The sequence below is a fragment of the Porites lutea genome, chromosome 6 (genome assembly GCF_958299795.1).
Source record: "Porites lutea chromosome 6, jaPorLute2.1, whole genome shotgun sequence".
Classification (NCBI taxonomy): domain Eukaryota; kingdom Metazoa; phylum Cnidaria; class Anthozoa; order Scleractinia; family Poritidae; genus Porites; species Porites lutea.
The window spans coordinates 6,391,906-6,463,055 of NC_133206.1; the positions used below are offsets into that span (position 1 = coordinate 6,391,906).

At 38.2% G+C, this 71,150-nt stretch overlaps 2 protein-coding genes, 2 non-coding genes and 1 pseudogene across 4 annotated transcripts in view; 3 read left to right on the forward strand and 2 right to left on the reverse strand.

The window, feature by feature from the left end:
• Positions 1-19,214: 19,214 nt before the first annotated feature.
• LOC140940608 (methanethiol oxidase-like) lies at positions 19,215-22,043 on the reverse strand (annotated as a pseudogene).
• A 50-nt stretch (positions 22,044-22,093) lies between these two features.
• Positions 22,094-24,867, forward strand: LOC140940858 (uncharacterized). The gene is made up of 3 exons (XM_073389828.1): positions 22,094-22,237; positions 23,025-23,199; positions 24,563-24,867. Exons 1-3 carry the CDS (start codon positions 22,169-22,171, stop codon positions 24,856-24,858), a joined length of 540 nt encoding a protein of 179 aa, XP_073245929.1. The 5' UTR covers positions 22,094-22,168; the 3' UTR covers positions 24,859-24,867.
• A 614-nt stretch (positions 24,868-25,481) lies between these two features.
• Positions 25,482-25,554, forward strand: Trnar-ucg (transfer RNA arginine (anticodon UCG)). Its single transcript has one exon. It is a non-coding gene; the product is annotated as a tRNA-Arg (tRNA).
• Positions 25,555-39,776: 14,222 nt separating this feature from the next.
• Trnar-ucg (transfer RNA arginine (anticodon UCG)) lies at positions 39,777-39,849 on the forward strand. Its single transcript has one exon. It is a non-coding gene; the product is annotated as a tRNA-Arg (tRNA).
• An 18,953-nt stretch (positions 39,850-58,802) lies between these two features.
• The window catches only part of LOC140940609 (uncharacterized), a 14,111-nt gene continuing 1,763 nt past the window's right edge, over positions 58,803-71,150 (reverse strand). Inside the window, exons 2-3 of the mRNA XM_073389604.1 lie at positions 70,588-70,595; positions 58,803-59,402 (exon numbers count right to left, since the gene is read on the reverse strand). Coding sequence (XP_073245705.1) covers positions 58,842-59,402; positions 70,588-70,595 — 569 coding nt within the window. The 3' untranslated portion in view covers positions 58,803-58,841. The remainder of the gene's footprint in view (positions 59,403-70,587; positions 70,596-71,150) is intronic.

The following is a 71,150-nucleotide window of genomic DNA, read 5'->3' on the forward strand; positions in this document are numbered from 1 at the left end:
TGTAAATACTACCGTACTAACGTGTTAAGAATTAATTGCACTGCCAATTAACCTTATTCTCTTGTTTTACTGATTTCTCGTTGCCTTCAGTTTAATTAACACCTGCCTTGCCCCTCTGTCGACTTTTATCTTATGTCAGCTTGAACCTTCCCGGGAAGCATTGTAATTCTCTCCCGGTGCAAGCTAAGCACTTTACGTCAAAATTGCCAACAGTTGGGTTGTTGGCATTGCGTTTGTGCGGCATAAAACAACTGCATAATCTATACCTTTAAATGGTACATTAATGTCGCGGTTAATCAAATATAAAAGCACATATTCTAAGTCAGAGTAACAAAAAACTGTCCAACGTTTGAAGTTTATGTTATAAGTGTAGTCTATCAGAGCGAAAAATCTAAGTACATGGACATCAACAAAATAGGTCTATTTGACCTTAACAATCGCAACTCGCGTTTATCTTGTTGACTACACGTAACCTTTATTACTTTTTTGTCCCTCCAGTTCAACATTCGCCGAACCAACATAACGAGGGGACCATGCATGTTCACAGGTAACTTCGGGCGACAATAACACACAGAGGAAAGAATTATCACATAACTGATCCGTTATGTAAAAAGAATAATTTCTTTCTGCAGCAAAAATAACCAGTAAGAACAGTTAAATAAATTTGGACTCTTATCACCGTTTCTTTAAATTGACTAACAAATTTTTGCAGAAAAAAAAGCAAACGATAGCGTAACCAAAAGTTAAAGTTGAACTAAGGACAAACCTGCTGTTTTCGAGGAAATAAAAGAGAATCTTGACTTTCATTCCAGACCAGGGATCGGCTAGCTGAGTTTGGTATTCACGTACTGCTGCCCAGGCAATGCAAGATACGAAGGTTTCTGGCTTTAAACACAGTTAAATCAAGTGGAAATTGGTGTCTCCATTTATACAGTCGCTCGATTAACATTCAAACCAGTACGAGAAATGTTTTTGGCAAATCTTTTCTTGAAACTATATGTGAGAAAAGCACGCGCTCTATGTTCAACAATGGGCAATCAATGCATAGATTGGTCACATTCAAAGAAAACAGATTGCCGACTCACTCAATTACGTAACGTAGCTCTTGGTTAAAAACAGAATACTAGTGGATAAGCATGGGACTTAACCGTGATGCATTGAGAAAAACAGCACTCAGTTCACCAAGCAACAATTAGACTGAATTAGACGCATTCAGAAAAAACAATGCCGACTTGATTAAAACTTGACAAATCGATGACAAAACTGGCTAGAGAATGAGTAGACAATAGGCTTTTCGCCCCAAGAGAAATTGAAACAATGCTAATGCAAAATTTTGGAGCGAAAAAAAGTATTATGGTATTTTTGAAAAAGGCCTATCGCCGTGTGAATTACCACAAGTTAGCCCTGAATAAATTTAAAAGTACCAGGAAAGAAACACACAAACTTTCAAAAACTTCTCGGTAGACAATTAAAGCGAAGAAAGTTGAGGAAAACTTAAGTTAAAGAATTGCTAACACAAGAACCATATCCATTTTGACTCCTAACATTTGATTGCTCAGTGATGTTGATCACCACCATCAGTTTGACTAAACTAATGAATATGCGAAGACTACAATAGCTTGTTTTGCACTCGCTCGTCACGACTAAAGTTAACAGTGCGAAAAAGCGAGAATACAAACTTTAAAAACTTTTAGGGAGACAAAAATCATCATTCATTTGAAAAGCGCAGCAAGTTGAGGAAAACTTTTGATTAAAATTGCCAGTTCAAAAAAATCACTTCTATCACACTGACACATAAAAAGTTCGCGTTCAACGAAAATTCCGCGAAGAACACAATATTGAGGAGGATGTCATTGATCATAGCATTCTCAAACTCATTAATAATTCATAAAGAAAATTCAAAGAAAATTAATGTTTAATGAGTGTTTGGATATCAGATGAAAAACTGGTCATTTTTGCATCCTTAATTTCTCCTTCAAAAATGATTTTGTTTGAGAAGAAATATCAAACATTCGACAAAGTGTTTCATCACCAGATGAAACACCTCGAAGTTCGTCAAAAATACTCCGCTGCGCGTCGTATTTTCAACTCTCTTCTCGGTGTTTCATGTAATATATCAAACATGAGATGCAGTGTTTCATCACCAGATGAAACACCGAGAAGAGAGTTGAAAATACGACGCGCAGCGGAGTATTTTTGACGAACTTCGAGGTGTTTCATCTGGTGATGAAACACTGTGTCGAATGTTTGATATTTCTTCTCAAACAAAATCATTTTTGAAGGAGAAATTAAGGATGCAAATACTAAGCAGTGTTTCATCCGATTTCCAAACACTCATTAAACATTAATTTCCTTTGTATTTTCTTAATGAATTATTAATGAGTTTGAGAACTGGTGATGAAACACTACGTCTCATGTTTGATATATTACTTCAAAGAGTAAAAATTGCTGACTCACTCAATTACGTAACGTGGCTCTTGGTTGAAAACTGTGGATACACATGGGACTTGACAATGCATCAGAATGCATTGAGAAAAACAGCACTCAGTCCACCAATCAACAATTAGACTAACGCTTGAATTAGACGCATTCAGAAAAAAATGTCGACTTGATTAAAACTTGACAAATCGATGAGAAAACTGGCTAGTGAATGAGTAGACAATAGACCTTTCGCCCCAAGAGAAATTGAAAACAATGCTATGCAAAATTTGGAGGGACAACAAAGAGTATTATGGAATTTTTGAAAAAGGCCTATAGGTGTGTGAATTACCACAAGCTAGCCCCTGAATAAATTTAAAAGTACCAGGAAAGAAACACACAAACTTTCAAAACTTCTCAGTAGACAATAAAAGCGAAGAAGAAGTTAAGGAAAACTAGTGTTAAAGAATTGCTAGCACAGGAACCATTTTGACTCCTAACATTTGATCGCCTAGTGATGTTGATCACCACCATCAGTTTGACAAAACCAATCAATATGCGACGACTATAATAGCTTGTTTTACACCCACTCGTCACGACTAAAGTTAAAAGTGCGAAAAAGCGAGAATACAAACTTTAAAAACTTTTAGGTAGAAAACAATCATCATTCATTCCAAAAGCGCAGCAAGTTGAGGAAAACTTTTGATCAAAATTGCCAGTTCAAAAAAATCACTTCTATCACACTGATACATAAAAAGCTCGCGTTCAACGAAAATGCCGCGAAAAACACAATATTGAGGAGGTCATTGATCAGAGCCAGGATCAGAGCATGGGCCGGGGTTATTTTTTACTGGGTTCACAAGAATAGTGGAGTGGATTTATGTGATCACATGCATCAAGACCACATGACGTCACGGCGGCCATATTGGTCATCCAAACAAATCCTGTGGGAGATGGACTCTTTTCTTACGTAAAAAATTTTAAGAGCGCAAAAAGTCCACTTCCGGTTGACGTTCTTGCCTCAAAATGGTCGCTGCTTTCAAGTCATCTATCAACCGTATTACCGTGGCCCATATAGGACAATTTTCATCTTAATGTTTGTCACAAAATGTGAGTTGTTAAGTCTTTTCAAATAAAAAACGGATTTTTTTCTGCAAAAATCCGAGTTGTTAATTTTTCAATTACACAACTCGGATTTTGATCGAAAAAATCCAAGTTGTGCAATCTCTAAAGTACACAACTCGGATTTCTAATGCAAAATCCGAATTGTTAATTTTTCCATGATTAAACAACTCGGATTTTTACCGCAGTAATCCGAGTTGTTTGATCTCTGAAATACACAACTGAGATTTATAACGCAGAAATCCGAGTTGTTGATTTGTCAATTAAACAACTCGGATTTTTCCCGCAAAAATCCGAGTTGTTTAGTCTCTAAAATACACGAACTCGGACTTATAAGTCGCAAAAATCCTAGTTACTAATTTTTCAATTGAACAACACGGATTTTTACCACAATCCGAGTTGTCTAATTTTCGAAATATACAACTCAGATTTCTAGCCCAAAAATCCGAGTTGTCAATGTTTCAAATGAACAACTCGGATTTTTGCGTTATAAATCCGCATTGGGTATTTTGGAGATTAAACAACCCGATAAAAATACGACTCGTGTATTTTGAAATTAGGCAACTCGGATTTCTAACGCAAAAATCCGAGTTGTAGTATTGAATGATTTCACAATACCAATTTCGTAACAAACAAATGAGATAAAAATTTCAATCGGGAAAAAAAAAAACTGTTGATGTCCTGTATGGGCCATAATCAAAAATCCTTGTTCCAAAAAAGTGGGAAATACTGTGCAACGCACCATCCATGGAGAACCCTTGGAAGCTGTTGATCACCACAAATACCTTGGAGTTGAGATATCCAGTGATCTATAAATTGCTGGAATTATAGGCAAAGCCAACAGATCTCTTTAATGGCTTTATAAGAAAAAAATTAAGTAAATGTCCAGAAAACGTAAAACAGCAAGCCTATCTTGCTATAGTTAGATCACAGCTTGAATATATGGATGTTGCGCATGGGGTCCGCACATTCAAAAACACTACTGAAAGGACATTATTTGATGAGAGTGCGCAGAGACGAGCGGCACGTTTTGTTAAAAATGAATATGGCACAACTCCTTGAACTATTACGAAAATTTTGAATGATTTGAAATGGCCAACACCCGAGAAGTTTCTTAAGGTTTATCATTTGCATGTAGTTCTGAGCGCAATCCGCTAAAAAAGGAACAAAATTAATATGTAAATCATTATACTTCACAGGTGTTTTCAATACGTTAGATTCTCATTATTTTTTTTACGAGAACCAAAATAGAATAATGAGTCATCTATATTCACCCATGCGCAAATAACCCCGAAATGATTTTTGAAATTTCTTAACGGCATCGTAGTTTCGAGCTAGTCTCTCCTGAACGATCATGGATCGCTTGTGTTTAACGATACCTGATGAAAGTTACTGCTGCTAAAACTGTTCCTTCTATTGCAACGTGGTGTAACACTAGAACTGTACGAAAAACACAGTGAAGAAATTCAACTCGCGAATCAATATGAAAAGTGTAAGTGTTACAGCTATTGCTATATCTCTTGCCTTTCTCTTGTCTGGACGAATTGCCAAAGAGCTGCCAATTGCACACTATTTAGACTGTGAACTTGTTTCTCAACTGAAACCTTTCAGAGTGTTTTATTTTAATCGGCAGTGGTATGTCTTTCCTTTTTGTTTTCCCTCAGGTTTGAGAAGTAAAATTCAGTGCATGGTTGAGTGATGAGGAACGTAACGAAGAGAGTTATAAGCTCATGGAGGAAAAACAGCGAGAGATTTGTAGAGGTAACTATCCAAGTAAAAAGTCACCTTAACCAGGACAATCATAAACTGACATAAGGATAAATAATGGTTTTAATATTTGGTGATAGAAAACGTGCGTCAGTTTTTTTGTAGGAGACCTGAGGTTACTATAACTTATTTATGTTAGACCCGGTAACGATCGAGTTGAAGTATGATTGATTTTCTCTGGACAATATTTGCTCCTGAGCGATTTTCACTTTAGGCCATATACTAATTAGTTTTACGAGCCTTATCCCGATGAGCAAATAGACTGCTTTATAAAGTTGTTATCACTTATATATTTACTTCAATGTTTTTTTAAAGTTAAACACGTAAGAGCAAAATGGGACATGGTTATTAGAGAATAAATTAAGAGCAAAAATTATATTGTGACAAGTTCTCTTCTTAGTCTACAACCATTTGCTAAAATGAAAATCGTTTCCTTTTCGTTTACTGACGAGAGTCGTCCAAATTTGTTTTTACCTTTGTGTTGTTTCGTTCAGTATCATCCCTTCAAATCGATTCTTTCCTTTTCAAAGAGCATGTCTCGGCCAAATGAAGCATTTAGAGGGCACTCAGGCCCGCGGACAGAACTTTTAAGATACTTAGGTTTTCTTCCAGGGGTTATTCCCTTATATACACTGTAAGCCACATAGGCATGTGCCAACCCAAAGGACATGGTTTTTGCGCTTTTTCGGTCTAGAAACGGGTATGCACTTTGCTCATTTTGGTTTGGAATTGGGTGTGGTTTTCGATGGAAAAAAACGCCTTGTAAGCACGTATTTGTCGTCTCAATTCCAAATTAAAGAATAAGAAAGAAAAAGAAATATTTGCGAATTCTTTGACATAATTTCTGCCTAGAGGCCAGGACTGAAAAAAGGTGCGGAAAATGACTTTTATTTGTCTGCAATAAGGCCAGGAGTTAAAGAACAGGGCGGCTCACCCCCACCAAGAATCACCAGGAATACCCCACAAGAGATTTTCTTCAAGTAGTAAATAATAGCTAATAATGCAAACAACGGTCAAGGTTTACATACTAGGGCCTGTAACAACACCTCCGGCTCCCCTTAGCTTAACACCATCTTTCTCTTTCCTTTGACTGCCAGATTAACGAGTTCTTTGTTATGCTTTAACTATTTTTTTGTCTTGTTCACTCATGTAGGCGAACAATCTAACAGAAGTACAGTCCGATTAATTTTTAAGTGCAGTCCCTGCAACTAAACTGGACGATTTTTAAAACGGTAAGTACTTGTAACAACCCCAATCCCGATCTTTTGTTGGTGACTTTATGAACTGACTACTCAGGATCTTGCCGTTAAAGTTCAAACTACAGACTTGGCAAAATGGCTCATTTGTTAACTCCTTTTTTCTTCACTTTTTACGCAGTCATCCAGGCGAACTCAAAATCAGTCAAAATCGCTGAAAATACCTTCTTGGAGGCAAAAAGACACATACATTAGGTAAGGTAGTACACTGTTTATTTAACATTAATCTTTATACATAGTTGGCGATATATTGCTAATGTAAAGATGAATTCGAAGCAAACTTATTTAGAAACAAGCAGATTGTGTGGTTAGCCTGTGGTATAAACCACGAAGATTCCTCGTCCCAGGGTCTACTGGTGTCCCGGCCAATATGACGGCGTGTGGCTGTTAGTTTGGAGCAGTGCGAACCTAATTTAAGCTTAATAGTACCTACAAAAATTTCAAGAAAGGACTCTGCAATATAAAAACCAAAATACCAAAGAAGTCAATAGAATCAAAAGGTCAGGACAGACATAAAGGTATTACATTTACAGGGGCACTCAACGACGATTTCCTCCTAATTGCATTGAAATTATGAAGTAATCAGCTGAGTAATTCTCGTTATGGAGTAGATGGCTAGGATGTAAAAGTAGGCGGTGATTTCAGGCTTTCACTTTCGCACCTTCCTGTAGTTCCCCAAAAAGTAGGCGCCTCAAAACTCGAAGTAGCCAGTTTTTTAGCCGGCTGCCGGCACTTAATGAGAATCCTGCAGACTACAGTACTGTTAAATCTCTAGAAATGCATTCTAAGCGGGGCTATAAAATTTGTATCTTCTCGGTCATCCAAGGAGAACTTGAGCCTTTTCGGAATCACAAGGGCTTCAGTTTTTTTTTTCCTGAAAGTATGAGGCCGTAAGTTAATTAAGTTCATTTCTTTATCACCTAGAGATATGCCAAGAGATCAGAGGCACAATTTAAAAGATTTGACCAACAAGAAACAAGAAAGGTAAATACAATATTAAAATAATTTTATTCTATTTATATAGATTAAGCAGTCTAGCAACACAGTGTAGAAGATACCAGAATTCATGGTCAAAACAAACTACACTGTAAAATTCCAACTGCATGATAGATGGCATAAGACATAATGCTGCCCCTCTCAAACATGCAAAGGAATAATCCAGTTTTAAACCTGTGAGAGCAACAATTAGCAATGTTTGATGCGCTATGATATATTCTAACCTTTACATAAAAACTTTGATTAAACAATATACTTAGGTCAACTGGGATTCCAACCCAGCAAAGAAATGGGATACAGATTCTCCCTGAACTATTCCATCCAAAGTCTGATATTTATATGAGGAAGTATACACCAGCTCAACTGTTATTCATACTCAGCAAAGAAATGGGAGGCAGTAGCTTTCTGAACAATACAAACTTTAATATATTAGTTTTATGAGCATTATCCCAATAAGCAAATAGACTAAAATGAGACATGGGTGTTAGAGGATAAAAAGTAGAAATTGTATTGTGACAAATTATCTTCTTAGCCTGCATCCACTTACTAAAACGAAAATTATTCCCTTTTTCACTTACTGACAAGAGTCATAAAATTTTTATATACATTCCTTTGAACTGTTTTAGTTATCGACCCTTCCACCCACTTGTTTCCTTTTCAAAGAGTCTCAACCAAATAAAGCATTTAGTGGGCACCCAGGCCCATGGGCAGAATTTTTAAGATACATGGATTTTCTCCGGGGAAGTGCTCCCCCTTATATAAGCCAGCTAGGTATGTGCCACCCCAAAGGGTATGGGTTTTGCACCTTTTTGTTCTAAAAACGGCCAGGACTTGGAGAACCGGGGGGCACACCCCTAGGTAATCACTGATTTCAAAAACCTATCACAATAAAATTTTGACAGCCAGATAAAGAGTATTTCATCAAATCATGTCTGACTTCATCATTTTGTTATGCTTTGACTAATTTTTTTTGTCTTTTTCACTCATGTAGGTAACAGTCTAATAAACTAAACCAGGATATTCTTAAAATGGTAAGAGCTCGGAGTTTGTAACAACCCCAATCTCGATCTTTATTTAGTGACTTAATAAATTATGGCTCCTAAGGATCTTCCTTGAAGTATTACAATACATGAAAATTCTGTTATCTATAAAAAGCAAGTTACATCTATAAGGTCAAGTAAGATTCCAACTCAGCGAAAATGGGAGACAGATGCTCCCTAAACTATGACATAATACATAATATTTATATAAAGTTAATAAACTCTGCCCATTGGCAGTGGTTTTCCATAAAGATTCTATCCCAGATAACACTCTGAGAACACACAGAAAGTAATTAATGCTACTCCCTGGACTGATACCTTAGTCTATGATAGATGGGACTTACTGTTTTTAACTAACTATTTTAAAAACACTAGATAACCTGGGATTTCCAACCCATCAAGCAAGGGAGACAGGAGCTCCCTGCACTGATACTTCAGTCAATAATAGATGAAACTTACTATTAAAACTACATAAACTGGGATTCCAACCCAGCAAGCAAGGGACACAGGAGTTCCCTGGACTGATACTTCAGTCAATAATAGATAAAACTTACTATTGAAACTAGACAAACTGAGATTCCAACCCAGCAAGCAAGGGACACAGGAGCTCCCTGGACTGATACTTTAGTCAATAATAAATGAAACTTACTATTAAAACTAGACAAACTGGGATTCCAACCCAGCAAGCAAGGGAGACAGGATCTCCCTGGACTGATACTTCAGTCAATAATAGATGAAACTTACCATTAAAACTAGATAAACTGGGATTCCAACCCAGCAACCAAGGGAGACAGGAGCTCCCGGACTGATACTTCAGTCAATAATAGATAAAACTTACTATTGAAACTAGACAAACTGGGATTCAAACCCAGCAAGCAAGGGAGACAGGAGCTCCCTGGACTGATACTTTAGTCAATAATAAATGAAACTTACTGTTAAAACTAGACAAACTGGGATTCCAACCCAGCAAGCAAGGGAGACAGGATCTCCCTGGACTGATACTTCAGTCAATAATAGATGAAAGTTACTATTAAAACTAGATAAACTGGGATTCCAACCCAGCAAGCAAGGGAGACAGGAGCTCCCGGACTGATACTTCAGTCAATAATAGATAAAACTTACTGTTAAAAGTAGATAAACTGGGATTCCAACCCAGCAAGCAAGGGAGACAGGAGCTCCCTGGACTGAAACTTCAGTCCATGATAGTTATTTAACATACTATTAACATTAGATAAACTGGGATTCCAACCCAGCAAGCAAGGGAGACAGGAGCTCCCTGGACTGATACTTCAGTCTATCATAGTTATCTAATCTGATACTACAGTGTATCGTAGATGAAACTTACTATTAAAAGTAGATAAACTGGGTTTTTAACCCTGCAAGCAAGGGAGACAGGGGCTCCCTGGAATGATACTTTAGTCAATGAGAGATGAAACTTACTTTTAAAAGAAATCATTCACTGGGATTCCAACGCAGCAAGCAAAATAAGTAATACCTGGATCGATACTACAGTCTATTATGCATGTAGTAGAACCTTTAATACCCTAATTCTAGAACTAAATGAAGTGCATTACATCTTAGATTTAATTATTATTTATAGTATTATAATGTTCAAGCAGCAGCAATTCTTTCAATAAATTTAATAGCAGCCGTAAGTAGAAAAAGGGGATTCCAAATACAAAGTTGGCCTATTGTTGCCAATACAGTGGCCTCAAGCCAGGTGGAGGGTTTTGTGCGTTCCACAGGGTGCTTGTCTACTTATGCCGTGAGAGTGGTACTGAGCCATCAGTTACACCGAGGTCTGGGTGGTCGCCTCTGACTGGCAGGTGATGTATTGGGCACCTGATAAGAAAACGGCCGTTGCACTCAAGTGCTTATCAACTCATTCTGCAGTGGTGCAGAGCTTTACGAGTGATACTGCACGGGCCGAAGCGGTGTACCGCTCATCGGGTCATGCCATATCTCAGCTTCTGTCACGAAACAAGTCTGTTGTAAGCGCTCATGCCCAGGTGTCCCGGTTTGGACGCAAGCGGAGGTCCCCCAATTTATATGGCCGTTGCACTCACGTGCGTCTCGGATACTGCACAGGCCATACACCCTTTTCTTTAGGTCATACCATATCTCAGCTTCTGTAACAAAACAGGTTTTTTCAAGCCTTTAAATTTTTTGTTGTTGTTGTTTAAATAAGAAAAATCTCAGTTATTTTAGGTATATTTTCAGATTTTCTTGGAAAGAGTTGTTGCTCTAAGAAGATTATCACTGATTTTAAAAGTAATATGCACTTAGGGCAACTGGGATTCCAGCCCAGCAAGCAAGGGAGACAGGAGCTCCCAGACTGATACTTCAGTCAATAGTAGATAAAACTTACTATTGAAACTAGACAAACTGGGATTCCAACCCAGCAAGCAAGGGATACAGCAGCTCCCTTGACTGATACTTCAGTCAATAACAGATAAAACTTACTATTAAAACTAGATAAACTGGGATTCCAACCCAGCAAGCAAGAGATACAGCAGCTCCCTGGACTGATACTTCAGTCACTAACAGATGAAACTTACTATTAAAACTAGATAAACTGGGTTTCCACTCCAGCAAGCATGGGAGACAAGAGCTCCCTGGACTGATACTTCAGTCAATAATAGATGAAACATACTATTAAAACTAGATAAACTGGGATTCCAACCCAGCAAGCAAAGGAGAAAAGAGCTCCCTGGACTGATACTTCAGTCAATAATAGATGAAACTTACCATTAAAACTAGATAAACTGGGATTCCGACCCAGCAAGCAAGGGAGACAAGAGCTCCCTGGACTGATACTTCAGTCAATAATAGATGAAACTTACTATTAAAACTAGATAAACTGGGATTTCAACCCAGCAAGCAAGGGAGACAGGAGCTTCCTGGACTGATACTTCAGTCTATCATAGTTATTACTTACTATTAAAATTAGAGAAACTGGGACTCCAACTCAGCAAGCAATGGAGTCAGGGGCTCCCTCGACTGATACTTTAGTCTATCGTAGTTATTACTTACTGTTAAGATTAGATAAACTGGGATTCCAACCCAGCAAGCAAAGGAGACAGGAGCTCCCTAGTCTGAGAAGAAAAACCCCCAATTACATTTGCCCGAAATCTGCTGTTAACTAGGACCAATGAGATTTACCTTTAGAAAGTTTCCACTTGAGAAGATATGTGAACTCCGTAATGTCTTTGCCTGATATCTGCTCTTAACTAGGGCCAATGGGATTTGCAGTCACAATCATTTCAATTGAGGAGAGACCTTTTTTCACGTTAATTTAATTTATTTTTAATTGCGTATAATTTCATTTGGATCTTTTAAATAAACTATTAATAGAATTATTACTATTTATTATAATTGTTATTGTTATTATTATTATTACTGATATACCTTTAGATTATTAGATACCATAAAAAGATAGTAACTTTAATGATTCAAATTGTATATTTCACTTAGTAAACATAGATTTGAACCTTGAAATTATTTAAGTGCTTGACTCTCCGCTGTTATATCTTTGCAGGTTATAACAAGGCTTTTGCTGGACGCTTTATATATATCTAAGTGGAGACGTCGGAAATGAATTTATTGTATTTATAGTGTAACTTCACGATTTTGCGCAGTTGTTGTTACAGGGAAAATGCTGTTTGAGGGTTCAGTGAGAGTCGACTTGTCTTTATTGATATGATTTTTTATCTCTCGGCCCACTAAGAATATCTGCCGATGGTCAGATATTTTTAGTGGGCGTTAAACTTCATTTCTTATCTATATCCCTTATCGGTGCAAATCAAAATGGGTTGTATTAGGTCAATAATATTTAAGTCTGTTGGTAACACCTCTAAGCGCCTGTTTCTTTTTCTTTAGCTTTTTTATTTTCTAGATTGAATTTGTTCATCACGTGGGGAGGCGTTTTCTACTCTTCAGGTACAATAGATATGTTTCTTTGCATTAATGCCCGGTTTTCTCCTTAGGACTACATATCGAGCACCACGAGGAGCTCGAGAAGGTCGGATTGATATACTCTAGAATAAGAGCACAACATCGTAAGAGTAGTAGCCGGCGTCTTTTGGTAGTGAGAGAATAGAGAACAAAGAAGTGAACGACTGAAATGAACTCATTTATCCCTATTGCAAACGGGAATCAGTAATATAAGTTTCTTATATGTGCTTATTGCAAAAAGTACTGTTAAACCCGAAAATGGCGTTAAGTGTGGCAGAAGTACCTGAAGTTTTTATCATTGAGATGCTTTATTTATATTTTGCTAACAGACATTTACTTTGGTCGTTTTATTTACAGAGTTCAGGTTCTTTTTCAAATTACACTTTTATAGTGTACCAAGATTGGAAAATCGTCACCCGGTGAAACCTGTACTACCTGATGAAACAACACCAACAATGGAAGGTACGTTATCTCTTGAGAAGAATTGAATAACCCCAGTTTTTGCAACTGGGTTCGAGCAGGGGCGGTCCAAAAAATAGCGGGCTATTAGACTGTAAATCACTTAAATAACTAACCAACGCGAAAAACAAGAGCACAAAATAACCAGTACTCAAATTTCTCCATTTCTACAGTCTCCTGATAAACATTGCACTTTCTTCTGTTTTAGGACGTGTTTCTCAAGTTGGACATCAGAAGAAGTGCCTGCGTCTTACAATACAGCTAAAGTGAAGATGTAGCGATCAAGATGAAATACTTTAGAAACTTAATCTAATAATTTTCCAGTAATGTAAAAGCTTAATAAAACTTTGTAGAATTCTGCTACGGTAGCAGTCAACATTTTCGAAGGAGGACTTTCCTTCTTACAGAAACGACTGCTACTGGGCAACAATGGCTTTTCTTTTGTTCTGAAATTATTAAGGATAGGTCTATTCAAAATATCTTTCATGTTGATCGAGAAATATGATGGGCTCTCGCCAACCTTTGGGGCAGTGTTGGTAACTTGCGAGTACTATTGTCGGCTTCTTCGGCTTTCATTAATCTTCGTGTTCCTAAACGCTTAAAGAACACTCTCGCCATTTTTGGGGGGTACTTTCGGTAACTTTCGACTTGACTACTTCGGCTTGCGTTAATCTTCATATACTAAACGTACCATAACTTCGAACACGCGCTATGGGAAACGCTTAAATACCTTTACAAAATTGCGTTCAGTGAAATGAACACTGTCCCCTTCTTTTGGGGATACTTTCAGCAACTTTTGACCATTATCGTTGACTTCTTCGCCCTGCGTTACATCTTCATGTTTACTTACCATTTCTACGAACCGGCGCTATCGTAAATGGCTATATGGCTTTGTCAAAATGAATACCCACGCCATCTTTCGGGGGTCCTTTCGGTAACTTTCTACCACTATCATTGACTACAGTCGATTTGCGTCAATCTTCATAGAGACTTGCACCATTACTTGGAACGCACGCTATTGCCAACTTGTGAACACTATAATGTTAAATGACACCCTCGCAATCCTTCGGGGTACTTTCGGTAACTTTCGACCACTGTCATTGACTACTTCGACTTGCGTTAATCTTCATTATAAACTTATTACTGGTTACTTCGAAAGCGCGCTATAGAAAAGACTTAAATGTCTTTGCGAGCTTCGCCCAAAACCGACCTCCTGTAAATCTAAAATGGGCGTCTAGCTGTCACCATGATGTTGTAAACCAAATTTATACCGCGTTGTTTAATGGTGTATCTTCTTTTTAACACTATGTATTTACATGAATGTTTTTGCGCTCTTGTTAACCTTCCGTCGCCGTTATCAATTATTTTATGCTTTGTTATGTATAGAGTGCTTTAGTAACCTTTATGTCCATGACTAATACGCTTTCGATCGCGCGATTCCGTACACTTGCCGAACGTGCATCAACTTCGTTAACTTCAAGTAGTGTTACCGATCTTGTAACTTTTCATTCTCGATCCTCAACTGTGGTCTTGGTTGCCTTGAGAGTAGAGCGTAGAGATTTGCTTTCCGTTTAACGTGAATGAGATTTGGTTAATGTATATAACGTTATACATAATAAGCCCAATGTATAAGGTAAAGGAGTTGATAATGTATAAGCCACATCAAGAATGTGGAATAGTGGATTGTCAACTATTGATTCTATAAATTTATACCAAGCTGCAACTGTTGAGTTAATAATGTTAAATCACTGTAATGAACACTTTCGCCATCTTTAGGGGGTACTTTCGGTAACTTTCGACCATTATCGTTGACTTCCTCGACTTGCGTTAATTTTCATATACTAAACCTACCATAACTTTGAACACGCGCTATGGCAAACGCTTAAATGCCTTTACAAAATTGCGTTCAGTGAAATCAACACTGTCCCCATCTTTCGGGGATACTTTCGGCAACGTTTGACCACTATCGTTGACTTCGTCGGCCTGCGTTAAATCTTCATGTTTACTTACCATTTCTACGAACCGGCGCTATCGTAAATGGCTATATGCCTTTGTCAAAATTAATACTCTCGCCATCTTTCGGGGGTACTTTCGGTAACTTCCGACCACTATCATTGACTACTTCTACTTGCGTCAATCTTCATAGAGACTTATACCGTTACTTGGAACGCACGCTATCGCCAACTTGTGAACACTATAATGTTAATTGACACCCTCGCAATCCTTCGGGGTACTTTCGGTAACTTTCGACCACTATCATTGACTACTTCGGCTTGCGTCAATCTTCAAAGACACTTACCATTACTTTTAACGCACGCTATCGCCAACTTGTGAACACTATAATGTTAATTGACACCCTCGCAATCCTTCGGAGTACTTTCGGTAACTTTCGACCACTATCATTGACTACTTCGGCTTGCGTCAATCTTCAAAGACACTTACCATTACTTTTAACGCACGCTATCGCCAACTTGTGAACATTGTAATGTTAATTGACACCCTCGCAATCCTTCGGGGTACTTTCGGTAACTTTCGACCACTATCATTGACTACTTCGAGTTGCTTCAATCTTCATAGAGACTTATACCATTACTTGGAACGCGCGCTATCTCCAACTTGTGAACACTATAATGTTAATGAACACCCTCGCAATCCTTCGGGGGTACTTTCGGTAACTTTCGACCACTATCGTTGACTACTTCGACTTGCGTCAATCTTCATAGAGACTTATACCATTTCTTGGAACGCGCGCTATCGCCAACTTTTGAACGCTATAATGTTAATGAACACACTTGCAATCCTTCGGGGTACTTTCGGTAACTTTCGACCACTATCATTGAGTATTTCGGCTTGCGTTAATCTTCATTATAAACTTACTACTGATTACTTCGAACGCGCACTATAGCAAACACTTAAATGTCTTTGCGAGCTTCGCCCAAAACCGACCTCCTGTAAATCTAAAAAAGGCCCTCTAGCTGTCACCGTGATGTTGTAAACTAAATTTATACCGACTTGTTTAATGGTGTATCTTCTTTTTAACACTATGTATTTTCATGAATGTTTTTGCGCTCTTGTTAACGTTCCGTCGCCGTTATCAATATATGATGGGTTCTCGCCAACCTTTGGAGCAGTGTTGGTAACTTGCGAGTACTATTTTCGGCTTCTTCGGCTTTCGTTATCTTCGTGTTCCTAAACGCTTAAATGACTGTAATGAATACTCTCGCCATTTTGGGGGGTTCCTTTCGGTAACTTTCGACCATTATCGTTGACTACTTTGGCCTGCGTTAATCTTCATATACTAAACCTACCATAACTTCGAACACGCGCTATGGGAAACACTTAAATGCCTTTACAAAATTGCGTTCAGTGAAATAAACACTGTTCCCATCTTTCGGGGATACTTTCGGCAACGTTTGACCACTATCGTTGACTTCTTCGGCCTGCGTTAAATCTTCATGTTTACTTACCATTTCTACGAACCGGCGCTATCTTAAATGGCTATATGCCTTTGTGAAAATGAATACTCTGGCCATCTTTTTTCGGGGGTACTTTCGGTAACTTTTGACCACTATCATTGACTACTTCGACTTGCGTCAATCTCCATTGAGACTTACCATTAATTGGAACGCGCTATCGCCAACTTGTGAACACTATAATGTTAATGAACACCCTCGCAATCCTTTGGGAGTACTTTCGGTAACTTTCGACCACTATCGTTGACTACTTCGACTTGCGTCAATCTTCATAGAGACTTATACCATTACTTGGAACGCGCGCGCTATCGCCAACTTGTGAACACTATAATGTTAATGAACACCCTCGCCATCCTTCGGGGTACTTCCGACCACTATCACTGACTCCTTCGACTTGCGTCAATCTCCAAAGAGACTTACCATTACTTAGATCACGCGCTATCGCCAACTTGTGAACACTATAATGTTAATGAACACCCTCGCCATCCTTCGGGGTACTTCCGACCACTATCATTGACTACTTCGACTTGCGTTAATCTTCATTATAAACTTACTACTGATTACTTCGAACGCGCGCTATAGCAAACCCTTAAATGTCTTTTGCGGGCATTGGCATTGACTTATAAAGAAACTGTAGTGATAAACCGGTGGGAAAATTAAATAAAAATTGTTTTAATCTGAAATTAAGGTTGTAAAATAATGTTACCACAGTAATGAGAATTAAAAGCTTGTGTCTCGAGCGCTATCCATTTTGTGCCCGCAGGTGTCTAAGAAAAAAAAAATTGAGAGAGCTGAAAAATGGATGGTTCACTCGATTGAAACTTATTGTTCTGGTTTGCTTTCGAACCACAATGGCTTTATGCGGTTTTAATTCAATAGCTCCTCTAGATCTCGTTACTATCGAATTTCGCGTCCGCTCACTGGCGTCTTCTTCGGCCTTCATGTTCGCTCCGAAACCGGATCCAGTTCGCCTCGAAAGCAATGCAAGCGCATGGAATTCTTATGACATGCAGTTACTATATTTTAATATTAACTCCCAACAGTTTAACTCCAGATTAGGCAGCTGGCAATCAGCATCTTGCCTTTTCTCGATATTAAAGTATCATTGCTTCTCTCAGTCTTCTTATTTCCTTATTTCCTTGGAAATTATTCCACGTTCTTAATGGGGGAGGTAAGGGGGAGGTTTTTGGTAAACGCTGTCTGAAGTGTTTATCTGAATTTCTTCAAAAATTAACATCATTTTAAATTCATTGCAAAGTAGATATAACTCGGTTAAGTTGACAACCTGTATTTAATATTATCTATTCAATACTGTATATTTAGCAATTCCTGTTTTAAATTGTAATAAAATTACCTTTGTCTATTTTAATGTATTAGTTTGTGTAATGGATACTACATGATCTGATGTAATGGCAGTGCTTTGCAAGCAAATATGAACCTGAGTTTCAGATAAAGATGATTAAACCAAATATCTTTTGCCACTTTTAAATTTGTCACCCCTGTTCTTGTTGCCTTCGTTCACTTTTATCTGGGAAACGCGAGAATAACTGGGAAAAACTGCCCTATTGCGATGGTGGCGTAAAAACTGAACATGCTGGTTTTTCTTTGTCCTTTCGGGTAGCCTAGACATTCAAATTTTGAATACGCAGCGTCCACCTCGTCTGTGCAAGACTCACATATAGGTCAAATTACGCCCCCTTTTCAAAAAAGCGCACAACTTCGAATTTCCCCCCCCCCCCCCCACCCAACCGAACACCCCGCCTTGTCCTCGTTCTAACACAAACTGGGTATTCACAACTGTGGAAAATGAACCATTAGGGGACATCACACGATCGGATGTTAAGGACGTGGCCGCAAATAATAATATTAAACAATTATTTACCGAAGTGGTACCAAGAAGGAAAGTGGCACGACTTACAACAAGGTTTTATACATTTCCACCCCATATATTATTTAAAAGGCGACAGGGCACTAGGCTATTCTATCTTACGAAATTCATCAAGTGGGTGCCAAAACCGGGACCAACACAGTTTTATTGCACGTACAAACACAGACTTTATTCATTTAAATCTGCTTGTTGCTCAGCGGTTGAAAATATTTTTTCTAAATTAACAAAGGAATGCTTCATTTTTGGACAGACTCAAGAATGGTATATGTAGAGAAATGGCGGGAAAATACCTCGCAGATAGCAAGCTCGGTCTGTCTTCGCAGTAGTCGAAGTATAGGACACCATTAAGTCAACATATTGCGCAAAAACAAAGTAGCAAAAAGTAAGTAAAAAAGAAAGACCCTGCTGGCAGGTTAATTGTTTTATAGAATCGTTCCAGGGAATGGACTGAATTGTTTAAAAAGAGAGGCTACTCCTTCACGCTAGCTCTTTTTTAAACATAAAGAATTGGAATTTCTGAACTTTTTTCTTTGTTGATAAAAAAGTGATAAAAAACGAGTACACACTTAAAGTACAATTGAAGGTAAAATGTTACCTAGCAATCTAGAGTATAAAATTCTAATTACACATTGTCGCAACACGCACAATACGAGCTCGGAAAGGATCTATTAAAACCGGCGTATCAAAACACAGTGCAAAAACTTAATGAAATCACTGAAAGGTTACGTTGGCCGTTACATAGTTCTTAGTCTGCGTCAAACCGGACAATTGAATTATGGCTATATAATTCGGTTATATAATGATGGAATTCCATACTGTGGAGGGATCAAGACATGACACTTTACAGCCATATGTCAGAAGAACAGTCTCCTCCCGCATATCGCACTTCATGTGCAAGGGCGGGTCCATCGGGTTCCTCTCCAAAATCAACGCAGAAATCAGGATTCAACTTGAGACCACTATTCACTGTATCAACGTCCACTTGAAGCAACATGCTATCTTTCCTGTGAAGAAAAGCGTAAGAGAAAAAATGCTGCAGTCAATCATCTCTAAATCTGTTAACTTGGAGAGAACGGCCGTTCTGGAATGGTGGCCGTTGAATGAATGTTTTATGAGAAAGGAGAAAAAAATACGAAAATACTCATGGAGTTGGCAACAGGAAGGTCATCATAGGTTCAATTAGTTGGCACAAAGACTCCCCACATGACATTTGCTTAAACTTTTTAATTATACATTTCTTTGCCGTTACTGCACGACTTCGACAAAAATCGCCTATTATAATTTATGGAGGACGTGAACAAACAAAAACGAATTTTTCTCTCTCCTTCTGAACTTGAATAGTCAGGAATTCAGCTCTAAGAGAGTTCGACTACATTTGACAAGGTAAGCAAGTTGGGAAAATCGCGATGAATTTTGAAATTAAGAGAATCGAAGAACGCCGCGTTTTCACTCCTTTACGTCGTCGTCGTGTGATTACGTCCGCAATCCATAAAACCAGACTTCCGAGGAAGGAAATAATTAAGTAATTTTTTTATCTTTTCTTATCAATGAAAATGCTGACTGCCGTACTTGGGGAGGCTGGGATAAAACTGGTTGTCCCATACACTGTACAGCGATGATGTAAAGTATAATCGCTTTCCGTCCAGACTGAGCTGCAACATCTGTGGCCCACCCTGGACTCTCTTTCCCTTCACAACGCACGGGTCAGGCTGTTCACTTAATTCACTACCCTCTACCACCAATGAAGAGCTAAGACAGAAAAAGATCACATGTTAATGATTATAATGATCATAAACGAATTTGATTTGTCTCCTGTGTTTCACAATAATTACGCGATCAGCTAGTTTCACTTAGTTTCAGAAAAAAGCGTTTGATGGCAGGATAGGAATAACCTAAAAGGTGTTAAACATGAAAACGCCGGAGGATGGGGTCCCATTTTCACGACTGGGTTGACTATAATGACCTATAACAGGGTTGCGTTTTCAACAGAGTTACTACTAGACTTTCTCAAAGTTCTTCGCTTCTCATTTCCGGTTTCGGTAACATAAAAAATCTACCACTCGCGCTTCGCGCTCGTGAAAAAATTTGAGCTCGACTTGTAGGCAAGTCTAAGTTACTACCAGAACGGGTTCTTTGATTTTCGGGATCATTCGGGAAAGAAAATTTCGGTTAGTATGTACGTTGGGATTTAATACTAGGCAGATTCACGGTTAAAAAGTTGGAACCTTATTTTGAGCTTTTGGTTTGTTTGATATTTGACAATCGGCTGGCATAACATTCCGTTCTTGAGTTACTAAGTTGTGATGGCTAAATCACATTTGCTCAAAAGTGACATAAGATGTAGCCTACGCGAGCAGAGGTAATTTAACCAGAGTTAAAAAGATGGACAAATAGTTCTCATAGTTTCCCTCGGAACAAAAAGCAAAAAGCTATGGTCAAGAAGTCGGTGTTAAACGAGGAATTCAAGCATACAACGCAAATGTTTTGTACTGTAATATATTGAATTTTATAAAATAACTAAGATAGTACGCGCGTTCTGATTGGTTAAAAACCTATGGTTTATTGTGCCGGTAAACTCATTAAAAACTTTAAGTTTTTCTCGTGTTCTCCCAACATTCCGCGTGCATGGGTTATCACGCCGGTAAACCCATAGAAACTGTGATCTATTGCTTAAATAATTCATCATTTGTAGAATATAGATGTGTAGCGCGCTCGTAATTAATATGTACCGGTAGTTATTATGTGTCTTTCCTGTGTTTCTCTACTTGAAGATTGTCTTTAAAATCAATGTCCACGACAGTTTACTCCGAATACTTTCAGAAGAAAATAATTATATTGATTTACCCGACTTAATAAAAAAAAATTCCGGAAAACTCGGCTTCTTATATTTGCAATGTACATGATTGTAAACTGAATTAAATTGAATTTATTTTAATTAATTAATTTCACTACTCTTTTTCTCTAGTCTTTCTTGTGATCTATCTGTATATATATTACATACGTGTAACCACTGCTCGCCTCGACTAGCTAATCTGTGAACTGCGGGCAGTGGATATTGCTTCCTGTAAAATTTGTCATAATTAATAAACAGTGTGTGAAACAGTGTGTTTATGACAGCCTTTTAGAGAGTAACCGACCTACCTGGCCAACCAGTTTGGGATTCTTGGTGTCTGTTACTGTCTGAGGTCTCCATGAAGCCAGTTACCGAAATACAAATATCTGTCGTACAGAGAGATAAGAATATCTGTTATCAGACCTGCAGAAAAACGCATAAAAAAACCGTCATTGCACCTTGGCGTGACGGCCCAAGAAACTTATTGTGACTAGACTGGTTGGGTTATGGTATTTTCCAATTTGTTTTGTTTATTTTTGTTAATAAAAGGCAATGAAATATAAACTACAGAATAGCACAGAAGATTCTTGAATACTGACAAAATCAGCAGCGTAAATCGTAATTAATGGAAATCAAAATAATACCCACTACTCAAATACCGGGGGAAAAATTGTTTTAGTGCATAATCTTCTATACGTGAGCATGAATAGACAACAGCAATAACCATTATTAATGACATGTTCCCTCGCAAGTGGTTTGCTGATCACCTCAGTCGAAGCGTCCAATCAAACCACGTGGGTATTCTTCATCAGACCTAAATGGTCCGTTAAATATCATTAGTGGGTGAAATATATCGCTTCTTTGTCTTCAACGGTGTCAAACGTTGACAATTTCATTTTCCTTTTTGTATATCATGTTCATGAAATAAATTAACAAACCTCTTGGACTCGATTTATTGCACAATGGCGAAGACAGATGTCGTTAAAATTCCTGTGCTATTTAAGATGGCTCTAGTTTGGCATGGATTTCAGGTAGACCTAGTACCTTGATAGGAAGCTTAATACAACAGTTTTAAGAATTAAATTCAGTTTCCCAGTGCTTTTAAGATTAAAACTAAATTAAAGCTATAAAAGAACCGAAACCCTGGGGAACTCCCGCATTAGAAGAGGACGCCAAATTTCTGTGATCACAAAATGTACTCAACATAGCAAACTGTCAGCATCATCAGGATTTTTCGTTCGTGCTGTGCTTTAAGAACATTAGAATAGATATTTGAACTTACTAGCTTTACGAATTTCTTCAAGAGAAGAACTCAACATGGCATGCAGTTCTTCACTGATTGTATTTAATTCACTGCAAAATGAATTCAAAATAGATCTTCAAACAAGTTATGTACTGAGAGACACAAAACTGGTGCTTTGAATGCAAGGCAATCTGTGAGCCATGATGGGGTTTTAGCTATAAGCTAAATAAGGGACAACTTGTGGTTGATTACAGCCTCTGTTGTTGTGATATTTAATTCATGATAAGAGACTGAGCCTATAGTAAGTACAGAAAAAAATCAATTATTAAATATGTTTGTAGAAAAAAAAATATTAATGAGCCATCTGCTTTTTCGAAGTATTTAAAATTAAAGATCAAACTTAAACCCGGGAGAATCCTTGCATTTTTTTAGTTTGTTTGTTTGTTTGTTTTTTTCTTTGCGATATTTCTTTGTCATTCTTTTCCTATTCATTTTAGGTCAAGGTACTAAACTGTCTCATGAGATAGCAGGACAAAAAAACCAATATTTATTTTTATATTTCTTCTTTTTTCCAGGTACTATCGTGTTTTGCGCAGAACAACAATGATGTTTTCATTCCAACACCGAAGGTGAAGACATTAGTACCCAGGCTCACTTCAACTACTCCGCTTCCAGTGACCGAGAAAAATCTGTGGGGCCTGAGATTCTGGCAAGTTATGGCGCTGGCTTTATTTGCCACCATTGTATTAAGTTAGTAAACCAAGCGTGCTTACTCAAGCCTGCGTTAGCCGGGTCCCTTCCAAATCCCGTCTTAAGAGTCCAGTTTCGTTTTGGTCAGCACCCATTTGCGTTAAAGAATTGTAGTTACATGGTGTTTAGGTACGTATGATGTACTGATGAGGGAATCCGAGACAGTCCGATTCTGGATTCCCGCGCCGCGGGTTCCGGATTCAAAGTAGACATGTACTGAATTTTGTCAGTGAAACTTGGATTCCGGATTCCAATCGTTAGTGGGATCTGGATTCCTTGAGCTGTATTTCGATTTCCAAAGCTCAGGATTTCGGATTCTATAAAAAAGTTTCCCAGATTCCAGTGTCCAGGATTCAGGAAACAGCATTCCCTTAAATGAGTGGATGTCAGGATATATTGTTCCATACACCGAAAAACACAAAAAACCCTATAGTGGACCATAACCAGGGTGCTAACGATCACTAAAAGGAAAGCGGACTCTTGGCACGAGATTGGCCTGGGATCCATTCCACTTACGCAAATAGATTTGATTTTTACGGAACGTGCGTTATCAGTGGTGAAGTTTCAGTTAAATTATAATTAGAGATTGACAGAAAGCCTCCGATGTGCAAGCAGAGGTTTCGCCAGTGAGGCGGGAGGCCATACTGAGTAGTGTCAAGGTCCCGGGTGCTCTCACTTTCTGAAGTAAAATGAATCAAATAATTTTGTATTTCTTTACGTAACTAGAGTTGATCCTTAGTTTTCTCACTTAATTTACTCATCCGGTCCATGTTCCAGGGAGCGCAGGAAACGGAGTTTCAGAGGGTCCAATCTCAAAAAAAATTCCATGGAATGGGGAAGGAGCAAAGAAAAGTCCGGACTTCCCTAGAATTTCGTCTCTTTTGCAATCATGTTCGCGCCTATCTATACGGTGCCCACGTCCGCTTGTTTCTCAACACCCTGAGCTCGATTTCGCCCCACATAAGGTAATCCAAGGCAGTCTTGGATTCCGGATTAAAGGTATTGGATTCCGGACTAGCGGCATTCCGGATTCCTTGAACTGAGGGCGCTATCCATTCAACCAAAATTCCAACCGGTCCGACCGGGAAAAGTGGTCCACCTCAAAAGGTGGACCCGATTTTTTCGAAACTTTTCCGGGTGGACCGAACTGATCCATTGAGTTTTGGACCGAAATTTCCGGAAATTTTGGTTGAATGGATCGCGCCCTGAATTTCCGATTCTAGAGCCCAGGATTTTCGATTCCATAGGCAAAACTTTCATGGATTCTGGAATTTGAATCAGGAGGCGATTGATTCTCCTGCGGAAATTAGCTTAATGAACTGTTATGCTCATGCCGATCTAACCTCTAACAATTGATTTCCAGTAACATTCTGCTGCTGTCTCTGTGACTGTCGCATTCCCAAGACAACTTACGATAGTAAAACTGACCCAGAGGAAGACAGCGACTGCAGCGATGTTGAACAACTGGTTGCCACTCCCAAACAAGGACATGGAAAAAAAGTGTCGACGAACGGCTTTACTCCTCAAAAGAGTCAACTGCAGACGACAGGACACGAAACGGGGAAAATGAATAAAGGTTTTGATAATGAAGGTGAAATACCTTCCAAGAGTGATAATTGGAGGGGGACACCTCGAGTTGCGTTTTCACGGCAGCCATAACCATGATGGAAAAGAGTTTGAAAATCGATCAGCAAATAACGTGGTATAAATGAATGAAAAGACGCTAACAACTTACGTCACAACGAACACAGAAATTCGCCACTTTCGCATTGCTCCGAAATAAACTTTTTGTACCCCCTCCCCCCAGACCTTCACCAAAGCAACATTGTTTCCAATTTCTCCCGGCTATTACAGGGGGGACATTACAGTAGTCCGCTCCCCCCCCCCCCAAGAAAGAATGAAGACAGTGCTCATGCAAAATTTGGTGTTGGGGGGGGGGAGGTTGGGGGGCAAACAGGGTGTATAAGTGGGCAATGCAATGGTCGCGAATAAACGGCCGACATTTTCTTGTAAAAAAAAAAAACCTTAGTTAATACGGCCAAATATTTTTGGCCCATTGGTGATCGTAACAACGGAGTTCCCCTTTATCGAATGTACTACATGTGCAGGCTGGAGTTATTTAGGTCATGTCCACACGCTGCCCATCGATGAAGTGTAGGCTTGTCACAGTTTTGACCTCGAACACAGCATAAACTGAAGACAAGTTAGAAAACATGGCACAGTGGGTATTTGTACTTCACGATTGTCAAATGTAATAAAGGAAATTCGACAATAAATGTCTTGGTCTCGTGGCCTAATGGATAAGGCGTCTGACTTCGGATTAGAAGATTCCAGGTTCGAATCCTGGCGGGATCGTGCACGCTCTTTTTTAATATTGGTTCTTCGTTTGACACGTCGCATTTACTTTTGTGTTAAGGTAAAAGAATAATTTTGGCGTGAATCTCATTAATTTACTCCAAAGTCGTAATACTGTTCAAAATCTTTTTTTCTTTTTTTCAAACTAGCTTTAGTCTATGTGCAACGTTCTGTTTGTAATCAATTTCAATCTTTCCCATAATTCTGAAGAACAGCTCGAGAAAAAAAATCAACCTACAAAAAGAAAATTACAAGCAATGTTTTCTAAAAGATTTATTCGCACTGATCTAACGTTTTCACTTCACAGCTAATGAAGACTTATCAACCAGCTAAAGACGAAGTTAATTTCACATTGTTAAACAGTTACCGTAACAGGTTTTTAACAAATAAAATTTCCATTGATAGAAAATCGAAAATGCCTATCTTAGTTTAAGACTACAATTGTAGGTTCAATAAAATACATTCCTCTAATGTGTACTGACTTTAGTCAACATTGAATCTAATTCTTTGATGACTTAAACTGAAAAAAGAAAAATCGTTTAGGGATTCATTTTTGCTTTTTCGCAACTTGTAAGAATAGAATCAGAAACGGTACTTTTCTCCAGAAGTATCTCATTTGACAACAGTCCTAAAAATCCTTGAATGCGATTGGCTAATCGTACGTTTGTTACAGGTTCAGCTTTTTGCGGTCGGTCCGATACGTAATCGGTTGTCAGGGTTGTGTTTTCTCGGCTTACGGAAGTTTTCGAGTGTTTGTAATACACGAGCAATAGCCACGAAACAGCTTACTTGGAACAGCTTGCTGATAAACGTCATGTATCAACAACGAGAGGCGGTTAACGGTAGAGAATTGAATTTTGTGTTTAAATATATTAAATTACCTTGAACTGTATCAAAGGAGAATTAGAAGCGATCTCCGCCCTTCAGATGAAATATTTGGGGAAAAACACAAAAACAACGGCAGAAACCTCCCCTCTCTCCAAAAAAATTGATCAAAAAGTCTAAAAAAGATAGCCTCAGAAGTTCAAACCGTCTCGTTCGGCGTTGAGCTCGCGCAGATAAACGTTAAATTTTGTCTTTATGACGTCAACTTTTTTAGTCTTTCCACGTCAGGAAGCGAGATGAATCGTGTTGCATTTGGAAAGGAGAAAATTAAGACGTTCTTGACAAAATGAAAGCCTTTTTAATCTACATTAATGTGCTCTCAACAGTGTTAGGAACTTCGACTGCCTCAGCAAACATTATTAAGCAAGGTAAGAGTTTATTTTTGAAAAAGGAATCTTCAAATTATTTTCATCTTGCGTAAGCTGGGGTAGAAAGGCGCATGGCGAAAGCAAAAATCGTTATTTTTCCTAGTGCCGACTATAATTGAGTTCGCTCTCTCAGTATCAAATGCTGTGCCAATGTTGCATTCCAAAACATTACGCACTAGCTAAAGTTGATCAGTATCAAAAAAAAAGTCATTTCTTTGATTCAAAATGTTCTCTTCATAACCCCTGCTTGCTGTGAAAGGTTACATTTGGTTTTATTTTACTTAATCTGTGGTTTCTTATTGTTCCAAATAGATAAGGACTCTTGCGCGCACCATCAAGATAACATGTCACATCATAAAAACTTTTATAAACCTTTTTTTTTGTCAGATTCACTTTAATCAAGGTAGATCGATGCAAAGTTTTCAGTCTCAAGTTGTTTTAGTCATATTTACCGGTTAAAATAGACCTGAATTATTACTAAAAAATAACGGAAAAAAAATTCGGTAAGATGCGAGGGGCTTTAGAAAGTAAGTGAAGGAAATATCTATTAAAAAGTAAAGCATCAGCGAAAGTGCCAGGTTTTAAATGGAGTTTGGGGCGTTGCCCTTCATCAATGGACTTAATAGTACGTTAGAACTGGTCCAAAGTGTTTATGACGCTATGAATTAAAAAATAATAAAAGCTCTGTAGTGCGCGCGTGGCTTTGCGCGCGGCCTACAGAAGACGGAAGTCGTAACTTCCCCTTATAAATTTGTATAGGTAATAGCATGATTTGTAATGATATTTGGCATAAATACCACGAATGATATTTCGAAATTGTCATACGTTATTTCACGAGCCGTTAGGTGAGTGAAATTTGAGACAATTTTGAAATATCACAAGTGGTATATATGCCAAATATGACGTAGGAATCATGCTATTAATTGTTTATACTACTACCCTTAGAAGGTAGGTATTTCAAATTAAGCTGAAATACCACTGCTCTAAGCCAATCAAATTGCAGAAATTTCTCATGTAGTAGTATAACTATAGTGAATCCAGTTCTCCTCAGTTGTGAAAGCTGCATAAAGCGATCACTCACCCTAACGTGAATGAAAACACAGAGGAACAGCTCCGTCGTCGTTTCAATTTTGTAGAAGACTTTTGGTAACAACTGAGAATGAGATAATCGAGGTCGACTGTTTTTGAATATTATTAAAATTCGAGCTTTAATTCATAAGAAATAAACCACTTTATACTGAAGGATAAGTAATACTTCATACTTATTTATCTCTGACTGTTTGCGTTTACTAGATTTTTGGGCAAGATTCCACTCTACATTAATGAACTGGACATGGCAGGACACATTTGATGTGATGAGTGTTATTTGGTTGACTGATTATTGCTGCATGGCTTTATACCTCACCATTCAGTACGTTACAAATATCATCACCAAATGCAGGTGAAGGTGCACACGCTTAAAATTAATACACATTTACAGCTATTAAAGAGTTACTAAACCCTGTTCGTCTTCGAAATAATTCATTTTCCCTCCTTCTCCCACGATAAAGTGACGACGTCATGAATTCGAGTCTTTTTCATGACAATCAACATTGCTTGGGGAAGAGGGGGCCGCCGCGGAAATAGGCTCTTACAACCAGTTCATATCCAGGTTTTTATACTGGGGGAAGTAGATTACGAGCTAGCCTTGTCCGTCTCTTCTTGCGGCCATTCTTTAAAAACGACACACTTATATTACAGACACCTTTCTTCGTTCCAAAAATTTGAAATTTCATTGAATCCTTAAAACCTGACAACGAGCAACTCTGTAGCTTGCGCCACAGACGGAAATAACCTTCTTGTTAAGTCAGTCTGCGAAACAGTGACGAAAAAGTGTTCTGAGATGTAAAGTGTTTACCAACATTTGAGAACACGCCATAATTGAAAAGTTAAAAAAGCCATCTCCAATATGCTAATCAGGTGAAGGGAAATTCGAAACGTATTTCCAGCAATTCATTGGGCGCTTTCCAATCGACCCAAAATTCCGAAAATTTTGGTTGGTACATCCAATGGAACGGACCGCTTTGGTTTGCTCCGACCGAAATTTGAAGGTGCATGGTCCACTTTTACCGGTGGGAAGGAAATGTTCCTTTCCATTTGACCAAATTGTTGTCCCCCGTACCGCTCTTTTGTATCCTGCTTACAAGAACAATAACCAAACGCGCGGTGGCCTGGGTAGGGTCTGTGCAAACGTATATAGTCACAGTATCGTTCCATTGGGCACGTGGAATTTCCGAAATTGAATTTCAAACGGAATTTTGTTCAATAGAAAGCGCCCGTTGAGTCCGTAAGGGCTCATAAAAAGGATATCGGCTCTGCTTGGAGGACGTTACTAAGGCACCGGCAAGAGATCATAATACGACCTGTCCTATTATGGCTCACGGGGACCGGTTATTACGCCTAGGCGGGGGCGGAGGATTTCAGGCTAAACAAGGTGAAATTTAGCCGATCACACCTTTGAATGTTACTTCACCGAAGTGATCCCCCCTAATAACTTTTGATGACTCTCGCGATTCTCCCCCCCCCCCCCACCTCCCCCATGCCTTCATTTTCCAAGCAAATTTGAGTTGTCCCCCCTCTTACTCCTTCCAAACTTTTCAGAGACACCCCCTTTTGGGTTCTCAGTTACGACTATTCCCCCCTTTTGTTCTCCCAAAAATCAAGTGATCCCCCCTAAAATCCACCTCCGCCCCCCTCCCACAGGCGATAAATATCGACCAGTCCTTAACCCAAGTACGATCACGTCGGCGACCCCAGGCTAACGACTCTGTAATGCAGACACAAGTCCTTCCCCCTCTCCTCGAGCGCCCCTCGCGTTTCCCTCGCGCCTAAAACTCCCTTTCCCTTTCCTTTCAAACGCCTGCTACGCAGGCACTGCGCTCGCGGTATGCACTGCAAGCTAACAGTGGCCCAACAACCGGTGGTTTTCAAAACAATTTATTTTCGGATCTTTTTTATTTCTCACAATTTATGCTTTTCTCTTTCGCTAATTCCGTTAGTTATTCTGTTGTATCTAACGTTTGCCTTACAGATTGCCCTGTGAAATTCGCAAACGCGGGGCAGAGAAAAAATGTGACTGGTTACGTCAAGAAAAACTACGCGAAGGAGCAGCTCAAAAGAAACCATGGACACCGAAACCACCTAAAAAGAAACGACCTAACTATTGTGGCAAATAACAAAAATAGTAGCTTTGACCGCATTGATATATGATTCATTTTTGATTCATGCTGTTTTCCAAGATATCCTTTGTAAACTACGTAAATAAATGTATGAATTGTTCTCATACATTGTCAAGTGAGTGGATTTGGACTTGCAGCCAGGAATACGAAATTAAAGCTTCTTACCACTGACAAATTACCTTCGCTGAGAAAAAAAAATACTTCTTTCACTGCCGGATTATGTATCTGACACTTCTTTCTAGATCTCTTCACTACAACATCAACAACAACAATATATAAGTTTTATTTGCATATAGATCCCCAAAGTCGACCAATTTTTCCAAATGTTTAGTGCTTCCCACTATACAAACGTCTGTAAAATTTTGCAACTTTAAAAGACGCTAATAGGTTTGTTCTTTTTCAACAAATCATTCAAAAACTTTGGGCAATGTTTTTCTTCCTTAGCCCATTTTTCACCGATGTCGATGGATTTTCACTAACTGTTCTAAGCCAACAATTGAAAAAATCGTTGAAGGGTCTATTGTGGAATGAAGTTCCATTCGCAGAGCTAGACGTTGATCAACTTTCGTTGATATTTTTTAAATCAAGGCCGGAAATATTTTTAGCTAAAGAAGTGATATTTTTATCTTTAAACACGTTCGAATGTTTTTGTATAGAGAGTGTACTTAGAACATAACAGACAGGTAGGTGTTTGTGCTAATGTTAATCCCTAATAAAAAAAAACGTTTTTCCTTTTTACAATCTATTCAGATAAACGACAGCTTGGGCTAGAACAAATAACTAATCAACCGCGACAGTTTTGTTAAAATAAAATACGAGGGAGCTATTAAAAAAAATTCGAAAGGTATTAACACAATTACCATTTAACAGAAAGTGTCTATTATTCGCCTTCTTTTTCCCACCCAATTTTTGTCGCGCCAGTAAGGAACCTAACATAAAAAAATTAAAAGCAATTTACCATAATTATCATACATTATCATACAGTCCAAGTTAAGAAACAGGGCACGATATATGAAAGCTATACGATATATAACCGAAATATGACAGTCAGTAGATGTGCTCACATTGTGGGTGGCGCCTCTTAAAACGTTCTACTATTGGTGTAGGATTTAATGGAGCAGAAACGAATTGCGGAATTGCACACCTTTTATGCATCCTACTGATGAACAGCTACGACTTTTAGATATTTCGAGCAACAACAATTTGCCGTCTGTCCTCTTTGAATTGAAATGAATGGACTCATCGAAAGGACTCGGTTAGCGATAACATACCCAGAGCTCAATTTCATGATGATCCTATTTACACTGCCGCACTGTCCAATTTTCTTGTGGCGCACTCTGCAGTTTGCAGCCATTCCAGTTGTCGAGTTTAAACCAAAATTAATACCACACTATCCTTTTCTATTTGCTTTTATTTTACAGTTTATAGTACACACAACTTGTGAAGTATTCAGTAACCCATTTGATGAATCAATGACCGTCGTTATCTTATATAATACTTAGCATGTTTTGAATAATTTAAAACGGTACCGTTGTTCTCTTGTTTACTCGGAATACCTTCTATCATACGTTTATCTAAAACTCGTTTGAAAATATTCTTGTATTTTCAGTGACACGCAATCTTAAATCAGTTTTCCGTGGACAAAAATCATCCACTGATTGTTGTTGTTGCTGCTGCTGCTGTGGTTTTCGTGTTTCTTCTATGACTTCTTCTTCTTCTTGTTTTTCATCTTCTTTTTCTTCTTCTTCTTCTTCCTCTTCCTCTTCCAATTCTTCTCTTTTTTCTACTTCGTTCTTCTTCTTCGTCTTCGTCTTCTTCTTCTTCTGCTTCTTCTTCTTCTTCTTCTTCTTCTTCGTCTTCTTCTTCTTCGTCTTCTTCTTCTTCTTCTTCTTCTTCTTCTTCTTCTTCTTCTTCTTCTTCTTCTTCTTCTGCTTCTTCTTCTTCTTCTTCTTCTTCTTCTTCTTCTTCGTCTTCTTCGTCTTCTTCGTCTTCTTCTTCTTCTTCTTCTTCTTCTTCTTCTTCTTCTTCTTCTTCTTCGTCTTCTTCTTCTTCTTCTTCTTCTTCTTCTTGTTCTTGTTCTTCTTCTTCTTCTTGTTCTTCTTCTTCTTCTTCGTCGTCTTCTTCTTCTTCTTCTTCTTCTTCTTCTTCCTCTTCTTCTTCTTCGTCTTCGTCTTCTTCTTCTTCTTCTTCTTCTTCGTCTTCTTCTTCTTCTTCTTCCTCTTCTTCTTCTTCTTGTAATTATTATTATTATCTATTTCTTTCAATCGTTCTATTTCTAAAAACAGCCAACAAGCAACAGTTTTAATTACAAGTTTTTCTTGTTCAGCTTTCCTGTCTTAATCCGCAGTTGCCGGCAGTTCTCTTAGTTTTGAAAGGGTTTTCGCAGTACGTCTATCATGGCCTGCCGAATGCGTCTCATCTTCCAGCAGTAAATCAGTGGACTCAGAGAGGAATTGAGTACAAGCAAATTCGTAGCGTGGATGTTTACTTTATATTCCAAAAAAGGTCGCTCAATATCAATTATTTTTCCGGCAATATTGAAACAAATCTGTGGTAGGTAACAAGCCGCAAATGTGAGATACACATAAAATACGCCGAATGCAGCTTTTCTCTCTCTTGCTGCATTTACCGCTTCATTCCTCTCTCCGCATTCAACTGGCACGTTTTGAACTTGGGCTGCGTGCTGTCGCAAGGCTAAAAAAATCTTGAAGTAAAACAGGCCTGACATGATGAGACAAATGAACTGAATGGTAACAAAAAAAATGAAAATCTTGTTCTCTGGGAACCACCCAAGAAATCGAATCAGCGGAAGGAAGGCACTCAACAGCCAAAATGAAATGACCCCAGCAATGGCGCGTTTATGAGTTACCGCATCCTTGTACCAGAGCTGAAGGCGTATAACCAAAAATCTGTCAGCACTCAAAGACACGATGCTAAAAAACGAAGCATACGTTAGGACGTTGGCCACGACTCTGTACGCGTAAAATATAGCTTCATGGTGATCAAGAAAAATATCTGAAACAAGGAAATTTATGTTGCTGACAAGGAGATAAATGTTTAGTGGCTGCGCTACTAAACCAACACCAAGGTCGGAGACAGACATACTGAGGAGCAATGTTTTCAGAGTTTTTCTTGGCAAGGAAGGAATATTTCTCAGCGCGAGTATTACTAAAACGTTTAGCACTACGGCGGTAAAAGCGAAGATGGAACCCACGATGCAAGCGACCAGTGTGTGGTAATAAAGTTCCGAGGACATTCTTTATCTTGGAACCGAACGCTCTTTTCTGTCTCCTCTGTTAGTGAAAGTTCGTTTTACGTTTCAAAGCGATGAATACTTTTAAAATATATGATTTGTCTGTTTTCAACGAGTCAGCTATTTGAATGCTTTGTTGTTTCTCCTTTACACTTCCAAATGTTTATACTGATACGCTCAAACGCACTCTTCAACGATGAAAAGCGATTATTTTTCCTACTATGATTCACTTGTTACTATGCCTATATAGATGTCCCAAACCATTTGATAGCGCTGAAAAAAATTATGATTATTAATGACTATTTGATCTGACAAGAAAGGGAAAGGTCTTCCAAATTGTCTATGATAGCCCACCAGTGACAAGCGAGAAAAATAAGAACCGCCAATTTTCGGGGTGAGTTTTGTCAGTATTGGCGTTGGTCATACTGTTTTTCTTTGCACTTATAAGAGAACGAGAAAATTAATTTGATAATAGAGGGAAAATTGAGCCTGCATTTAATAACGACGCCGAACAATTTGAGGTAAAGGATCTAATTACGACCACACCAACATTAGTCACTTCTATTCTAGATACAAATTTCGCTCCTCCTTGCTTAGATGGTCCAGCAGGTGTCTTCTTTGTCCCGTTTGATGTAAAGAAAGAAGTTAATTTATGGAGAAAAAAAGGAAAGCGAACATTTTCGAAAACTATACGTGCCAGCAAGTTAACATGACAAGGAACCGACTGCACTGCAGATAAACAATGCTCACCTTAATCGTAGCCGCTGTTGACAGCAAGAAGCGATAAAAAACTCAGGGGCACCCAGCGAGAATATAGTTCAAAACCACATGAACATAGCATAGTTGAACGTACTTTAGTAGTTAAACGGTAGATAAAGGCTTATTTTTATCCCCTAAAAATTTTCCATCTGTTCGGATTTCCTAGCTGAAAGTATAGTGATCCGAAAATTATAGGGATCAAAATTTACCTTTTCGAAAATTTCAGCCAGAAAAAAGGCTACCGAAAATTCTAGGTGACCTTTTTAGGGTAAAAATCCGTTAAAAATGGGCAATTATACGATTTTTTTGAAGTTCGAAAATCCTAGGAGAGGCAGGTAAGCAAGAAATTTTTCAGAAAATGATCCGAAAATTCTAGACGTCAAATCGTCTTCCGAACAGATAATTTTCCGAAAATTGTCGTTGGGTGCCCCTGAAAACTGTCTCATTCACGGTGCAGAGTTGACAGAAGCAAATAAAGCTCTGTGATTCTTCTCTGAAAGGGGAGTTATTTAAACTTGCAACGTTTTCTTTTCAATCATTAATGCTAAAGCTCACAAAAAAATTAAAACTAAGATTGAAAATACAGTAAAGATCCAACTGTTGTGCATCTATATACTGTTTACGGCTACATGTTCACGCATGAATTCACTTGTGAATCAAACTAATCGTTTCTTTCACGGTTTCCTTTCTGATTCTGTTGAGATCACTTCGTGTGCATATACTAAAACAATTATTCACTTCAGGCTCAGTTGATATTGATTAATCCCCGAGACGAAATTAATCAACAATTACACACCCTGACACACAGTAACTTCGCCTTCGGCGAATACTTGTTAAATATTGCTCCACACACTACAAAAATACAAAAATCCCTATAGTGGCCCGTAACTAGGGTGCTCACGATCACTAAAAGGAAAGCTGACTCTCGGCACGAGGTAATAATAATAATAATTTTATTTATATAGCGCTAAAATCCAATAATTGTCCAAAGCGCTACCTAATTACAAAAAAGAATATATATATATATATATATATATATAAAAAATCTAAATTATAAAATATCTACAATATACAATATAATTCAAATATAGCCTAAGTTATCTACTATATAAATCAAAAACATCTTAAAACAAAAGGAATCTCATAACCTATGTGCTAACTTAAATAAAAAAGTTTTAACGGATTGTTTAAAAGTTGCCACTGAAGCACATTTCCTTATCTCTAGAGGTAAATCGTTCCACAATTTAGGTCCTGCAATAGAGAAAGCTCTGTCTCCATATGTTTTCAATCTGCTTCTTGGAACCACTAAATATTCTTTACATGAAGAACGTAATGACCTAGAGTATGTTTTAAAATTCAAAAGGTCAGAAATATAAGAAGGTGCAAGGCCATGAAGGGCCTTGTATACCAATAAAAGGACTTTAAAAGTTATTCTAAACTCAACTGGTAACCAATGAAGATTAATTAAAACAGGAGTTATATGAACATGCTTCGGTGTCATTGTGACAACACTGAGGTTGGGTCCGTTCCACTTATAGAAATAGATATGATTTTTATGGAACCTGCGTTATAAGTGGTGAAGTTATGCTACAGTAGTTTAGTTTGACAGAAAACCTCCAATCAGCAAGCAGAGGTTTCGTTGAGGCCGGAAGCCAGAAGTAGCGTCCAGCTGTTATCGTATGTATTAGGTCCAGTGCTATCACTTTCTGAAGTAAATTAATTCAGATGTTTTTGTACTTCTTTACGTAAATAGAGTTGATCCTTAGTTTTCTCACTTAAAATATATAACTCACCCGGTTCATGTGACAGGGAGCGCAGAAAAAAAAGTTTCAGAGGGTCTAATCTCAAGAAAATTCACATGGAAAGGGGGAGGAGCAAAGAAAGGTCTTCCCTAGAAATTCGTCCCTTTTGCAATCATCTGCGCGCCCATCTATACGGTACCCACGTCCGCTTGTTTCCAAACACCCTGAGCTCTATTTCGCCCCACATAAGGTAATTCAAAGGATTTCAGGTACTGGATTCCGGACTCGTTCCGGATTCCAATCGTTAGTGGGATTCCAGATTCCTTGAGCTGAATTTCCGATTCCAAAGTCCAGGATTCCAGATACCACGGGCAAAACTTTCCTGTATTCTGGAATTTGAATCATGAGGCGATCGATTCTCCTACAGAAATCAGCTTGATGAATTGTGATCCTCAGGCCGATCTAACTCGGCTCTAACCATTGATTTCCAGTAACATTCTGCTGCTGTCTCTGTGACTGTCGCATTCCCAAGACAGCTTACGATAGTAAAAATGACCCAGAGGAAGACAGTGACTGCAGCGATGTTGAACAACTAGTTGCCACTCCCAAACAAGGACATGGAGAAAAAGTGTCGACGAACGGCTTTACTCCTCAAAGGAGTCAATTGTGGACCACAGGACACGAAATGGGGAAAATGAATAAAGGTTTTGATAGTCAAGGTGAAATATCTTCCAAGAGTGATAATTGGAGGGGTACACCTCGAGTTGCGTTTTCACGGGAAAAGAGTTTGAAATCGATCAGCAAATAACAGTAGTAGGACTTCAGCAAAGATAAGCCCCTTTTCAAACCTGAGATCAGGCTCTATTTTCGTTTCGCTTTGAAAATTAAATTCCGGCGGGCAAATGGCGAAACGAAAAGCTAGGGCTGGCCGTTAGAAAGAATGTATGAGAACCGCTAAAATTGGGCCTGATCTCAGGTTACCCCTTTTTGGACTTCCCTCGGACTTCCTGCATGCTAATTTGGATTTCCTGCATACTAATTTTTTACTTCCTCCATACAAATAATGATACTCGACAAAAATGCGTTCCTGCATACTAATAAGTGGATAGGTTTACTAATGAGCGAATACTACAATAGGTACAATAGGCTTGCCTCGGCTTGCCCGGTAAGTTACTTGAGCTGGGTTTTCAGGCCTTCCATTAAAAGAGAAATGGGAATAAGAGAAGCGATCACCTAGCAACGCGGGAAACGGCTTACTATACCTTATTTAGCGCTTAAACTCAGATATATAAACAAACCACATACACAAAGTGGAGTTGAAAAGTCTTTATTTCAATTTTGTCTGACATTTTCTCCGTTCTATCTCGTGGACATGAAAAATTATTACAGTCTTGTAATTCCACGCACCGTCAAACAGTTAATTATGCGAGTTTGCAAGCCCAAAGTTGAATACAAATTAGCTCTACAGGAAAGACCGAAGATTAATTAATTTCCATTCCTTACAAATCGCTGTGTATTTGACTCTTTTTGTCTTCAATAAAGTTTTTAAAACGGTATCTCTCGTGTGGTTTTATTGCTAGCAACTATTAGTCGCGTGTCTTAATTGATCCTTGTTAAGTTATTTAAAATTGTTTATATAATATGTCAAGATGCTCCCTTGGGTCTTTCTTGTAGAGCTAATTTGTATTCAACTTGGGGCTTGCGAACTCGCATAATTACTGATTAACGGTGCGTGAAATTACAAGACTGTAATAGTTTTTCATTTCCTCGAGAGAGAACAGAGAAAACGTCAGACAAAATTGAAATAGAGAGTTTTCAGCTCCACTTTGTGTATACGTGTTTTGTTTATATATATTCGAGTTTTAGAGCTAAATAAGAAGACGCTAAAAGATTTTTAAAATACATTTAAAAAACATTTAGAAAAGTGACGGACGTTTCCGCGCTACGTTACGCCATTATCAAGTTGAAAAGTGAAAAAGTATAAAGTGTAAAACGAATATATAAAATTTGAAGCAACACATAAAATATTTGCGGGTCCAATGGGTATAATTCCCAAGGTAAGAATAAAAATAAGAGAAAAAAAACAATGTATGAAAGTGTCACGTAAATAGTTTGGCGCGAATGGAGTCGGTTTGCGTGTTAAAAGAAGGCTTGATGTCCTTTCTGTGTAACATCTTGACTAAGCAATCAAACTTGCTGTTACATTTCCTCAGAACTTTGAAAAGATGGTCAGTCTTTGTTCTGTCGTTGCCATGCTGTGTCTCAATGCGTTGTATACTTATTTCAAAGTGATTTGTGGGATGCAAATTATGTCGGGTACACTGCCCGACACTTACATCAACGCATAAATGAACACCGTTATTCAGCCATCGGGAAACACCTTGAAACACACATTATGGCAACAACAGAACAAAGACTGACCATCTTCTCAAAGTTCTGAGGAAATGTAACAGCAAGTTTGATTGCTTAGCCTACGAGATGTTATACAGAAAGGACATCAAGCCTTCTCTTAACACGCAAGCCGACTCCATTCACTCCAAACTATCACGTGACACTTTCGTACATTTTTTTTCTCTTATTGTGTTTCTTACCTTGAGAATTATACCCATTGGACCCGCAAATATTTTATGTATTGTTTCAAATTTTATATATTTGGAATATATTCGTAAAGACATAAACTAAACTGAAATGAAGACTTTTCAACTCCACTTTGTGTATGTGTTTTGTTTATACATCTGAGTTTAAGCGCTAAATAAGGTATAGGAAGCCGTTTCTCGGGTTGCTAGGTGATCGCTTGTCTTATTCCTTTTCAATAGACGGTCCGAAAACGGGCTCAAGTTACTCTACGGGCAAGCCGAGGCAAACCTATTATGCCTATTGTAGTATTCGCTCATTAGTAAACCTATCCACTTATTAGTATACAGGAACGTATTTTTGTCGAGTATCCTTATTAGTATGGAGGAAGTAAAAAATTAGTATGCAGGAAATCCAAATTAGTATGCAGGAAGTCCAAGGGAAGTCCAAAAAGGGGCTTATCCTTGCTGAAGCCCTACTACTAATAACGTAATATAAATGAATGAAAAGACGCTAACAACCTACGTCACAACGAACATAGAAATTCGCCACTTTCGCATCCGTAATAAACCGTAATATGTAAAATGTCCGTAATAAACGTTTTGTGCCCCCTCCCTCCAGACCTTCCCCAAAGCAACATTGTTTCCAATTTCTCCCGGCTATTACAGGGGGGACATTACAGTAGTCCGCTCCCTGCGAAAAAAAGAAGGCAGTGCTTATGCAAAATTTGGTGTGTGTTGTGTTGGGGGGGGGGGGGGGGGGGGAGGTTGAGAGACAAACAAGGTGTATACGTGAGCAATGCAATAGCAGCGAATAGTTCAGTCCTAGGTTTTGTTCCTTCACGAGCTTTGGCCTTGTAATGGTAATCTCACTTTTGGTTTTCTAAGTCATAGACCATTGCATGGACAGGTGATATTGTGGATCAATTATGGTTTCTTGGTAGCTGACCACCTAGCCCTCCCCTAACTCACAATTTTGCCCTAGGTGAGAAGTAAGTGTTAGCTAGTGTTGATGTTGACTTAAGGGAGGGGTAGGTGGTCAGTCACCTAGTAAACTAAATTGATCAGTATTACCACCTACAGTGGAACCCCGCCTTACGGCCACCTCGTTATTACAGCCACTTTTCTGGTCGCCCGGCAAAACCGCCATACATTTTCTTGTAAAAAAAAACCTTCGTTAATACGGCCAAATTTTTTGGCCCATTGGTGACTGTATTAACGGGGTTCCACTTTATCGAATGTACTACATGTGCAGGCTGGAGTTATTTAGGTCATGTCCACACGCTGCCCATCGATGAAGTGTAAGCTTGTCACAGTGTTGACCTCGAACACAGCATAAACTAAAGACAAGTTAGAAACAGCATAGCACAGTGCGTATTTGTACTACATGACTGTCAAATAAAAAATTCGAGAATAAATGTCTTGGCCTCGTGGCCTAATGGATGAGGCGTCTGACTTCGGATCAGAAGATTCCAGGTTCGAGTCCTGGCGGGGTCGTGCATGCTCTTTTTCAAAATTGGTTCTTCGTTTGACACAATGCATTGACTTTCGTGTCGACATAAAAGAATAATTTTGCGGTGAAACTCATCAATTTACCCGAAAGTCATAATACAGTTCAAAATCTTCTTCTTTTTTTCTTTTTTTTCAAACTAGCTTTAGTCTATGTGCAACGCTCAGCTTGTAATTATTTTTAATCGTTTCCCATAAATCTAAGAACAGCTCGAAAAAAAATCCAACTACAAAAAGAAAATTTCAAGCGATGTTTTCTAAAAGTTTTATTCGCACTGATCTAACGTTTCCACTTCAGAGCTAATGAAGACTTATCAACCAGCTAAAGACGGAGTTAATTTCACATTGTTAAACAGTTACCGTAATACGTTTTTAACAAATAAAATATCTATTGATAGAAAATCAAAAATGCCTTTATATTATAACATTTTCATTTGCTTAATATCACAAAGTATTTGGGGAACATCAATATAGTCATTTGTTTCCTGCAGATATCCACAGGAGAATGTTTTTTACTCTGGATTGAAATTGAGATTTGCTCAACGACTAAAGAGATTTAGGTAGACCGTTCCATATCAGAGCACCAGTTCTCGCAAATAATTTTTTAATTTTATCCGTTCGAGAGTACTCAACATAATAATGATGGTTTTGACCTGGTTCTATAGTTATGTAAATCGGTCGTTGGCCTGAACTTGCTTTTTAGATTACTTGGAACAGCTTGCAGATAAACGTCATGCATCAACAACGAGAGGCGGTTAACGGTAGAAAATTGAATTTTGTGTTTAAATAGATCAAATTACCGTTTAGTATGGAGGAAGTCAAAAATTAGTATGCGGGAAATCCAAATTAGTATGCAGGAAGTCTAAGGGAAGTCCAAAAAGGGGCTTATTCTTGCTGAAGCCCGACTACTTATAACGTAATATAAATGAATGAAAAGACGCTAACAACTTACGTCACAACGAACATAGAAATTCACCACTTTCGCATTGCTCCGTAATTTTGTGCCCCCTCCCTCCAGACCTTCCCCAAAGCAACATTGTTTCCAATTTCTCCCGGCTATTACAGGGGGGACATTACAGAGAGGCGGTTAACGGGAGAGAATTGAATTTTGTTTTTAAATATATTAAATTACCTTGTTAGTATGGAGGAAGTCAAAAATATGTTAAATATATTAAATTACCTTGAACTGTATCAAAGGAGAAGCGAACTTCGCCCTTCAGATAAAATATTTGACGAGAAACACAAAAAACAACGGCGGAAACCTCCCCTCTCCCAAAAAAAAGTTAATAAAAAACCTCAGAAGTTCAAACCGCCTCATTCGGCGTTGAGCTCGGGCGGATAAACGTTACATTTTGTCTTTATGACGTCAATTTTTTTCACTCGTCAGGAAGCGAGATAAATCGTGTCGCATTTGGGAAGAAGAAAATTAAGATGTTCTTGACAAAATGAAAACCTTTTTAATCTACATTGGTGTGCTCCTAGCAGTGTTAGGAACTTCAGCTGCCTCAGAAAACATCATTAAGCAAGGTAAGAATACTGTCTTATTTTCGAAAAAAGAATATTCAAATTATTTTTTTATCTTGCGTAAGCTGGAGTAGAAAAGACGCAAGGTGAAAGCAAAAATCGTTATTTTTCTTAGTGCAACTATAATTTAGTTCCCTCTCTTATTGTAAAATACTGCGCCAATAAATGTTACATTCCAAAACTTTAAGAACTAGTCAAAATTGATCAGTGTCAAATTAAACGTCATTTCTTTCATTCAAAATATTCTCTTCTTGACCCCTGCTCGCTGTGAAAGGTTTCATTTGGTTTGATTTTACTTAATCTGTGGTTGCCTATTGTTCGCAAAATGATGAGGGCTCTTGCGCGCACACTCAAAGTAACATGCAAGCATGCAACGTCACATTATAAACTTTTTTAAACCATTTTTCTTGTCAGATTCATTTTAATCACGGTAGATCGATGCAAAGTTTTCAGACTCAATTTGTTTTAGTCATATTTAGGTCCGGTTATAATTGACCTGAATTATTATTTTACAAAAAATAACAGAAAAAAATTTCGGTGAGCTGCGAGGCGCTCGATCTAGAAAGTAAGTGAAGGAAAAAGTGCTACGTTTTATATGAGTTTCAAAATGTTTTGGGCGTGGCCCTTCGCCACTTGCTAGTACGTTAGAACTGGTCCAAGGTGTTTATGTCGCTATGAATTTCAAAAAAATAAAGCTTTGAAGTGCGCGCGCGGCCTACAGGAAACGGAAGTAGTAACTGCCCCTTATAAATTCCTACAGGGAATCCAGTTCTCCTCAGTTGTGAAAGCTGCATAAAAGCATTACTCACTCTAACGTGAATGAAAACACAGAGGAACAGCTCCATCGTCGTTTCAATTTTGCAGAAGACTTTTGGTAACAACTGAGAATGAGATAATCGAGGTCGACTATATTTGAATATTACTAAAGTTCGACCTTTTATAAGAAATAAACCACTTTATACTGAGGCCTACTCTGGGACCTTAACTCGCCGCGAGATTGTGCGAGCTAATGCGAGTTTAGGCGAGTTAAGGCGAGATAAGGAAAAACTGAGCTCACCTATCAGTTGCGAGTTTGTGCGAGTTAAGGCGAGTTAAGGCGAGTTAAGGGAAAATGATCCATCTTATGTTGAGGTTATAAGGCTTAAAACTTATAATATGCTTTAGTAACATACATATAAAGATGCCTTGGAATCTTTGTATGTCTTATATATATAGTAGGCTCCATGTTGTCCAATTACGAAAAAATTAAACCAAAAATTTCAGATGAGCTCCAAAGTTGAATGAAGCCAAATCTTGTTAATATAAAATTTATTAACTGAAATATTTTCCTAATTGGACAAGCTTAAGTATGGATATGCTAGTGATATGGAGTCCTATTCTTTATTAATTATATAGCAGTTAGTCTCCAAACTAGACCATTTGGTGGCTGTATCATAATAATAATCATTGTCATCATCATCATATATTGTTTATTTAAGCTATATAATTATTTGGCAGAGTAATAAATTACCAGTAGTGAGGAAAAAAAATGAAAAACAAAACAATCATGAATTGATAAAAAAAAATGGAGCTTTAGTATAAGCACAGGTAGGATATTTTATTTTATTTTATTTATTTTTTTAAATCAATAACAATATGTTTTAATAGGCGGGTGAGCATAATAGGTATCACATGACATGTCATCAATTGTTATCACTAACTCCAGAATTGAAAAAAAAAAAGTTTTTGCAGTCTGTGTCAATGTTCTTCAAAGAACTAGTATAAAAATCCGGGGAAGCTGACAAATTACAACTCAGCTGAGGAAATTTTTATGCCACAATCAATTTTACTGAAATGAAATGAAATTTCTTTCTCCTTGAAAATTACGACTTATCTTTAAGTCTTCCATTTGATCCATTCTCTCCACTTCACTGATGGTTTCCCTTGGAGTCCAGCTCAGTTTTTTTTTTTTCACTGCCAGAAATGATTGCCTTTTCGTTTCCTCGGATAATCTATTCTAATTTCTTGCAAATGAAGGCTGATGCCTTTTCGCAAAGACAGCAGTTCCCATATTTTAGAAACTCCCTCCTTAAACTTGGACAATCCTGTGAGAGACACCTTGATTTCTACAAAAGAAAGGAGGATCAAGCTAACTTGATAGTAAACTCTTGATGATTCTTAGCCTAGCAAAACAGCAAAAAATAAATGACCATATTTTCTGTTCAGGCTTACTTGTTTTTTACAAAATGTCAGAAAGTGTTCATAGTTGTGCAGAGGACTATACCTTCATTAACTTGATTGACAAGAAAACACTCTCTACTATCGGCTTTGTCTTCCAAACTCTTAAGAGCTGTCACTGATGAATCTTTCCTGCTTCGCATTTTTACAAAATGATCACCGGCTCAGGCGTTTTGTGCGTGTTTTCATGTCACGTACGCCACATTGAAGCTTCCAACCTAAAACTTGCCAGTGGACTGGTATCAACAAAGCTTTTATAGAGTTAACGTTGCAAGGGTAAAAGGCTTTAGCTTAGCTTACCTGCATGTGATACATTTTGAAACTTCTCGATTTAACATCAAAAGTTTTGCACGAGTTCTCCTCCTTTTCTTCAGAAGTTTTGCCGTCCATCTTGAAAATTACCCAGAACGCATATCGAGGACAATAGGCTGAGCGAGAGGGCCCTGGGAAGACACGAGTTACCAGTATCTTCTGGGTAATTTCAAAGATGGCGAATGAAGTTGGCTATCAATGCAAAATATTGTACCTTTAGCAATCCTTTATTCAGTTAAGGGCTAAATGTAACAAGTCTTCTGAATCATGCCTGGGTTATGGTTGCCAGTCTGACTACAATGTAGGCTATACAGGATGTCACGTTGAACCAATCTACAGATCTTCTAGTACGAGGTAAATATTTATAAGAATTATTTATAAGAAATATGGACTGCAATCAGTATGTGGACTATTTAAAGGATTCTCGATTCTGGCTACATCCTTATGAACTGCAATCAGTATGTGGACTATTTAAAGGATTCTCGATTCTGGCTACATCCTAGCCTTTCATCGATGATTGTCAGCTGGAATCCTCATTAAGCTTCATCAGATTATAAGATGATACGTATGCTACTACTCTTCATATGTCATAGACAGCTTGCATTCATTATATTTGCAAAGTAATTAAACTTTCCATTACAAGATCTTACAAGTAAACTTTTTTTGTAAATCATTAACCAGCTTAAAACTAAAAATTTGATATTCTGGTATTATGTTTTTGTATTTCACTCTAAATTCAAGATTTCTTATTTTAAGCCAAAAATTAGAAACAAATCATAGGAGAATATTTTTTCTTCAATTGAGAGATTCAAAGCAATCTTGAATTTAGAGTGTTCTTTGTCTTGCGTAGAAGTGTAAGACTAAAACTTAAACTATTTTTTGAAAACTTTTTCGTGGATTCACTGTTTGTGCTTTTAGTTAATGTCACTTACTTTGTGGACCAAAACACAAACAGTGAATGTGGGATTTGTTAGACCCTGTGACCCCATGCCTCTGGAATTTCTGCCATGCTTAGCATTGAAGCCTTTTCTTAGGCAATGAGTTAGTGCATGTTCAGGCTGTTCCTGGTAGTTCCATTGACAATCCAGTTGTGACTCCAAGGCATGACAATGTTAAGTAAGAAAAACCTCATCGAATCTTTAGTGGTGGAATACCCTTACCACAGAGGCTATTGGAAATTCCAGAAGGATGGGATTGGTCAAGTACATATTTTTTTAAAGGTAAAAACCCTGTTTTCCTTAAAAATCACTATTTTTAAACTTTTGAAATTTGTATTCTTTGGTGTCTTCCCTTTGGAGTAATTGTGAAATTACACTGAGAGTAGGATGAGATATTAAAATTGGTATCCACTTAGCAGTGGCGAGATTGGGCGAGTTTGTGCGAGATAATGTGAGTTTAGGCGAGTTAAGGCGAGATAAGGAAATTTGAACATAATCTCAAGTTGCGAGTTACGGCGAGTTAAGGCGAGTTAAGGTCCCAGAGTAGGCCTATACTGAAGGATAAGTAATACTGCATGCTAACGTATCTCAGGCTCTTTGCGTTTACTAGATTTTTGGGCAAGATTCCGCTCTACATTAATGAACTGGACATGGCAGGACACGTTTGATGTGATGATTGTTATTTGGTTGACTGATTATTGCTGCATGGCTTTATACCTCACCATTCAGTACGTTACAAATATCATCACCCAATGCAGGTGAAGGTCCACGCGCTTAAATACACATTTACAGCTATTAAACTACAACCCTGTTCAAAACTCTTGGGACGCTAACGCAATAGCCATCGTAGAAATAATGCATTTTCCCTATTTCTCCCACGATGCAGTGTCGACGTCATGACTTCGAGTCTTTTTCATGACAATCAACATCACTTGGGCAAAAAGGGGGCCGCCGCGGAAATAAGCTCTTACACCCAGTTCATTCCCAGGATTTTATGCTGGGGGAAGAAGATTACGAGCTAGCCTTGTCTGTCTCTTCTTGCGACCATTCTTTAAAAACGACACTTTTACTGATTACAAACACCTTTTTTCGTTCCAAAGATTTGAAATTTCATTGAATCCTTAAAACCTGACAACGAACAACTCTGCAGCTTGCGCCACGACGGAAATAAACTTCTGGTTAAGTCCGTCAGCGAAACGGTGCCGAAAAAGTGTTCTGGGTTGTAAAGTGTTTACCAAGATTGAGAACGCGCCATGATTGAAAAGTTCAAAAAGCCATCGCCAATATGCCAATCGGGTGAAGGGAAATTCGAAACGCATTTCCAGTAATTCAGTGGGCGCTTTCCATTCAACCCAAAATTCCGAAAATTTCGGTTGGTACATCCATTGGAATGGACCATTTCGGTTTGGTCCGACCGGAATTTGAAGGAGCATGGTCCACTTTGACCGGTCCTCATTTTGGTCGGTCGGAACGAAATGTCCTTTTCCATCTGACCAAATTGTTCTCCTCAGATCTCCTCAGTACCGCACTTTTGTATACTTCTTACAAGAACAATAACTAAACGCGCGGTGGCTTGGGTAGGTTCTGTGCAGCCGGAGTCACAGTACCATTCCATTGGGTGCGTGGAATTTCCGAAAATTCAATCGGAATTTTGTCCAATAGAAAGCGCCCATTGAGTCCGTAGTGGCTCATAATCTGCTTCGAAGACGTTCCTAAGGGACCGGTTATTATTTATCGCCTGGGGTGGGGGGAAGGATATTGGGCTAAACAAGGTGAAATTTAGCCGATCCCCCCTTTGAATATTATTTCACTGAAGTGATCGCCCCTAATAACTTTTGATGATTTACGCGATCCCCACCCCGCCCCTCCCCCATGCCTTTATTTTGCAATCAAATTTGAGTGGTCCCCCCTCTGAATCCTTCCAAATTTTTCACTGATTCCCCCTTTTGGATTATTAGTTACGACTGATTCCCCCTTTTGTTCTCCCAAAAATCAAGTGATCCCCCCTAAAATCGTCCGCCCCCACCCCCCCGCCCGCTCCCAGGCGATAAATAATGACCGGTCCCTAACCGAGGTTAGATTACGTCGGCGACCCACGCTAACGACTCTGTAATGCTGACACAGGGCTATGACCCTCTCAGGTTTCCGGCATGCACTGCAAGATAACAGTAGCCCAACAACCGGTGGTTTTCAACACAATTTATTTTCATTTCCTATTTATGTCTCACAATCTATCCTTTTCTCTTTCGCTAATTCTGTAAGTTATTCTGTTATATCTAACGTTTGCCTTACAGATTGCCCTGTGAAATTGGCAAACGCGGGGCAGAGAAAAAATGTGACTGGTTACGTTAAGAGAAACTACGCGAAGGAGCAGCTCAAAAGAAACCATGGACAGCGAAACCACCTAAAAAGAAACGACCTAGTAGCTTTGACCGCAATTATGAAGGACAAACGCTTTCTTGTCATATGATTTCGTATTTGATTCATGCTATTTTCCAAGATATCCTTTGTATACTACGTAAATAAATGTATGACTTGTTTTCATACATTGTCAAGTGAGTGAGTCATCATCATCATCATCATCATCATCAATCTTTATTTATACACGAAATCGTATCATTTTACATGGTCTTCCTAGGAATCGTGTTGAAAACTAGACTAAAATACTAAGACTAAAAGACTAAGGAACTATTGACTATAATGTTAAAAATACAAAAACTTACATTATGAATAATAAGAGTTACAATGAGTCATGGTGTATTAGAAAAATCTTTCCCATGAATTGAAGTTTTAAAAACATTTAAACTAGGCAGTTTTCTAATCTCTGAGGGAATCTTGTTCCACAGAACAGATCCTCTGTAGTGTAGGCTCCTTTTTGCGGACTCAGTTTTGAGTTTGGACTTGCCGCTAGGAATATGAAATTAAAGCTTCTTACCACAACAAATTACCTTTAGTGGGTTTCGCTGAGAAAAAATACTTCCTTTCATCGCTGGATTATGTATCTGACATTCGTTTCTAGATCTCTTCACTACAACATCTCAAGAACAATAATATTACCTTAATATTGCCTTATTTGCATATAGATCCCCAAAGTCGACCAATTTTTCCAAACGTTTAGTGCTTCCCACAATACAAACGTCTGTAAAATTTTGCGACTTTAGAGGCTAATATGTTTGTTCTTTTTCAATAAATCATTCAGAAAGTTTGGGTAATGTTTTTCTTTCTTAGCCCATTTTTCACCGATGTCGATGGATTTTAAAAACTGTTCCAAGTCAAAAATTGAAAAAATCGTTGAAGAGTCTATTGTGGAATAAACTTCCATTCGCTGAGCTAGTCGTGGATCAACTTTCACTGATATTTTTTTTAATCAAGGCTGAAAATATTTTTAGCTAAAGAAGTGACATTTTTCACGTTCGAATGTATTTGTATAGAGAGTATACTTAGAGCATAACAGACACGCAGATGTTTGTGCTAATGTTAATCCCTAATAAAAAAAAAAGACGTTCTTGCTTTTTACAATCTATTCAGATAAACGACAGCTTGCGCTAGAACAAATAACTAATCAATTGCGACGGCTTTGTTAAAATGAAATACGACGGAGCTATTAAAAAATTTCGAACGGTATTAAAACAATTGAAACCTTTTGACAGAAAGTGTCTATTATTCGCCTTTTTTTTTTGCCACCCAATTCTTGTCGCCCCAGTAAGGAACCTTACATAAAAAAAATTAAAAGCAATGTACCACTGACAATTATCCTACATGATCATACAGTCCAAGTGAAGATATAGGGCAAAATATATGGAAAGATAAACCTAACGATATATGAGCGATATATTTATTCTATTTTATATTTTATTTTGAACAATATTTATTCAGGGGTACCCAGTCCAGCGAGGCTGGTTTGAATGGGGCCCTGATGAAAAGAAAGCTAATTTGTCAAAGAAGACCAACATGTTTACAAAATCACTAACTAAAGCGATTTGATACATACTAATGAAACCCTTCTTTTTAGCAATCGGCTAGAGCTTTCTCCATGACCTCTCACACACGTTTTTAAAAAGATTGAAACTACTATGAGGTGAAATTGCATGTTTTTTACTGTGTTTCTAACCATAAAAATGTCATCCCCAAATATCTCAATAACGCTCTTACAGAGTTCGCTTAAACTTCACGAACATCGAGGCCGCTATGGGAGGAAAAAGCTCTCGTGAGCGATTTTGGAAGAACAGTTCCCAGTCCCGAGATATACTGCTGCAAGTAAAATAGGTAATAGCGTCATTTCGTTACTATGACAACTCCGATGTCGTTGCAACCCTAATCATAACAAATTTTTATCTTTATCTAATACAACTGTGGTAGCAATTTTTCCAAATCTTTGAATACGGCGACGTAGTTAATGCTTAAACTTGGGAGGTATTGACCCTGAAAAAACTGTATCGAGCCACCTTAAAAAAATTAAAAGAAATGCACCATAATTTATCATACATTATCGTACAGTCCAAGTTAAGAGACAGGGCACGATATATGGAAAACTACACCTAACGATATATAAGCGATATATGAAAGTCAGTAACTGTGCTCACGTCGTGGGCGGCTCCTCCTAAAATATTCTACATGTTTCTTGGTATAGGATTAAATGGAGCCGAAACGAATTGTGGAATTGTACACATTTTAGGCATCCTACTGACAAACAGTTACGACTTTAGATATTTCGAGCAACAACAATTTGCCGTCTGTCCTCTTTGAATTGGAATGAATACATTTATCGAAAGGACAAGGTTTACGATAATATACTCAGAGCTCAATATTTCATGATGATCCTATTTACACTGCCCCATTGTCCAATTTTCTTGTGGCGCCCCCTAACGTTTGCAGCCAATCTAGTTTTCGAGCTTTAACCAAAATTAATATCACACCATTCCTTTCTATTTGCTTTTATTTTACGGTCCATAGTACACATAACTCGTAAAGTAATCAGTACCCGTATGATGAATCAACGACCGTCGTTACCTTAACTAATACTAAGCATATTTTGAATAACATAAACCGGTTGTTCATCTATTTACTCGGAATAACCCTTTGTCATACGTTTATCTGAAACTCGTTTGAAAATAGTCCTGCATTTTCTGTGACACGCTATCTAAAATCAGTTCTCCGTCGACAAAAATCATCTACTGGTTTTTGTTGTTGTTGCTGCTGCTGTGGTTGTTGTGTTTCTTCCTCTTCTCCTTCTCCTCCTTCTCCTCCTCCTTCTTCTTCTTCCTCTTCTTCTTCTTCTTATTATTATTATTATCTCCCAGTATAAAACTTTGGAATGCTGTCCACATTATGAGTAGTATAGGGCGCGTAACGTAACCTACACCACTTGAGAAGCTATACTTAGAAGTAAAAAAAGGTCGGTGCGAAACCTAATACAATCCTAATATACATAATGAAATGAATCTCTCTACTTAAAAAGCCAATTTAAAATATTATTAAATTCTTATACTCTGTAAAACCTACGCAAAGACATGATGATATGATTTTCTCTAAAAGCCTGTTTAGAAAATTATCCAGTTTTTATACTCTCATTATCTCTTATATACCTAAACAAGGCCATCATAATATGGTTATCTCTAGTAAAAGCCTCTTAAGAATACTATGAAACTCTAATACTCTCAAAAAATCTTAGTAAAAACATCAGCAAACTTGTGTTTCTGGATTTCTAGATGAAAAAAAAAGAAAACCTAAAAACTGGAGTCCTTAGCGCCCTAACTAAGTATTTATCTTAAATGTTCTGGCAATGTTCAAAGTGTTTGAGATGACCGACTTCTGCATCCGCTCAAGTACGCCTCGTGCTCTCGCTCTAAGTAGCTTCCTCACCGACTTCTCTAGGTGTTTAGAGTAACCACCCAGTACGTCAATTATTACGTTGTACTGTTCAACCCTGTAACCAATGTACCTCTGCTTCAGCTCCCACATCATGGGCCCATACTTGAGTGTCTTTTCCTCATCTTTCTTAGCTCTACTCTCGATCCAAGGGCAGCTCATTTCAATTGTGCAGACGTCTTTTCTCTCGTGGCTGACAAGACGCGCGTCGATCCGATTTGCTCTAACTTCGTCGTGCTTATTATTTTTATTATTATTATTATTATTATTATTATTGTTATTATTATTATCTTTATTATTATTATTATCTATTTCTTCCAATCGTTCTACTTCTAAAAACAACCAACAAGAAACATTTTTCTTTAAAAGTTTTTAGTGTTTGTCTGACTCTTAATCGGCAGTTCTCTTAGTTTTGAAAGGGTTGACTCAGTATGTTAATCATGGCCTGCCGAATGCGTCTCATCTTCCAGCAGTAAATCAGTGGACTCAGAGAGGAATTGAGTGCAAGCAAAATAGTAAGGTAGAGGTTTACTTTATACCCCAATGAGGTCCGCACAGGACCAATTACATTTTCGGCAATATTAAAACAAATTATTGGTAGGTAACAAGCTATGAGCGCTAGATACACATAAAATATGCCCAATGCAGCTTTTCTCTCTCTTGTTGCATTTACCGCTTCATTCGTCTTCCCGCTCTCAACTGGCACGTCTTGAACTTGAGCTGCGTGTTGTCGTAAGGCTAAGAAAGTCTTGAAATAAAACAGGCCCGCGGTGATAAGACTGATGAACTGAATAGTAACAGTCAAAATGAAAAATATGTTCTCTGGTAGCCACTCACGAAGTCGAATCAACGGAAGGAAGGCACTCAACAGCCAAAATGAAATGACCCCAGCAATGGTGCGTTTATGAGTTATCGCATCCTGGTACTGGAGCTGAAGGCGTATAACCAAAAATCTGTCAGCACTCAAAGCCACGATGCTAAAAAACGAAGCATACGTTAGGACGTTGGCCACGACTCTGTACGCGTTAATTATAGCTTCAAAGTGATCAAGATCAATATACGACCGAGAAAGAATATTTATGTTGCTCACAAGGAGATAAATTTGCAGTGGCTGCGCTACTAAACCAACACCAAGGTCAGAGACAGACATACTGAGGAGCAATGTTTTCAGAGTTTTTCTTGGTAACGAAGGAATCTTTCTTAGCGCGAGTATTACTAAAACGTTTAGCACTACGGCGGTGAAAGCTAAGATGGAATTCAGGATGCAAGCGACGAGTGTATTGTTGTAGAGGTCTGAGTGGTGCATTCTTTTCCTTGGAACCGGAGGCTCTTTTCTGTCTCCTCTGTCAATAAAAGTTCATTTTTCGAATCAAAGCGATGAATACTTATATAAAATAATATGATTTGTTTGTTTTCTTAAAGTCTGCTATTTGAATTCTTCGTTGTTTCTCCTTTACACTCTTCAACGTTGAAAAGCGATTATTTTCCCGCTGATTCCTTGTTACTATGTAGATGTCCCAAACTACGTGATAGCGCTGGAAAAAAGGACTGATATGATTAGATTATAATGATTGTTTGATCTGGCAAGAAAAGTAAAGTGCTTCCAAATTGCTTATAATGGACCACCAATGAAAAGCGAGAAAACTGATAATAACCATCAATCTGCGGAGTAGAGTTTTGTCTGTATTTGCGTTGTTCATGTCGTTTTTCTCGGCACTTATCAGAGACCGAGAAAATTAATTCGATAAAAGAGGGGTAATGAGCATACAATAAATAACAATGCCACAAACTCAATCGGGATCAAATTATGACCGTCGTTAACATTAGTCACTTCACTTCTGGATACAAATTTCGCCTCTCCTTGCTTAGATGGTTCGGCAGGTGTCATTTCTCCCGTTTGATGTAAAGAAAGAAGGAGAAGAAAGAACGACAGTCCACTTTATCACCAAAAGAAAAACAACCTGGTTAATATTTTTGGCGTCAATTTTCCACTCAAATATCCAGGTGATATTCAAGACAGCTTTTTTGTTGATATTCTACTGAAAGGCATCGGTACGAAACTATAGCAACTATAACAACTATATTGAACAGATTGAATATGCACAGACTTTCATTATTTAGTTGTGTCAATTATTCATGCTGACTCTACCAATTCAAAGTGGACAGACTGCAAATTATAGTAGTTGCTAAAAAATATATATCTACGTGTCGTAACTGTTCATCGGTAGGATATGCCTAAAATGTGTGCACCAAGTCAGACTACCTCTGAAAGGTGGAAAAGCTTGATAGTTGAACATGAAATTTTTTTCCAATTTCCAGCTACGTGTTACTCTAACAATGTCTGCTTAAGATTCTGAAAACGAATTTAACGAATCAGAATATAACTATGAAAGACAATTTATAGAGTGTTTTCACATGACGTCACGGCGGCCATATTGATGTCCCAAAACAATGAAACGGCGGCCATGTTGGTATCCCAAACCCGTCCTCTGGGAGTTGAACTCTTTTCGTATGCAAACGCTTTCTTTTGTTCCAATAAATTTGCATATATGCTGGCCACGTGAGTGAAGACACTCTATAGAGTGTTTTCAGATGACGTCACGACGGCCATATTGGTGTCCCAAAACAATGAAACGGCGGCCATGTTGGTGTCCCAAACCAGTCCCCTGGGAGTTGAACTCTTTTCTTATGCAAACGCTTTCTTTTGTTACAATAGATTTGCATATATGCTGGCCACGTGAGTGAAAACACTCTATAGCCAACAGTTTTAAATTTCAACTTTACTTTATACAAACGCCAGAATTCGTGTAGCTCAATTCAAATGATTTCAGAAGTTTGATTTTTCCGTTTGGTTTACTTTTCCTTTACAAACTGTACATTAAGCAAGGTAAGAATACTGTCTTATTTTCGAAAAAAGAATCTTCAAATTATTTGAAGATTCTGAGCAGTTCTGAAGGTCGATCGAGCGAGTCTGTCCTACCAAGAGAGGATAAAGGGGACAGAGAAGGCATCCCCCATACACACCCTATTCCATAGGTAATTCGTCTCGAGTTATTTTTAAGACCATAGATCCCAAGGTGGATTAGACAACAGCCAATCACATAGCGCGGATATGTTATGCGTGGATGACCCCCGCTCAGAGCCACGCGTCCTTCACGAATTGACGCAGAAAAAAAAATGGAGGAAGACGCGGAGAGCGATATGGCTGTTTGAGTTTGTCGACGAAAACTACTAAAGAGAGATTTCTGCTAAAGCTGTGTCAGCGAGACCCTTCCTCTCTTTTATAGAGCTAACAGTACAGCAGGGAAATCCTTAACACACTGAATATTCTCTCAGGATCATTTATAATTTACATTTTGAAGAGAGCAATTTCTGGTTTGATATTATTCTTTTATTAGTCTTTTATTATTCAACAAAAATAACGCTTGGCGTCCTACTTGCTTTATTACACGACCGGTTTCAACAGACTGGCGAAATTTCTCATTTTGTAAAAGCACTGAGGTTAAGACAACTTCGAGTTAAACTGATTTCACGGGTTGTCAAAGAGTCCAGCGATTCCCTTTTCCCAGATGAGCGCCGACTCCTCTCGCTTCAATATTCAGAAATGTTCTCGATCTCTTTACTTTCATTGCCTTTCGCCCGACATATTTTGCACGGCGTTTAGTCATGCGAAACCTCCACGAAACATCCACGCAGCGCACGAGGTAACTTTATCCCGATTCTAAAAATAACTCGAGACGAATTACCTATGGAATAGGGTGTGTATGGGGGATGCCTTCTCTGTCCCCTTTATGCTCTCTTGGTCCTACCTTGTCTCTTATTATTACATTGTCAGGTCAAATGATGTAAAAGTACTCAAATCGCGCTGAAACTTCGTAAAAACAAAGACAACGACACCCAGGTAACAATATTTACACTTTATTGATAACTTTTATCTCTTTTACTTCATTTAATTCATCTAAGTTTCAAACTCTTTTTTTCTCATGCAAATTCTCATATTACGCTTGGGCCACCGGTGAAACAGCTTGCTGATAAACGTCATGCATCAACAATGAGAGGCGAATAACGGTAGAGAATTAAATTTGGTGTTTAAATATAGTAAATCACCTTGAACTGTATCAAAGGAAGGCGAACTTCGTCCTTCAGATAAAATGTTTGACGAGAATCACAAAAACAACGGCGGAAACCTCCCCTCTCCCAAAAAAAAGTTGATCAAAAAGTCTCAAAGAGATAGCCTCAGAAGTTCAAACCGTCTCTTTAGGCGTTGAGCACGCGCAGATAAACGTTACATTTTGTCTTTATGACGTCAATTTTTTTACTCGTTTCACGTCAGGAAGCGAGATGAATCGTGTCGCATTTGGGAAGAAGAAAATTAAGATGTTCTTGACAAAATGAAAACCTTTTTAATCTACATTGCTGTGCTCCTAGCAGTGTTAGGAACTTCAGCTGCCTCAGAAAACATCATTAAGCAAGGTAAGAATACTGTCTTATTTTCGAAAAAAGAATATTCAAATTATTTTTTTATCTTGCGTAAGCTGGAGTAGAAAAGACGCAAGGCGAAAGCAAAAATCGTTATTTTTCCTAGTGCAACTATAATTCAGTTCCCTCTCTAACTGTAAAATACTGCCCCAATAGATGTTACATTCCACAACATTGAGAACTAGTTAAAATTGATCAGTGTCAAATTAAACGTCATTTCTTTCATTCAAAATATTCTCTTCTTGACCCCTGCTCGCTGGGAAAGGTTACATTTGGTTTGATTTTACTTAATCTGTGGTTGGCTATTGTTCCTAAAATGATGAGGGCTCTTGCGCGCACACTCAAAGTAACATGCAAGCATGCAACGTCACATTATAAAAACGTTTTTAAACCAGTTTTCTTGTCAGATTCATTTTAATCACGGTAGATCGAAGCAAGGCTTTCAGACTCAATTTATTTTAGTCATATTTCCCTGTTAAAATGGACCTGAATTATTCCTAAAAAAAACTAACGGAAAAAAATTTCGGTAAGCTGCGAGGCGCGATTTAGTTTGCAGTAGTATATTTTTGTAATTTGTGTTACGCATAGATTATTTTCCTTTCATTTGCGGCGTGCCTTGGCTCTTTGTTGGCAGTGAGTTTTTTCACTTAATTTGGGGTGTGCGTTATTCTTTTCATTTGCAGTGTGCGGTAATTTTTTTTATTCGGTGTGTAGCGTTTCACTTTATTGTGTAGGAGTGAATTCGATTTTTCATTGGCGGGGCTGGTTTAATTTTATTCGTAGTGTATTTGATTTAGTTTGCAGTAGTATATTTTTGTAATTTGTGTTAATTTAAGTTTGTAGCGCTGTCCCTTATGGGCCACCGTAGTATCTAACGTTTGCCTTGCTGGGTTTCGCGGAGAAAAAAAAATACTTCCTTTCATTGCTGGATTATGTATCTGACATTCCTTTCTAGATCTCTTCACTACAACATCTCAACACCAATAATATATAAGCCTTATTTGCACATAGATCCCCAAAGTCGACCAATTTTTCCAAACGTTTGGTGCTTCCCACAATACAAACGTCTGTAAAATTTTGCGACTTTAGAGGCTAATGTGTTTGTTCTTTTTCAACAAATCATTCAGAAAGTTTGGGCAATGTTTTTCTTCCCTAGCCCATTTTTCACCGATGTCGATGGATTTTCACCAAATGTTCCAAGTCAAAACTTGAAAAAATCGTTGAAGAGTCTATTCTGGAATGAAGTTCCATTCACAGAGCTAGTCGTTGATCAACTTTCATTGATATTTTTTTTAATCAAGGCTGCAAATATTTTCAGCTATAGAAGTGATATTTTTCATCTTTAAACACGTTCGAATGTATTTGTAAAGAGAGTGTACTTGACAAAACTAAAAGCCAGGAATCCTCTCATAGAACATAACAGACACGCAGGTGTTTGTGCTAATGTTAATCCCTAATAAAAAAGACCATTTTTGCTTTTTACAATCTATTCCGATAAACGACAGCTTGCGCTAGAATAAATAACTAATCAATTGCGACAGCTTTGTTAAAGTAAAATACGACGGAGATATTAAAAAATTTTGAAAGGTATTAAAACAAACCTTTTGACAGAAAGCGATATATTCATTTTATTTTATATTTTATTTTAAACAATATTTATTCAGGGGGTGCCCAGTCCAGCGAGGCTGGTTTGAATGGGGCCCTGATGAAAAGAAAGCTAATTTGTTAAAGAAGACCAACATGTTTACAAAACCACTATCAAAAGCGCTTCGATACATACTAATGAAACCCTTTTTTCTAGCAATCGGCTGGAGCTTTCTCCATGACCTCCCACTCACGTTTTTAAAAAGATTGAAACTACTATGAGGTGAAATTGCATGTCAAAAGCGCTTCGTTTTCTACAGTTAACGGTCAAACATCAAGATTGTCCATTTTTTACTGTGTTTTTAACCATAAAAATATCATCCCAAAATATCTAGGTAACGCTCTTACAGATTTCGCTTAAACTTCACGAACATCGAGCCCACTATTGGAGGAAAAAGCTACCGTGAACGATTTTGGAAGAATAGTTACCAGTGCCGAGATGTACTGCTGCAAGTAAAATAGGTAATAGCGTCATCTCGTTGCTATGACAACTCCGATGTCGTTGCAACCCTAATCATAACAAATTTTTATCTTTATCTAATACAACTGTGGTGGCAAATTTTCTAAATCTGTGTTTATGACGACATAGTTAATGCTTAAACTTGGGAGGTATTGACCCTGACAAAACTGTATCGAGCCACCTTAAAAACTAAAAGAAATGTACCATAATTTATTTAACAGTTAATGAATGAGGCTGAGTATCTTATGAAGAATTATGGAGATCGAGGAGGGTGTTATCCGTCGAGGCCGTAGGCCGAGGCGGATAACACCCTCCGAGATCTTCATAATTCTTCATATGATACGAAAGCCGAATTCAATAACTGTTTTATTATTCATTCAAAATAATTCCTAGTTTAAAAACATAGCTAAAACATGCTTACCTCCATCGTTCCATCGATGTTCAGTTCACCTTCGATAGTGTACGTTTAGGTTTGTCCAGCTCCGCAAATATTCTCCAAATAGCAGATGTCACCCTCCGAGTTGTCTTCTTGCTGTTCTTGTCATGTTTTTAGCTATTTTTTCGCCTAGTTCTTCTTGAAACGAGTGAAATGTCCGCCATTTTTTCAAGTTCACAACCAAAACAACTCAACCTCGTCCCCAGGTCTTCTCGGTTAACGGTGCCTTAGCCTGCGAAAACGCTGCCTTTTTGACGTCATTTCCTCGTTAAAGTCAAAATTCTTCCAAATTTGGTCATCAGTAACTGGTTATGGTGAATTAAATGTGTGCTTTTAGCCAATCAGAATCGGGGAAATATTTTGAATGAATAATAACATACATTATCATATATAAGCAATATATCAAAGTCAGTGACTGTGCTCACGTTGTGGGCGGCTCCTCCTAAAATGTTCTACATGTTTCTTGGTATAGGATCAGAAATGGAGCCGAAACGAATTGTGGAATTGCACACATTTTAGGCATCCTACTGATGAACAGTTACGACTTTAGATATTTCGAGCAACAACAATTTGCCGTCTGTCCTCTTTGAATTGGAATGAATACATTTTTCGAAGGGAAAGGTTAGCGATAATATACTCAGAGCTCAATATTTCATAATGATCCTATTTGCACTGCCCCATTGTCCAATTTTCTTGTGGCGCACTCTAACGTTTGCAGCCAATCTAGTTTTCGAGCTTAAACCAAAATTAATATCACACCATCCTTTCCTATTTGCTTTTATTTTACGGTCCATAGTACACATAACTCGTGAAGTAATCAGTAACCCGTATGATGAATCAACGACCGTCGTTACCTTAACTAATACTAAGCATATTTTGAATAACATAAACCGGTTGTTCATCTATTTACTCGGAATAACCTCTATCATACGTTTATCTGAAACTCGTTTGAAAATAGTCCTGCATTTTCCGTGACACGCAATCTTATTATTATCTATTTCTTCCAATCGTTCTACTTCTAAAAACAGCCAACAAACAACATTTTTCTTTAGAAGTTTTTATTGTTTGGCTGACTCTTAATCGGTTGGTGCCGGCAGTTGTCTTAGTTTTGAAAGGGTTTACGCAGTATGTTAATCATGGCCTGCCGAATGCGTCTCATCTTCCAGCAGTAAATCAGTGGATTCAGAGAGGAATTGAGTGCAAGCAAAATAGTAACGTAGAGGTTTACTTTATGCCCCAATGAGGTTCGCTCAGTACCAATTACATTTTCGGCAATATTAAAACAAATTATTGGTAGGTAACAAGCTATGAGCGCTAGATACACATAAAATATGCCCAATGCAGCTTTTCTCTCTCTTGTTGCATTTACCGCTTCATTCCTCTCTCCGCTTTCAACTGGCACGTCTTGAACTTGAGTTGCGTGTTGTCGTAAGGCTAAGAAAATCTTGAAATAAAACAGGCCTGCGGTGATAAGACTGATGAACTGAATAGTAACAGTCAAAATGAAAAATATGTCCTCTGGGAGCCACTCACGAAGTCGAATCAACGGAAGGAAGGCACTCAACAGCCAAAATGAAATGACCCCAGCAATGGCGCGTTTATGAGTTATCGCATCCTGGTACTGGAGCTGAAGGCGTATAACCAAAAATCTGTCAGCACGATGCTAAAAAACGAAGCATACGTTAGGACGTTGGCCACGACTCTGTACGCTTTGAATACAGCTTCATAGTGATCAAGATCAATATACGACTGAGAAAGAATTTTTATGTTGCTAACAAGGAGATAAATTTACAGTGGCTGCGCTACTAAACCAACACCAAGGTCGGAGACAGACATACTGAGGAGCAATGTTTTCAGAGTTTTTCTTGGTAACGAAGGAATCTTTCTTAGCGCGAGTATTACTAAAACGTTTAGCACTACGGTGGTAAAAGCTAAGATGGAATTCAGGATGCAAGCGACGAGTGTATTGTTGTAGAGGTCCGAGTGGTACATTCTTTTCCTTGGAACCGGACGCTCTTTTGAGTCTCCTATGTCAGTAAAAGTTCAGCCGTTTTACGTTCAAAGCGATGAATACTTTATATATATAGGATTTGTTTGTGCCTATACAGATACCCCAAACCACGTAATAGCGCTGAAAAAAGAAAATGACTGAAATGATTGTAATGATTGTTTGATCTGTAGTGGTCCACCAATGACAGGCGAGAAAAATAGGAGCCGTCAATTTTCGGAGTGAGTTTTGCCTGTATTTGCGTTGTTCATTTCGTTTTTCTCTGCATTTATATGAGACCGAGTAAATTTATTCGATGATAGACGGGTAATTGAGAGTACAATTAACAAAATATGCCACACAAATTGAGATAAAGGATCAAATTATGACCACGCCAACATTATCAATTCACTTGTAAATACAAATTTCGCTCCTCCTTGCTTAGATGGTCGCAGGTGTCTTTTCACCCGTTTGATGTAAAGAAAGAAACGACAGTGTACTTTATCACGAAAAGAAGAAGAACGTGTTAATATTTTGGTGTCAATTTTCCTCTCAAATATCCAGGTGTTATTCAAGGCAGCTTTTTTGTTGATATTCTACCAATAGACATCCGAAGAAGTTAACCTATATAAATGTAACAAATATTGAACTGATTAAATATGCAGAGACTTTCATTTATGTGTGCACGCAATAAACAGGGCAGAAAAAAAAATTGGAAACCGTCCAGTGGAAGAAGCCAAGAAAACGAAATTTTATAAAAGACTAACATATAAACAATTTGTCTAAATCTCAGGTCTTTGTGGTCCACAGTTTCTGAGTTATATGCTGAAACGTTTCGCGCACCTTTGTAGAGCTTTGTATGGAGACGCCATATTCTGTCCACCAATATGGCCGCCGGAAATCAACAAATACATCTGGAGTTCACTTTTTCTATAAAGGCTCTTCCTTTTCACCCGAGAGCTAGCATACGTGCGCAAAAACACATCTTTTAATACTTGAAATGGTTAAACTGCTGACTCTCATTCCTATTTTGGTGTCACGTACTATGAAAACTCTGAAGTTCAAATTGCTGTATTTTCGAAATGAAACATGCTTCGAGGCTGGAAACTTTCACAAAGATTTATTTTCTACTTATCTTCAACCTAATGTAAATAAGAATTCGTAAATCCTCGCTTTTTTGACTTTGCAATCTGATGACGTTACTGTGAAAACCATCAAGTGTACCAATTCAAGTCAGATTACCTCTGAAAAGTGGAAAGGCTCAGTATAATAGTTGAACACGAATTTTTTCTTCCATTTTCCAGCGACGTATTACTCTCTGACATTTTCTGCTTAAGATTCAAAAAACGAATTTAACGAATCAGAATATAACTACAGTGAAACCTTTATTAAGCGGACACCCAATTAAGTGGACACCCTCTACTAAGCGGACTCTAAGCCGGGTCAAGAAACGAACGTCTGATATTTCCCTTTATAACGAATCACTATTCAGCGGCACTTCTATTAAGCGGACGGGGACACTAACATGAGTTGTATTTGGCTAATTTCTATTATTCAAAACCTCTATTAAGGGGACACCGGACTGAATTGACAATAGTAGTATTGGATTACGTCTTTAAATACGTACTGACGTTAGTTAGTGTTTTTGCATTTACAAACAACGTAAAGTTGGTAATGAAACGTAATGAAATTGAACTCTGGATAGCTTCTTAAACAACATGCAACTTTATCACGGTACAGAGTAACCGTTGAATGTTGATCGTTAACAAAGATTGCGCACTTTTTACAACCTCTATTAAGCGCACTCCCTCTATTAAAGCTCCCTTTTATTAATTTTCCTCATGAAACCCCTTTAGCAGAGTTTACATGTACTTGGGTTTTTCAGGGTTTTACCGAAAAATTGAATTTCTTTGTGATTTTTTCCCTGGCCTTTATTAGGATTGGTTTAGTCGTTATAAGGACGAGCCAGGTTTTGAAACCATAAATGTAATTCTTAGATGAATTATGTCAAATTTGGCAGTACAGGTGCGTTGGGTAGTTTTCAGCTGAATCGTGCTGTTTTTAAATTAAACGCCCACAAAAAATATGTTACCGACCAGTATTAAGTTAAATGACGTCCCTCAATATACTAAACACACCACCAGTCATTTAATATGTTAGTGATATATTCCTTGATAATAGTCCTGATCATGAATTGGCTGGATAATCATGGCGATACGGACTGATAATACTTCAGAAGTCACCTATCAAAAAATTAATAAAGGCGTTATCTTTTGTTGTAATAATCGTATTCCCCTGTTCCTGTTTGAGCTTGTTTGTTTAACGATTACAGAACTTTATCCACCTTGCTCGTTAGTGGTCTTGGATGTTGCCAAGCTTTTTTATAATTATTATGCTATAAAATGCTCGGTTCCATTTTTTTCTTCTTAAAAGCTCACCACTGAAAATACTCAGATGACGCTTATCATACAGAGTCCTTTAATTTATTCTAAACGTTTTAACAGAGTGTTAACGTAACAAAAACAAGTAAGTAGTTAAGCAAGGTTAAAGACGTTCAGTGGACGGTTTCAGCTGACCTTTGCTATCTTTAAATTAAATGACAAACAAAAACGTTATACATATCACGAATTGAAAAGTAAATGACGCCACTCGCTAGATGCAATATACTAAACGCATCATTAATAACACAATATATTAGTTACTAATGTATATCTCCTGTCAATTAATGTTCATGAACAAATTAGATGACCGTTTACAGCTATTTCGAGAAAGGTTGTCGGGAAAAGTGCACGCGATAATCCTAAACTACCGGGCATTGTGGGTGGTTTTGAGTTCTCTTTTTTTCAAAGAAATTTGAAAGAATTGGCACGAAAGGCCATGGAAATGTGTTAACGAGTGCTAATGGAAAGCTACAAAAGTAGATTCGACAGTTACAGTCGTCAGGAACAGTGTATTGACCATATCCCATATTACCTTTCGGGATTGTCGCGTGCACATTTTTTCCGACAACCTTCTCGAAATAGCTGTATATGGCAATACGGATTCACCTGTTGTAAGTTAATAAAGGCAGACCTTTTTGCTCTAAATATCTGTTTTTTCAACAATTATCAGAACCTTACACTTTGCATGTTAAAGGTCCTGGAAGTTGTTGACTAGACTTGTTTACATTATGCTTTTGTTTACGCTCTAAAATGCCTCAACGTATTGTTCTATTTTTCTACTAAAATGCTTGATCTTCCCCAAAAAGGGCACTAAATGTTCAGATAATTGTCATCATATAGGTAATTTTACAAATACAAAACGTGTGAGTGGTGTAGCAGCGTATTGCGTTGTGGCTCAACTAGACCTTTCCATGGTTTTTTAACTTTTGACATGGACAATTTAGGGATAACTTGTCGACACCACTGAAAAAAAGCGTCTTAAAATTAGTAAAACTGCCAAATTTAAAAATGATTTGTTGAAAACTTTTGACATAGACCAGTTAGGGAAAATCAGTCTTCACCGTTGGAAAGAGCGCCTTAAAATTAGCAAAACTACCAAATCTGGAAGTGATATTCGCCTTAAGCGAGCGAAGATATTAAATAGCTCCGCAAACTTGCGAGTTAACGTAAATCTTGTGGCTAAAATCATGCAAAGTGCTTATTTATGGGTTATTTTCATGTAAAGCACAAAAAGTTACCATTTCTCGCGGTTTTAACCTGATTTCTATTTCTTGGTAAAATCCAAGATGGCGGCCAAGATTGCGACCATGGATGGTGACTTCGCAGGCCTCCAGCAGCGCCACCACCCATAAAATATACCCAATCTTGTTAAGAAGATCAAAGGCTTTCCACCTAAAGTATAATCGTTTCGAAATACTGCAAGATATCAAAAACTCCGGGGAGGGGTTCCATCCCCTCTCCCCCCCCCCCCCCCTAGTGGTGGTATGAGGTATGTCTTTGCGTGTACGTCCGAGGGTTAAAGCTTCTTTGATCAAGAAATACCTTGATCCGACAAATAATGGAAAATGGAAGTATTTATTTGACGACAGTTTAAAAATGCATGGTGGGAAATTAATTTTCTCTTGAAATCTACACAAAGACGACATTCCATTGTTAAGTATAAGTAATCCCTTTGTCTGCGAGGTCCTGTCAACCTGAGCGGAGGTGCATTTCTCTGATGTTGCAGCCATCTCCGATGCAAATGTTGGCGACCGGACTATCTGGCTTAACTCTCAGATATGAATAGAAAGCCGACCCGTATTCCACAAAGACTGGCTGGGTCATGGTGTCTGAAAACTTTCTCATTTATTAGATGAGGGTGGGAACCTCATCGGATATGATGTGATGACGTCGAATTTTCAGGAATTAAATAGGTTAAATTTTTGTAGTATCGTTTCAGCTGTAATAGGCTCAAAATGAACCAATGAATAAAGTGGATTATACTGAAGGAGTGACCATAACTGATCTAACATCTGTAAGTAAAGTTTATAATTTAATTCGTAAGTGGCAACTAAAGAAAAGAACTTCTACACCCATCGGACGCCAAGAGAAGTGGCTTAGAGACCCTCAAGTTGAAAATGTAAGTGATATAGATTGGAAAGAAGCATACACAATCGCCTTCAAATGTACGGCATCAACCAAATTAAGAACCTTTCATTTTAAGTTCTTACATCGGACGATTGCCACTAACGATTTTTTAAAGAAAATTGACTATAGCAATCTGATAAATGTTGTTTTTTCCAAAGAGAAATAGAAACTATTTCTCATCTATTTCTGAGATGCTCTGCACAGTAATTTTCAAGGATTTATAATAACTCCTCTAGTGGGGCTAATTGAAGTTATTTTTTGGGGAGTTATTTTAACTCCCGATCCAAAAAGGAGTTTAAAGAACTCTTTTTCAGGAGTAAAAGTGACCCCAGATATTGAGCCAAGCGCGGTCATTGCACGCGTGCTGAATAAGAATGCTGTATCATGACAGACTAGAAACAATAGACAACTCCCAAAGCACAAACTCACCCAAAACGCTAAAAATCTTCAATGTTTACTCAAGTTTGGGCTTATAGAAGATAATTTCAAAGTTTTTCAATGACCATGAAATTCAGAGTCCGGGTAGTTAGTTAACCAATTGTGGCCCTGAAAAAATTTGAAGGAAAAAAAACTACGAATTTTTAAGAAAATGCTTTTTTCGTGAGATTGACTCTTAAACGCTGACAAACGTCAACAAATTGCGAAAACTATAATTTCTATATGTTTGCTTTGCTCGAAATCGCGCGCATTTACAAGTCCCTAAATTGTTTTGCGGACTTGCAAGGACCCATCTGTTATAAGGATGCCCAAAATACAGAGATGAATCTCATAGTTTATTAGATATAATCCGTGTAAAGTTTGCTTATCATTTTCGCATAAATTATGACCTAAATTTGGAAACCGCTAGATTTCTCGAATTGGGTCTTTGCGATTTTGGTGAAACTCTGTTCAACGCAAGGCACTGATGCGCACTATGTGTAGCCGAGAGATTTTCATGAAAAAATGCCGGCAACAGCAGATTTTCGACTCAGACCTCAAAGGGGCGTGGCATTATAACCACGTGACATTTACTCCGATCGCCAAAAATTTTATGTTATATTGTAGATTGATCTATATGTTATCCATTCTATGTGTTAGACTTACGATAAAAGTAAAGGTGGGGATAACAGAGAGCTTCAAAGTAGGATGGTACCCCCCCCCAAAAAAAAACTGGGTCGAGTCACCTTAAAATAACCTCAAAAAAGGAGTTATCCTGTACCTAAAATTTTTATTCCACTTTTAGAGTTAAATTAACTCCAAAAAGAGTAAAAACAACCCATGTAAGGAGTGAAAGTAGCCCCATTTCGGAGCTATTTTAACTCCAGACTGGGAGTAAAAAGAACTCTTTTCAGGAGCAAAAATGACCCCAAATTCGGAATTAAATTAGGAGTTAAAATAACCCCAAAAAGGGGGTTGTCCTGTATTTAAAATTTTTTACTCCATTTTTGGAGTTATAATAACTCCCTACAAATTACGGTGTGCAACAAGTGTTTTTTGGAACGATGTTAAACAATTTTTATTCAAAAGCGCCTCAAGAGTAATGTTGTATTAACCGATCTGCATCTGATAGGGCTCTTTAAAGTTGCAACCTCCACCGCCATCGATCTCGTTCTTCTTCTTGGGAGATCTCATATCTACTCGAGCAAATAAGCTGGAGCGTCTCCTTGGATGTCCCTATTTAAGGGTAAGCTAAATTCCGTCATTGAGATAGAAAGACAGGAAGCACTTCGTTGTAATTCTTTGGCAGCCTTTTCAAGCAAATGGAAACTTTTCCTTATTCAAATTTGTTGGCTTGCACCTGTTACCCTCTAGCTAATCGCTTTGTTAACCATACGTGTCCTGTAAAGTTAAACCATCCACCCATTTCCTCTTTTTCTTTTATTGACAAAACAGAACTATCTAAGTAGCTAAGCGAATTCGAGCGCAATACTAAACCTCAGATATTCCATGTAACGGTAAGTTTTATCCGTTGTTGTATATGTAATCATGTAATTATACAGGTCTGTATTTCTTTTCTCTTCTTCTTCTTCTTCTTTTTTCAGTAATATGTATACGTTTCTATGCTGTAATAAACCATAATATAATAAAAACAAGAACAACTACAACAAAAATAGGTCTAATTGCAAAAAAGCAACTTTGCACGTGTAGCACACTTTTTTATACATTTCTTTGCTTTTGTTTTGCACGACTACAACGTGAAACTTCCAGAAACTTCTTAGTGACACGTTTTATGGAGGAAATGTCTTACGTGTTCTCGATCACTTTTTTTTCACTGCCGCTCATTTTTACCTTGCATTGATGGCCGCTAGCACCGCCTACATTCCCTTTTTCTCTGTCTTTATCTTGCTCTATATTCCAAATTTGTGAACATGAAAACTAATCTAAGCTTAATACTTTAGACAACACCGATACAGAAACAATTTCTGCTTTCCGTTTCGTCTTTATTGACTTTTTAGTTGTCTCTGCTTTACAAGACGCCAGCGGCTATGCGATTTCCCGCCAAAATAACCTCGAGTTGCATTTGCGTTGCCATACCTGTTGATTGAGCTATTTTAGGGACTGTGCAATAATTATCAGGAGGGGGGGCTGAAAAACTAGAGGGGGGGCATTACATAAAATTGCTGCCAAGATAGGGGGGCTCAAAGTAAAATCACTCATTTGACGGAGGGGGGGCCTTAAGTTTTATTCGAAATGTAAATAAAATTAAACGCAATAAAAGATTCTCAATACAGGCATCATGATAGACTGTAACAAATATCAACACGAACAGCTGTTAAAGGATTATTGTAAATATTTCATCAAAATGAACAGCAAATTCACAACTGATCAATTTTAACCCGTCTTCTAATTAATTGAGCTGATCCTATGTAAAGCAAAAATCATGAACTTATTTTCCAGCTTCCCCCATAAAACAATGGGAATCAAACGGATCTCGTAGACAAGCTTTGTCGGTTTTTGATGTGAATAAAAGTAATGTTTCTTCATCGACTGAATCGATTTGCTGAATTCCATATATATGTGGCTCATAACAAAGTTCAACAGGCTCTCCTCCCAAGGATCTAAATATAATCCAAGCTCTTTTTCGTCTGTTATTTGAAGCGTTCAATCTCCTGTTCTTTGATTTTTTTCTCTGCTCCTTTTTCTTTCTGGCTTCAGAAATTGTAGATTTTGAGCCAATGTGGTAAGCCTTCCGGTACTTAGAAAATGCTTTGTCCAAATCTTCAATCAAGCGATCAACATCCTTCTCGATACTAGATGTTACATAATAACGTTTGTTATTGCTAGTTAACTCTAGTTTTTCAGCCCCCCCCCCCCCCCTCCTCCTGATAATTATTGCACAGTCCCTTACATTGGTGGTCCTCTGGTGCGGGCGTACGGTCACGTGATTACCAAATTTTCTCGGATGGGTAAATTACTTCGTTTTCTTACCCAAGGTGCTTCGCGCGCGAGAACTTCGCTAAAAAAAAGAAAAGTGCACCTAGCAAGACTATGAATTATGATAACTTTTTCTATCTAGTAAACCGAAAATCACCAACTTCGTTTAAAAATGTACCTGGATAACGAAGACATTTTATAGCTATAAATTGATGCAGACCTACCAAGATTTGTAAGAGAGGCATGAAATCCAATAGATTAAAATGCGATTTTTTTTCCGATATCATAAAAGTGATCCCGAACTACAAAGTTCCAAACGTAGTTTTCGGAAGATTCCATTTTGGCTTGCTCAGCCGATGACGCTTTAGCCCCCCAGTCTCTTGCTCCCGTTGACATCAATACCCGAGAAAGAAAACAACGGGAGCAAAAGACTGTCTCCCACCTCGAGTGTGAGTAATTTGAGAACGCGGAGTTCAAGGTTCAGTCGATGGCTTCAGACAGGAAAGGTTGCAGAGATTTGCGACCTTTGATTCGCTCTCGGTGCAAAGGAGTCCTGAAGCAAGATAACAAATGGAAAGGGGAACTATCGTGTGTTACCTAGGCTGAATTTGGAGGCGATTGGAGCAGTTGGAGCGAATTTACAGCCGTTTTCCTTTGGTGGATCAGTTGGGCCGCTTCGCTGGAATGCCCAGCCTTGGTAAACGTTTATATAGAGAGAAAACCTTTTGCATAAAAACCCATAAACGGCCATAAATCGGCCCGTGGACCACACGGGAGAGACGTAACACACATTTTAAATAAGGTAAGCAGTTTTTTATTGAAATCCTTTCATTTTCGTAGGCTACAGAAACGATAGGTTTTTTTCCCATACAAATCCCTATATTTCGATATCCAACAATGCCGATGTTCGCCGATGCTCATACTTCGAGCTTGGGGTACCTGTGCCACAAGACTCTAGTGTAGTCTGTGAGTAAGCTTCCCGGGGCGGTCTGGGGGCGAGGCGGAAAAAGGAAGGAGAGCTGGCAACTACGAGCGCTTTACATCCCAACCGAAACTTCCGGTTGAAATGTAAATTAACATACTTTTATTGGGCCTTCCATTGGAAAATTCTAGGGATTATAACTGGAAAATTGAAAAGGTAGTCCTGTTTTCCCGTTTGAGACGCATGTTCCATTTACGAATTTTTTGCGAGGAATCAGAGGTTCCAGGCTATTCACGGCGACATCTGTGCCACCATCTTGAATTTTGGTGACGAGAGCATAAACGAATGGAACTTATGTCAAATGGAACACGTTCTTCACTCGATGGACCTTTGCATGGAGGTTTCTTAGAGTGTCTGGTAAGTGGAAAGTGCCCTGCGTCTCTGGAGTTTTAATTCCACCTCTAATTCCCCTGTGGCTCCCCGTCGACTGAGCTGTCAGATTTCCGCCATTCAGCACGAAGCGGAAAATAGCGCGTATATAAACAAACATTGAAAAACACGTTCCAAGGGTAATGACATCATTACTAAATGTTATCTCCGCCAATAAGTGTTTCGCATCAACGTAGTTGCAGGCTCTCCATCCTTTTCCTGCCCCGCCGCCAGAGCGCCCCGGAGAGCTTGCTTGCAGGCTATATTTAGTAAGAGGCCCATGAGAGTTCTTTCATACACTGGGTTTCCCTTTGTAGAGAAAGGGCTCTATTACAAAGCTTCAGAACTAGAGGCTGTGGGGGTTCGCATTGTTTTTTAGTCTTCAAGACGGCCATGAATTGCTTGTTTATCAAAATATATCTTTTGCTTTTCCAGGTGTAAATGGCGATATGGTCGACATCAAACATCATTCGTTGCGCAGTAAAATCGTTGTAATGAACAGTTTACAAATATTTTTGATGTTGTAACCATCACTAAGATCATAGGGCGTCACTTTAATTAGGTTTTTTTTTTTTCCTCAGTCTTTTTTTTCCCACTGCACAAATTGCGTCTGCAATGATCTTTTCTATACATTTACTTCTTCATTCCACGGTTCAAATATATGAAATTCATATATTCATCACTTGTAGAAAATGATTACTGGAAAACCCCCATACGTTTAATTCTTTGTTTCGAAAAACGTCTCAAACATCGACTATGAAGACTTAACAAACTAAATGTTGTGCGTCATAGACTGGATCCGTGAAAACGTAGAATGATAGCTTGCGATTTAGAGAGACACGTAAATGTTTACCAAGTTTTTTGGCAGCCGAATAGGGTTTTTGTGTTGACGTTGGCGATATTTTAAGTTTTTCTACCCATGTGTAAATCTTTAATAGCAAACACTGTATGTCTAAACACATCTTAAACTGGCAATTATTAGATGATACTGAGCCGGTATCATGTGAAGAATTACATAATTTATGTAGACTCGTCATATAACATGTCCCCGTTCATACTTTTGTTATAGCAAGGCTTCAATGTAGTGATGTTTCTTAGGCAATTCGGGGCTTACGCTCTTCTGTATTACTGGGGCCTTTTTTGCATTTAACCCTTGTGTCAGTCACAGCAGAACCAGGCTGCTTGCGCTTTTCACTTCCCCCACCACTTTATGTCCACCAGTGGATTTAGTCATAGGTTTTATTACTTATTATCTATCCCTCATCCTTGCCGGATTCGGTCAGGTGTTTTTATGGACCGCGGGGCTCTGCCGCGCGTTGCTCCGGCCTCTAGCAGAAGATATGTCAGCCTACGCTTGTCACCGAAGCATCCCGCCGCAAGCCAAATACCGTTGTGTTAATTTAGTGATGAGGATGTTAGGTTCTACAAACTTGTCTTGTCGATGAGCAACAGTATCTTTTTTTTTTTTTTTTTTTTTTTTTATTTCCCGAGTCAACAAAAGACATAAAAGACACTCACTTGAATGAATTGTCACTCTCTTTATTCCCATGTTCGAAAAACATTGCAGAGAGCCTTGTCAAGGTCTTACCATGTAACCTGAAATGTCAAAAATGACCCCAACTATTCTATGATCATTGGGGTAGCTCACATGGGTACTAATGTAAATTGAAAAAGTGTGACTCGTAGTTATGATCTATCAAGCAATTGATCTTTCAAACCATTGCGAGCCACATTAAAACTGTTATCTCTTCCTTCTGATTTTTGTCATTAAAGCACAAGTTAGAGCTCAGTTGAGCAATAGGCCATTTGCACTAAGAGGCATGTGACATCGTTTTTATGAAAATGAAAGTTACATGATTTTGCCTTGGAAAAACGATTAGTGGGTCATATCTTAAACAAAATAATAGTCATTTGGTTTTTCAAACCCGTACCATTTTCTCAAAATGAATAAGTTCGTAAATGGTCACCTGACCAAAATGTGATTTTTAAAATTATGAATTATCTCTCTCTGAGCACATGTTTTGCACTTAAACTTCAAGGAAAATGTTGAAAAGATGATGTGATAACGTTTACAGCACATCTGAGCGTAACTATGAAACGTTGAACAAGATGTAAGCAAGAAGTAGTTTTGGCCGCCATGTTGGAGGGCAA

What these genes read in the sequence shown, in the direction of transcription:
- LOC140940858 (XM_073389828.1), top strand. Translation starts at nt 22,169, where the DNA reads ATGGCGAAGACAGATGTCGTTAAAATTCCTGTGCTATTTAAGATGGCT. An exon ending in TAGTTTGGCATGGATTTCAG is followed by an intron (nt 22,238 to 23,024) that starts GTAGACCTAGTA and finishes TCTTTTTTCCAG; the next exon opens with GTACTATCGTGTTTTGCGCA. An exon ending in ATTTGCCACCATTGTATTAA is followed by an intron (nt 23,200 to 24,562) that starts GTTAGTAAACCA and finishes ATTGATTTCCAG; the next exon opens with TAACATTCTGCTGCTGTCTC.